A 72,089-nucleotide genomic window follows, 5' to 3' on the forward strand; every position below is an offset into this window, starting at 1 on the left:
TTTTCATCTCCTCCAATGGTGGGGACTAGGGTGGGTCAATTCCGGACTTTTTTCGATTCGGGATTTCTAATAGTGCGGAAAAGTTGCCTTAGTACTTCCTGATTGCAATGCAACTTTTTGTTTTGAGATCGGATTGCATCACCCCAACTCCGGCCTTGAAATTTCGGAAATTCGCCTAAAATCGTGAAATTGTCTACCTAGCGCCTGAAATACGCATCTCATGGCAAATTGTATAAAAAAAATGTATATGTGATCATGGCCGTTGGACGAACCGTTCCCGAGATACGAGCGAAAAGGCGGCGCGCCACAGCGCAAGGCGAAAATTGTTGCAGCTCTCAGCTAACCTGTATTGGTCACCCAGAACCCACCGCGTGGAGGTGGCTGCTCTTCGGGTTCCTCCCAAGCCCAACCCAACCAACCAACCATATGTCAGGCTTGTTTTAGTCTGAATCTGTGTCAAATTTATTGATAAAATCAGATTTTGTACTAAACTTTGGCACTTGTTGCCTATATTGCAGTCTAGAGCGTATAAAACGATCACGAGATTGGGGGCCAATGACTTTAGAAGATGCCTCTAACACCAGTTTGACGGTTCTCTCGACTGCTACGGTGTGAGAAGGGAATTCACTAAATTTCCATACCTCTGCAGCCCTTTCATGAGTTCTTCGTTAGAAACTGAACAAAGAACTGGTGGAACAATCAAGGTAATAGTCTTCCAATTAATCATATCGTAATAATTATTAGCTTTTAAATTCAGCTTTGGCACTTTATTACATCTAACCCTTCCATTTACAGTGTCAGACTCTGCTTCTCTGGCTGCCAGAAGACGATCACGGGCCAACTTTCTGACTTCTATCCGTTCGTCAGTCATCATACTAAGGAGAATGTTTTCTGGAAGAGCAAAGAAAGCATTCTGTTGAATGGGTGAATCGACAACCTTGCGCAGTTTAGCAGGTAAGTATCTCGACTTTTGAATTGCGGCATAGAGATGGCGCGAGCCATCTTTGATTGAACTGTTGAATCTTATTGAGAACCGCAAAGGTGAGTAAACTGTAAATATGTACTTGACGAAAATCTTTATTTGCTTTGTTGGTTTTTCAGTAGAAATGTATAATCTCAGAATTCTATTTGCACAGGTGAGCCAGCGAGACTTGCACATGTTACCTGGATGCATCGACGCTAAATCTGAGGAACATTGACCGGAAATAACAGCTTCTGATATTTTATAGAGCTAAGCTTGGTCTGTGCTAAGTTGGGTCGGATTAATAACCTCAGAAGATAATTGGCAGGATGGAAAACTTTCAAATTTGACAACAGGCAACTTCTCACAATCAGGGAGCAGTTTACCTATGTCGCCAGAGAATGTATTTGGACTCTTTGAGAGACCATGTATGTATGTGTTCGAAGAGAACGAAGTGGAAGTTCGTTGAAATGTAGAAGACAAACAACCCACTATAATGGCCTACCTATTCTTTCTTCTAGTTTCCGAATGATTCCACCTTTCCAACCTGTGTTCGGGTGGGTGCCATCAGCACCGACAACTTCTAGATGTTCCACAACAACTGAATTGACTTGTAAATGTTGCCATATAGCTTGCGTCTCATCCTCAGCTGACCCGGAAAGAGAGGTGACGTGGCCAAAGTAATGACAACCAGGTTCCGCTATAAGAGAAATATGTTCCTCTTTGACAGTGTCGCGGTAGTAATTTTCACCTTCGCTGACTTGTGTAAGTGTATTATCTTTGCGGCCGTCAAAATAAAGCCCATATACAGAGTCAATACTTTCGGTGTTTTGGAGCTTAACTCCAACACTTTTTTTTTGCCCGAATAATCTTGCATTTGTCAGTGATAAAGCTTGCCTGATCCTCTGTTATCAAACCTGCTTTTTTGGCATCCAGAAAAACAGATGAAACAATCAAGGCCGCTGCTCTATCACTTACTCCAAATCCTTGGGCTGCTAAAGCAGTGTGTTCTAATAATAGTGTGTTTTGTTTGGTTTTAGAGGATGGAAGAGAAAATTCATCATCAGCATCCATGTGCGACGCACCTACATTGTTGTCGTCTGTATGAGAGTCTGGCTGATCTAAATGGTCACGTGTTCTAGCTGATACTTTTCTGGTAAGTGTTGATGTTGAATGACGTTTTGAAAGCTTTTCTTTACGTTCATTTTTCTTCGTAATCTTTTTTGTTTCAGGTAGATCAACACTTTCAATGCGACCAATTCTTCTGGTTCTCTGGTCCAAGAGAAATGGTTGTTCATTGAAAGGAACTTTCCTTTCCTTTGGACAAGTGCAAGAAGAAAAATAAATGCATTTACAAGCAGCGTTGTCAAATAATTTTCCGGCAGAAGAGAAAAGTCGTCTCTTTTAGAGCTCAAACCTATTGGGTTCCTTAAAAACATTTGTTTAACAGTCAGAAATTTCTTATGGTATGTGGTGAGCATTTGTACAACTCTGGTGTGTGAAGCTATCGGAATAGATGACTTTTTGAAAGTATTTTCCACGTTTTTTGGAACTATTTCTGTAAGCTCTTTACTCATGGGTTCATAGTTGTCGCCTCGGAGTCGCCCTATACGAAATCTTTCAAACTGATAACACAAAAGAGCATCCTGGTAAGTAGGTAACTGAGACTCAGAGAGATTGTACGGATATAAGCCAACCACAGGACATTTCTGTCTAAATTTAAATTTAGATACAGACATTTTGAGTTCTGTGTTCTGTTGAGAGAATATAAGTGATAGCACTCGGCGAAATCAACGACAAGAGTGAAGGAACTCGATGAAAAATTATTTACGTGGAGACCAGTCCGAACGTGTCCTTTGGCGTAGGTGAATGAATGTGAGTGATAGCACTCGGCAAAATCGACGTCAAGAAGTGTGGCCGCAAGCCGATTTTCACCTTGCGCTGTGGCGCGCCGCATTTTCGCTCGTATATCGGTTCGTCCTACGGCCATGATCACATACACCATTTCGGTAGCAAATGACGTGACAAATAACTTCTGTTTTATACATTTTGCCATGAGATGCGTATTTCAGGCGCTAGGTAGACAATTTCACGATTTTAGGCGAATTTCCGAAATTTCAAGGCCGGAGTTGGGGTTGAAGATGCAATCCGATCTCAAAACAAAAAGTTGCATTGGAATCAGGAAGTACTAAGGCAACTTTTCCGCACTATCCCGAATCGAAAAAAGTCCGGAATCGACCCACCCTAGTGGGTACTTGCGATGGTTTCCCTATCAAAACTCTTCTCGCTTGATTTGCCAATTTTTCCGGCTTGGCATGTCATATCACTATGCTACTTACTAATTCGCGCATAACTTGATTAATATGCCTTTGGCCGTCCATCATCATTTCTAATTCTTTGCTGCAAAAGATGCTAACCGTTTCATCTTTTTCAAACTCCTCAGGTTTGCCCCCTTTGCTTTCTTGGGCAGCAATATCTCCTCGCTTATTTGGTCCAGCAGCGGCGGACTCCTCATTTTAACCATTGGGTGGCGTTTTCATTATTTTGGAGTTCTTTCGGAAAGGATTCTCCGGTGTTAGCCCAATACTATTTTCAGAGGCCATATCCTCTGCGAAAGAATAGTTTGGGAACACCCTTTGGTATATATGCTCTGTCCCAAACTTTACTACTTAAATAAAATTTAAAAAAAAAAAACTAAAAACGAAAAAGATGGTTGGCAACGCCAAAACCAAAAGAAAAAACAGCTGGTTTGTGTTTTCGATGGTTGGCAATTTGCAAACCAAAAGGAAAACGAAAACACGAGGAGGGGAACAGCTGATCGATCGACACAAAAAACGGCAGAACAAAAAATTATTAAATGCACGTTATTGGAAGGGGAAAAGGCTATACTTGCCAAATTTTGCCCAAAAAAAGGAAAGGTAAGTATAAACGAAATTTATGTTATTAAAGAATAAATATGTACTTATCTTTTCCTCCAGATTTGGTATCCACACATGTGGTTCACTATCTGGGATGTTTTACTCGAACAACCACTATTTTTCACAACAAAAAAACTGGATAAATACAAAGTTTTAGGATCGCAAAAAAAAACACGTTTGCCTCACACGGTATGTTGTTGGGAGGATGGCTTGCTTGTGAGGGGGTGGAAAATGCCTTCCGCATCATCGGTGCTATCGTCACAGCAGCGGTATGTGCTACTTGCAGGTCACTAAAAACTCCCCCTCCTCACCCAGGGACCGCATTTGCATTACTTCAGAGTGGCGTTCCATTTTTCTCATTGAGAGATTTACATCTACAAACCGGCGTCCTTCTGCTTTTTGATGCGTAGCAAGAGTGATGCGTATTTATTGCCGCTTATAACTAATATTGCATCGCTTGATACTGTTCGGTAGGCTGATGCAACTCTGAGAGCTGCGGTGCGGTACACTCTGGCCACTACCTTACGCCGGTTTTCCTTTTTAAGCGCGTCTGCCCAGGTTTTGGCTCCGTATAATAGGACGCTGATTGTCATCGACATTAGGAGCTTTTTCTTTTTTTTTTGGCTTGGGCCTCCTATGTTAGCCATTAATCGGCTCAGTTGAGAAGTGATCTTCGCTGCCTTATCTGCGGCGTGCTGGATTTGTACCCAGAAGGTTAGTCTGGGGTCCAGTCTTACGCCTAGGTAGTTTGCTGCTTTTTGGGTCCTAAGGATATCCGTAGTCGTGTGCATGCTTATCTCGAGGGGTATGTGCTTGTTTGTTAGCAGTAGTAGCTCTGTTTTCTCCGTAGCGAGCTGGAGGCTGTGTGAGTCGAGCCATGCTTGCGTCCGTATCTGGTTCAGCTTCTTCTGTGTCCCTTGCTGTGATTACTGCTGCAATGTCGCCCGCATAGCCAATTAAATACGATTCATCTGGCATTTCTAGTTTTAGAATTTGACGTGACTGCTATCTGTCGTGATCCCTCTTTAGTTTCGTACAGCAGTTTCCTGTTACTGAGGTAGCTCCGTACCACAGCCCTGAGGTAGTCGGGTATCTTGAAGTTTTTCTCGAGGGCGTTGATCATATTTACCCATTTAGAGCTGTTGAAGGCGTTTCGGACATCTAGAGTCGCCAGCAACACTATTCTTTTGTATTTGTGCCATCAACGCTGTGCAGCTTTTACGCTTTCTATGACATATTTTATATCTCCTATGGTTGATCTGCCGGGTCTAAAGCCATGTTGCCTAGGGCACAGTCCTCCAGCTTCGTTGATAGCCGCTTCGAATCTGGGTTTAAATAGGTTTTCGTACAGCTTTCCCGCAGTGTCAAGCATGCATAATGGATGGTATGCTAATGGCGAATTGGGGTCTCCTCCTTCCCGTTGTTTTTTCCAGGGTTCAGCGAATACAGCCTTGGACATTGATTTTTGACAGGCTTTGGTTATATTAAGCATTGTGTGCTCGACTGTTTTTCTTGCTATAAGGGAGGAGATGATATATGAGTTCTGGTTGTCTATTGCGGAGATTAATTTCGAAGTGTCTAGTTTCGAAGCATTCCACTTTCGTGTTTCAGTATTTTTTATGTGCTTCCAGTGTCTATCATGAAAGAGATGTAGTGATGATCGCTGCCAGTGTAATCCTCCACGACTTTCCAATTATTTATTGAGCCTGCCATACGTTCTGTTGATAGGGTAATGCCTGGTGTAGTTTCCTAGCCGCGCGGCCATTTCTAGAATGCGCTTACCTCTCGAGCCCGTGTTGGGCATACCGCACTCTACTGCTCTGGAATTTAGGTCTCCGGCGATTATCAATTAACCTTCTATAGACCTGGCTTGTCCTCTTGTTTCTTGGAATTCCTGTATACTATCGCTTGGCGTCAAGTTACAGCTTATTACTGTAAAAATGTCGCATTTGGCCCAGACGCAGCCTTTGCCGTTCCCATTGTTTACAGTGGTGACGTTACTTCCTAGTGGTTCCATATGCCAGTTGGCTTGTAGAATATTAATTTGCTTCGGTAGTTCCTATATACCATACATTTTGCGGAGCCCGGGATATGATCGGTTTTTTCGTGTTTAGCCTCTTCGCAAAGGCAGCATGAAGGAGGCTTTGTGCACTTTGTGACCTGGTTGGCTGCATTTCATGCAGACACCTTGTCCTCTTCTATCGGGCCCTTTGCAGTCCCAGGTTAAGTGCTCTGGCCCGAAGCAGCGGAAGCACCTTTTGGGGGTTTCTTTCAGCCGCAGCCTGCAATTAACCCAGCCAATTTCGATGCGTTCCTGCCGCATCAGTGTATCAGTTCTCTATTGGTCCAGCGTTATATATGCCCCTACCTACTTTTTTTTGTTTTAGGAGCTGTTATATTAATCGATAAGTCTTCAGAGGGGCCCTGTAGCGCTTCTTTGACAGCTCCTGCTACTTCCTGTTTTGTTGTGAGCGAGTCGAGGTCTCTGATTTCTATGGTAGCCTTAGTTTTAAGGTCAGCCACAGTTGCAGTTTTTTTAAGAGTGAACTTAAGGGCTTCACAGAAGCTGGGCTTTGTAGACTGTCTTTTCTTCAGCTCTAATAATAGGGCCCCTTATCACGGCCTTTGTTTGTCGTTTAAGCCTATAATTTGGTTTCTTGACTTGGTTCCTTCGTTTGCGTGGGTTTTCCTGGCTTTTTAGGCAAAACTATTTGCCACTGGCCGTCATTTTCGTGTCGTAGTCGCACTGTTTCTCCCGGCTCTACAGGGCTTGTCGCTCGCCGCTTCGAGATTGCTGACTCGGGCGTCATGATGCGGCTGCTTAGATGTGCTCGCCTTTTTTCGCTTTCTGCAGTGAGCCAGCTTCTGCTGTAGCTCTTTATGACGTCGAAGAGTTCGTCTAGCTGTGCCGTTCCGTTCTTGACGTTCATGCTGCCGTTCTTTTGTTTTGCCATCGCCAACTTTATTTTTTGCACTATACCCTTGCATTGTTCTAGGGATTCCTCTTCTGCTCGTCTCATTTCGGCGAGTTCTGAGTTCCTTCATAAATGCGGCTGAGGTGCTCTTCCCTTCTCCTTGTTTTGCCGGTGCTGTTTGTGTGACCGGAGTCTCCCTTTATGCTGTCTTTTCTCCAGTTTTGTCTGGCTGTTTTGGAATGGCGATGAGTATGGGGGATCTAAGTACCCTACTGCTTCTACGGAAGACTGTGCTTTTATGTTTCTATTTTATTCGCTAGCTGTTATTGGTTCGGGTAAGTTTCATTTTGTATGTTAACATCTATTTTATCAATTTTTTCGTCACAGCTCAGTGTATTTACTTTGTTTGCTACTTTCGAATATCATCGGTTTAGGGTTATGGCACAAATAACTGACTATAGTGAATGTCATTAAAATTGTGGCAATAGTTATGGGTATAGCGTTACGTTATTTCTAATTGAACTTTAAAGTGAAGTAGCATCGAAAGTTTTGCCCTTGAAATGTACTTTATTTTCGCTGGTTTAAATTAAAGACCTTGGCTTTGCGTATTCATTTTTAAGAAATAATCTCTGGTTTTTTTTATTTTTGTATGAGAAAACACAAACAAATTTTGAAATTACTTATTCAATTTTGCACTGTTTAAAATAATGTGAGAGCTTACGAGTTACAATATTGTGCCTTTTTTTATACATTTACTAATATAATTTCAGATCAAGAAATATCAATGTAAAATACGTTTCTGTTCTCCTATCAGGCATTAGCAATCCAGTCTAGTTCAACACTCCTTCCGATTTAAATTAATTTATGTGATATCCGTTACGAACTATTCCCAAGCCAATAACAAAAAGATGATTTCGAGACTACAATCCCAAGTAATGGTCAAATCACCAGTTAATTACCCAACTGCGCTATCAAAGTTTTCTGTCAAAGTTTATTTTTTTCGCCGAATGCCGAATTCACATCTGTAACAGAAACTTTTGTTTACATGTGGAACGTTCATCCCTTTCTTACGCATTGTGATTATGAGTTGTACGGTGAGTATGTGTAGTATCTACGTAAATTCTTTCAATGTATTGGAGTTTCCATAGTCGTGGTTTGCTGAGATGTTATCCAAAATAAGACTTTTTTTCGAATCGTATATTTATTGAATCTGCTTTTACAACAATAAGTTATAAAATCGTAAATCTATTTAAAAACTAGACACGCTGAAGCTAGTGATTGAGCTGTTTTGGTGATACATTGCTCCTTAGTACGCGGGCATATCTTTTATTTTAAGGCGTGTTTGATCGCAGGAATGTACCAAAGCATTAGCCAAAGGGTTTGGGCAATCTCTGAGTTTAGATATATATTTAATTCTGCTGTCTTCTACTTCCTTCTTTACCATAGAAATACCAAGGTCTTTATGGATATTTTCATTACGCATGTACCATGGTGAACACGTGATTGATCTAAGCATTTTTGATAGGAACCTTTAATTTATATCAATATTAGTTGCACAGGTCGTACCCCACAGTTGAATGTCATACATCCAAATCGGCTTTATGACCGCATTATATAAAAGCACTTTGTTGTCTAGGCTAAGTATGGAGTTTTTATTTAATAACCAATTTAAATTTGCAGCTCTTATCTTAATGCAAGTTATTTTACTAGATATATGTTTTCTCCACGTAAGTTTTCTATCTAGGTGAATACCAAGATAAGTTACTTCATTCGCTTGGGGTACAAAAATTAGGTAATTTTTACTGCCGGACACATTTTTGGTCTTAAGGAAAACGTAACATGCTTACACTTTTGTTCATTCACATTTATACGCCAGTTGGCTAGCCATTCTTCGACCACCCTTAAGTGCTCGGCTAATATTCTTGATGCTTTATGTGGCATTTGTTATGGCTTACTATAGCTGTGTCGTCCGGAAAAGTTGAAGTTAATACATTGTTAGCTGTTGAAATATGTATAGTGTTGGGCCTAAAACAGTACCCTGTGGTACATCAGCCCTTATCTGTCGTTCATTAGATATGAAATCTCCCACTTTTACCATAAATTTTCTATTTCTTAAATAAGACTCCAATGTTTTAAACAATTCTAAAGATAGAATATTTTTAAACTTATATAAAAGGCCCACACCTTATCAAACGCCTGAGCCACGTCTAGAAATATAGCTGAACAGAACTCCCTGTGCTCAAATGCTTTTCTTATTTCGTTTGTAATTCTATTTACTTGCTCTATCGTGCTATGTTTTTCACGAAACCCGAAATGGTGCGTTGGTATTATACTATTTTCGTGGAGGAAAGCAGACATCTCTGGTAGTAACGCTTTTTCGAATATTTTAGAAAGACAGGGTAGAAGACTGATTGGTCTGTATGAAGACGGCTGTGTTAAGTCTTTTCTAGATTTATCTATCAAGATAATCTGTGACTTTTTCCATGAATTAGGATAGTATCCGAGATTAAGAATTTCACTGAAGAGCAAAGAGAGCACTTCTACGGCAATATTTGGTAACTCAATTAGTATTTTGGGGATAATATTATAATGTCCTGGTGACTTGTTTGGGTTAAATTCTTTTATTATTCTAGTAACTTCAGAAGTAGAAGTCCTAATAGACACAAGCGTCTCGTTTCCGGTATTGGGCAAGGTTGGCAACTTAAAGTTGTTCTTTGGGAAATTGGGTTGAAATACCTTTCCTAGGTGATTTGCAAGGCAATTTGCCTTATCCCAATTACCATTCATCTGTCTTAGAGGCATGTTGGAATCTACTGGTGGCTTGAAAGACGTTTGAGCTTTCCAAAGCGAATTTTGCTTGCTAGATTTTGGACACAGTTTCTTTATATAACTTTCAGTGCTGTGTTCTTCCTCACGTTTAAGCACTTTTCTTAACTTTCGTACAGCAGATTTCAGTTTAAGCAGAATTGAAGGATAGCGATTTAACTGCCATTCACGCGTAGCTCGCCTTTTTTTAATTTACAAGTTTCTCTATTTCATTATTGGTGATCTTTCTAAATCCAACTGGTTTATTGTTTCCTTTTGGTGTTACGAATACAGCTGCATTAGTTATTACGTCATTAAAATCTCTTATATTTTCGTCAATGTTTCTTCCTGTATTTATTTTGCAATCAATATTGATGTGGCTGTTGATATACTTTCTATACTTCAACCAGTTAGTGTTATGTGATGTTAGAGGAACTTTTGGCTTAAATATCATGGGGTGTGCGTATAACTTTATTAGTACAGGAGAATGGTCAGAGATAAGTCTGTACATGGATCGACTGTCATAAGCGATCTATCTATATTTTTGACTACTTCAAAATCTATTAAGTCTGGTATTTTTTTTCTATCACTGGGCCAGTATGTCGGCTTACCAGGTGATATTATGTCCAGGTTATTAGTTATTCAGAATAGTGTAGTACAGTCGTCGTCCTTTCGGATTAATAAGACGTGAGCCCAAGTACGTGTATTTTGCGTTGTAATCTCCACCTGCTAGAAATCTTCGACCTAGTGCTCCAAAAAAGTCTTTAAATTCGCTTTCTGTAATTTTAAAACGAGGTGGACGGTATATAGCCGTAAGGTTTAAGTCACAATCCCGATTTTTTAGTGATATTGTTGTAGCTTGTAACTGTGGAGTAGCATGAGATTCTAGAGCATAGTGGTTTAAACAATTTCTAATCAACATTGCCGTGCCACCATGCGCTTTTCCATCCGGATGATTTGTGACATAGAGTCTAAATCCCGGTATATTGAAATTATTTTTATTTGTTAATTGAGTTTCTGATATAAGCATTACATCTATATTTTTTCAGACAGAAATCTAATAATCTCTAATTTATGTTGGTTAATACCGTTAGAATTCCATATATAGATATTTAGTAAGCTCATTTTTTACTTAATAAATTTTGCAGCATTTTATTTTGTGATTTTATTAAATCTTGGATCATGTTTTGCATGCTAGACATACATAAATTGTGTCATACATTGTGTAAGATTTATAATCATAGTTTCAATACCTCCATTTGGAGGATTTTGCGGCTGTTGCATTTGCACAGTGCTGCCTTTCACCACATTTGCATAGCTTCCTAGCATATTATTATTGATAGAAGTAATAGGATTTAAACTTTTTTCTGAGGTTGCTATAATTTCATTTAGTTTGTAACATTTGGTTACGACGTGCTTGAATGCCCTTCGATTTCAAATCTTTATACATACATATGTATACAACCCCTGTAGTTGTTAGCAGTGTGATTTCCTCCACAATTGCTGCATTTTTTATTTAATTCTTCTTTCTTAAGGGTGCATTTTGAAGTGGGATGTAAATCACCACATACCACACAAACACTGCGTAGAGTGCAATATGATTTAGTATGCCGATTTTCTTGGCAGTTGGTGCATTGAACCGGACCGTTTCTTTTATGTGGTTCGTCAACAGTTACTCTACGATACAGCAAATATTTCAAATTATATATAGGATGGGTCTCAAATTTTTTTTTTAGTTGATTCGAGTTCGGCAACATTTCAATTTTAAACATTGGCTCTGGTACATTGTTTCTATTAAATATATTTTCAACAGCTTTAATACCAAAACCGCATTCTTCCAATGCTTCTTTGACTTTACTAGAGTCTACGGCGGACTCTATACCCTAAATTACAACAACTAGGCCCTTAGAGCTCTTCAGTTGATACGAATAATAATTCTTGTTTTCATTTGACAAAAATTTAACGATTTCCATAAAGCTTTTTTCAGTGTAGGACTGAATTTTTGTTTCGTCAATATTGCCTTTTTTCAAAGGCACTATATGAAAATTGTTAGTACCTACAATTTCACTTAATTTCGCAGTGAGAGTATTACTGCTACGTTCGCGCAAATATATTGGAGGTGGTTTGGCATTAACGACTGTGGTGGTATCCTTCGCATCGTCGTCTGAACCATTGCTTAGTATGGCAAATCTGTTGCAATTTAAAACTTCCGTTTTATTCATATTTGGTGTGCCGCCTTGAAACTTTTTAGGATTGACCGCTGACTTTGAAGGACTGAATTTCCTTTTTCTATTAACGTAGCGATCAATACCAGTTTATACAGACGGGCCTTGTTTTATTGGTATACTCTCACCTTGCGTCGTTGCCTGCGCACTTGCTGGTACCTGCAGACTGGTTGCTGTCAGGGCATTTGTTGTTCCCCGATTGTTGTTTTCGGCTGCTTCTCCTGACTGCGTTCTTTGCTTCGATTCCTTTTCAGCTGATCGCCGCGTTGACTCATCATCGCCGGTACACTTTTTGAGGCTGCGAAGCACTCATTATTGTTTGTTTGATTTTTTGTTTTTTTGTTTTCACTTGTTGATTCGTGCACTATTTGTTTATGTTTATTATTATTAATTTGTGTGCACTGTTTTTAATGTTTGTTTACAATTTAATAAACTATTTTTTGTTTTACTTTTTGCTTGATTTTATTCTTAATTTTTTTTTGTAAAGATTGAAATCACGGGGTGGATTAAATAACACGTTCGTTCACTTTGAACATTCTCATATGTTGACTTAATATTAGTTATTTCCAGATTATATCGTTTTGTAGCTTTATTAAGTGACTTTTTACAATTTAATGAAAATTGTTGGTAAGTTCAGTTAAGGCATAAACTATCGATAATTCCACCTTATCAATTGTTTTCCAGCTGTAAAACAAAGACCAAATCGGTAAAACAACAAATAAGGAGACAATCATAGCAGAGATAAAGAGATGTCTAACTTCTCTCTCATTGGAAGTGAGAGAACAATTGCTAAACGTCAAAACCTCCTGAACTTTGACAGTTGATCGAGTTCAGGAGGTTTTGACGTTTTGTAATTGAAAACGAGCGATGGCCAGATTGAAATCCTACCAAAAAATATATAAACGGAGGGATTTGCTGCGTTGTTCAAGACCACTTACAAAAAATATAAAACAATGAAAATTAAATATATTTATGAAATTGAAATGAATTTGATGAAACAATTTGTAATGTCAAGCATCATAGTATTATTTTCAATGGAAAATTATTCAACACATTTATTGACTGATAGCTAAAAAGCTTAAATCCTTTTATTGGGTATTGAAAGGTCAAAAGTCAGTTGTTTTAACATAAAAAATTTAAATAGTTTCTCTATGTATTAAATAATCACTATATAGTAATTTTTATTCGTACTTAATGTTGGGTGTTTTAATTTATATGCCCAAAAATTATTATTTTGTCCAATCTGGCCATAATGGAAAATATTATAAAAAACGCTAATTTTGAAGCGCTCTCACTCTGGAATAAGATGGATATCCCTTTATTCCTACGTATAGTATGGAATTGGGAACGGACTCTCAATAAATTCACTATAACGGGGTTCTTAATAAAGGCTAAATGAACATGTCACAAAGCAAGGTATAATAACATATGTATATATTACATATACTATTGCACTAAGTGTGATCTACAACTACCTAAAATTAGCAAAGTGCCAATTGCATATTTATGTACAGTAGAATCGGGAAAAATTAACCAAAATGTCCCAAGAATGTTTTAAAATGTTTTAAAAACGTTTTCGAATTTGAAAAAAACTTGGAAATAAACATAATTTTGGTGATATAGTACGCTCAATTTATTTGCAGGAGCCACTTTTACTTGTAAAAAAACAGAAACTTAGATTTAGTTTGTATTTTTTCACATTATGCATACACATGTACATTTAATTTGTAAGTTCTGGTTAAAAGAAGCGGTCGAGATTCGTTTTGTGTAATACTCGTAGCGCCTGACAATTTTCGTGAGCATATTAATAGGATGTGATATCTCATTTGTATCATTATTGTTTTCATACCACTTTAACAAGGTATTGATGCATTCAACTGCTTCGGAAAACTCACTTTCTGTTATTGCATATTTTCCTTGATAACTGGTTCTTCAACTTCATTCGAAATCATCGTCATCTTCCATATTTTTTATTGTCGTTCCAATTTTCGATGTCTTCATTGCTGTCAACGTCGCTGTTGAAGTCGTTTGAATTCATCCAAGACTTTTGGGATTTAGCATATTCCAATGGGTTTTCAAAGCCTTTGAAGGTACGGTGGATGGGGATTTACCAATTATCAATGATTTCTACTTATGCGAACCATCTGCGCTCGCACACAACTTAAATGTGATTTTATCCTTAGCTATTTTTCGGCCAGGTGCCGTCTTTTCGTAAATTTAATCTGATTTCTAATGATTTTTTCTACTTTGTTGACATTTTTTAATACACTAACTATAAACAACTCAGAAGTTCAAACGCCCATGGCAAACAATGTATGTATTACCTCGCGACACCGACAATAATTTTTTACATAGAAATTCGGGGAATACATGGCAAGTGTTTCTCTTGCCAAACAAACGGTTGGGTGTGAAAAAAATAGATAAGTTCAAAAAAGTTAACTTTTTAGTGCGGTACGTGGACGCTCAAAATCGGTCAACTTAGCCGAAAGTTTTACTTTCTCGCGAGTTAACTTTTGCGCGATTCTACTGCACTATATATCATTTGAAACCCTTCAAGGCAAGAAAATATTTAAGTAATTACCGCAATTGTTTATAACTAGAAAAATTGTTAGAAAATATTTAAATAATTACCACAGTTGTTTAGAACTAGAAAAATGTTTCAGGTAATTATTATATATTAAGTCAAAGGACTCACTGTTACTCCCGTTTCGTGTTTTGCGAAGTCAGTCACAACCATTCTGTAATGTGACGGTGACTGAACCGTTCTTTTGGGATAAGCCTCCTTAATATGGCATCGAGCGTAGTGTGTGACAGACTGAAGCCCACAGTCAACAAACTAATTGGTCCTCATTAGTGTGGGTTGACTATCGACCAGATTCTCAGCACAAAAACAATTGCCACTTTATCTGAACAAAGTATCTCCCCAAAGCTAACACGTCTCCGTTAGCTGCTGTTGAGTAAAGCCAAAAGCTCCGTCAGGATCGGGGAGGATCTCTCCGAAAAAAACCGATACAAAGCGAGGTTTCATACAAGGATACCCCCTATTAATAAAAGAAGGTACAATCTTCTATAAGAGTGTACAGCTGCTGGGGTACTCCGATGATATTGACGTCACGTGCCTCAACAATCGCGTCATTAGTTCTGCTTTCTCCAGACTGGATAAGGAAGCGAAGCGTATGGATCTGGTAGTGAACGAGGGCAAGACGAAATATTTCCTGTCATCAAGCAAACAGTAGTCGCAGTCGCGATTAAGCTCCCACGACACTGTTGACAGTCATAACTTCGAAGTCGTACATAATTTCGTCAATCTTGGAACCAGTATTAACAAAATATCAACAAAAATTTCGTCCTTGAAATCCAACGCACTGAGAAGACATTTAAAAAGTAAAGTCATGTCTTGAAGAACATAAACTAAACTCTATAATTCCCTCGCTCTTGCCCTCCTTCTATAAGGCGCGGAGGTATGAACAATGTCACCATCTGATGAATGGACTTTAGGAGTGTTCGAGAGAAAGGTTTTGCGGAAAATTATGGTACTTTGCGCATGAACAACGGCGAATGCCACAGTCAATGGAAAGATGAGCTGTACAATATATACGGCGACATTGATATAGTTCAGCGAATCAAGAGACAACTGCTGCCCTGGATAGGTCATGTTGTCCTGATAGAAAAGCAAACTCCAGTTTTGAAGGTTTTCGATTCAGTACCCGCCGGTGGAAACAGAGGAAGATCTTTAGAATAATAGAGAGAACAGGTGGGCAGGACCTGACTGCCCTTTATATTTTGATTTCGCGCCAAATAGCGAAAAGAGTGGCGCGCTGTTGTTAACTCGGTAATCATGTAAGCGGTGTCTACGTCTGTAAAGAAGAATAATCCAGGAAGTAAAAATTTTCGCAGTTTCGCAATTTTAATCAAATGTGATATGAAGTGTATATTGAAATTTATGAATCAAATTATTTATTACAGATAAGGACCTATTGTGTCTAAGCTAAGTGGGATTGTGAGAACAAATAATTTCTTATACTGATAGTTAGATGATGGAGTCATGTGTAGAAGTTCACACAAGTGAGGGAAGTTCTCTGATCGCCATTCACTTGGGAGTGGCCAGAAACGATTATTTTACATATGGCTCAAGCAGCTCAAGACTTCCGGCCTTTTACCAAGTATCCTCTGGGTAGCCAAAGAACATCCGTTTGAAGTGAGAAGGCGAAACATCCTCTACACAGGGTTGTGCGCTGGGTTTGGGACCCGCCACATAAAATACGCCCTTAGTGAATAATTACCAACTGCCACGGATGAGAGACCCCCCTTTTGATGACGACCATGGCAAACGAAAAAAGGATTACGATTTGAGGGCACCTGGAATGTCCGGTCACATAATTGGGAAGGTGCCGCTGCCCAGCTAGTTGATGTCCTCGTGAAAATAAAGGCTGACGGTGGTTATGTCCAAAAAATGCCGCCTCTGCGCAGTAAAAAACGCACGTTAACAAACATAAAGAATGTTCAACGTGGAGAAGCTGCAATCACAACAAACAGCCAAATAATTTTCTACTCGACTTGCACTCCTGATCTCTGAGAGCACTCTTCAGCAACTCGGTATAAGGGAACTGTGGGACAGTAGTCTAGTTGCAAACGAAACCATTGGTTTTCGGAACATATAAAAGAAAACCTGATACGATGAGAACTGCCGTGCCACAGTGGAGAGTAATCATTAGGGGTATAACTTTTATGCAACATAATATTTACATGGCCGTACATGATGAGCAATGGTGAAAAAATATTAACTGCGTTTTTACTTTTTTGTTTTCTTTCAAAAAGTTCCCGCTCCAACGCAATTGAATTTTTTTTATTTTGATAAAAAAAAATTTGCAAAAAACGCGTTTAAAGTTTTCAAATCCCATAAGCCTCAATGTAAAAATTTGCACTATTTTGTAGATATCTCAGAAACCATGCATGATATTGATACAAAATTTTGATACGATATAAGACACTATAAAATGTACGTTTCGGCATCATTACCTCAAAAAAAGTATTTTTTGATTATTTTGCAACAAATATTATTTATTATTATTTATATATAAGAAAAATATAGTTTTTGTTAATTCATTTTCTTTTTTTTTTTAATTACACATACATATATTTCATTTAGAGTTAGAAGCAATAAACTTAAGATTTAAACTGCGCTTAGATTTACATTTCGGATAAATGTCTTGTATCAATTTTATGGCTCGTTCTGAGCATATATTCGAGCGCTGTTGGTTTGCAATAAATGAGTCTTCCTTCACCCAGTGTTTTAAAAAACATTTGTGCGCTGCTTTAAAAGGCTTTACCGACGTTTCTAATTTTGTGAAGTCATTTACATGAAAACGGTGGTCAGAAAACCATACGTCATACCAAGCGCCGCATATCAATTGACAAATAGGCAACAGTTTTGTTCGGTGTTTGGCAATGAGTATGAATGTCAAAATGCAGAGTATAGCCCTTGAGTTCCAACGGGCGTTGTTTAGCGATGGTAGAGTCTTAAATTTTATATAAGGAAAGATTTTATTTTTTTCATAATATTTGAACGCTTGTCCCAGCTCATACAGATACTGCATGTCATCGCGCCATTTGATGCATCTTACTTTCAATTTTTCTTTGCCTTGAGCGAAACTTTGTTTCGAAATGATCGAAATTATTGATCATTTATGAAAATATATCGTACGGAATATTTGGTGATATTGATTTTTCATCCAGTGACGCATCCATTACATGTCTTAAAATCAGATCTAAAATATGATGTTGACAGCCCACATATTGCGGTGAATGTAAACCTTTTGTTGACAAGTATTTTTGGAGTGAGATAATAACTCCATTTTTATGTCCTGTATTGACGGTTGTTGTATCACACACAATCATTTTGATGGAGCCCCACAGTTGAAAATTATCGAGAACTTCCTTGATGCCTTCAAATATGGTTAAACTTCTTCCATTATCAAGATCCAAGACCGCCAATCTTACTTCTCTGAACTCATTTTTTAGCACCACGGCCTGTATTTCTCTTTTACCGAATTTCTTCCCATCAAAATGAAGACACCAAATATTATTCTTGAGTGAAGTCTTATAATCTTCTTCCAAACGTTCTGCTGCTTTTTTTGCTGCTTTTAAAATTCCTGGTTGTGTCGGTGTTGTTATATTAACTCCTGATTTCGCAAATTCTTCGCTTATTTTAGCAGCATTTTTGGTGGTCACATTGGCAGTTGTTACTATTTTCACTGCTGCCTTTGTTGAACAATTCGCTTGTTTAAGCCTTGAAAGTACTGCAAATTCTTCATGATTCGGGACGCAGCAATCATCGTTCGCGTCGCTTGATGATATTGAAGATATTGATGAGTTTAATATACTATTATTTTTGACGGAGGTATTTTCTTTCATTTTAAAAGCTATGGATGGGTGAAGCTTTACATCCTTAGTAGTTGTGTACCCAACTTCTCCGTTGGAGTTCATACAGCTCTTTATCTTCAGTACCAAGCCACATACCGTTTTTATTCGTTACATCAAATAATTTGTTGAATGAGATTACCATGTTTGTTCCACTGCGTTTTTTTAACGATTTCAGGTATGTTTCTATGAGTTTTGTATTTTACGTTCAAGGGATACTTTTGCTATGATTGGAAAATTAAGTTTTGACCACAAATCAATCAGTTCTTTTCTAATAATCTTGCACCTCTTCACTTTGCTTTTTTCAATTTTTGCCAATGCATTGTATCTTCAAATTATAGCGGCCTGCTTCGGATTTTTGCACAATTCGGTTAAACATTTTTCAATGTTTACTATTTCACGTCTTTTCGTTGTACTTTTTTTAAAAGCAACTAAATTATTTGTCCACACTTTTGAACTTTTAAGAACATCTTTTTCACTCTTTTTAAAAGACATTATGTTTTTGATGTTAAATAGTTATTTGTCCACATTCAATAGCTTTCGCGATGCTGGCTAAACGAAGACTGGCAAAGAGTAGCAATATAAAGACAATGAATACAAAACGAATTGAATTAATTGTAAAATGTTACAGTTAATCGACGCTTATCGCATACTTACGTTACGTGAGGAAGAGAAGCAACGACAATGAATACAAAAGCAATTGAATTACTGGATTAGTCGACGCATATCGTAAAGTTTTGTTGTGTGGTTTTGCGTTCTTTTACGTATTTAATAATATTCGGTGATTATTTTTTTTCTATTTATGGGTGTATTATTTTTTTCACAAAATGTAGAAATATTTCTTCTATTTGTGCGTTTTCTCATCGGAATATTGCTCCCAATGAAGAAATCATACCTACTCAAAAAAACGTTTTTTGTGTTAATGATGCCAAAACGTAGATTTTATAGTGTTTTATATTGTATCAAAATTTTATATCAATATCACGCATGGTTTCTGAGATATCTACAAAATAGTGCAAGTTTTTACATTGAGGCTTGGGATTTGAAAACTTTAAACGCGTTTTTTGCAAATTTTTTTTTTATCAAAATAAAAAAAATTCAATTGCGTTGGTGCGGGAACTTTTTGAAAGAAAACAAGAAAGTAAAAACGCAGTTAATATTTTTTCACCATTACTCATCGTGTATGGCCATGTAAATTTTTATTTTTGAAAAAATTGTTAAAAGTTATACTCCCAGTAATCATACTGCGTACATCGCAACGTTTAAATCTACGACGTTTAAAGGTTTCAAGACCGGAGTGTACTCTTGGAGAATCCCCTGAGGTGAAATACCAGAGCATGCTAAAATTATGAAGAGAACACTTCTCCAAACCGCTGAATGGCAGTGAAAGCATAACACAAGAAGAAAGCAAACCCGGCACCCCAATCAATGACGATGGATGGATACCCGACCGCGAAGAAGTTCGAGTAGCAATTACACGCCTGAAGAACAGCAAAGCGGCAGCTTCCGATGAATTGCCGGTCGAGCTATTCAAATGCGGCGGCGAAGAACTGATAAGGAGCATGCACTGGCTTCTTTGTAGAATATGGTACGATAAAAACATGCCCGACGATTGGAGCTTAAATGTGCTCTGCCCAATCCACAAAAAAGGGACTATCTGCACCAACTACCTCGACATCGCATGTAAGGTTCTATCGAGCGTATTGTGTGAAGGATTAAAACTCACTGTCAATGAACGGATTGGACCTTATGAATGTGGCTTTAGACCTGTCCAGATATTAACTGTGCGCCAAATTTTGGAAAAGACCCGAGAAAAGAAAATGTATGCGCACCACCTCTTCGTCGATTTCAAAGCTGCTTTTCACAGCACGATAGGGAGCTGCCTTTATGCCGCGATGTCTGAATTTCGTATCCCTTGCAAAACTCATACGGCTGTATAAACTGCTTGAGCAATACCAAAAGCTCTGTTAGTATCAGGAAGAACCTCTCCGAGCTGTTCGATACCAAACGAGATTTCAGACAAGGTGGCTCCCTATGGTGCGACTTCTTCCATCTGCTCTTGGAGAAAATAATTCGAGCTGCAGAACTAAATAGGGAAGGTTCTATCTTCTATAAGAGTGAACAACTGCTGGCGTATGCCGATGACATCGATATCATTGACCTCAATAACCGCGCCGTTTGTTCTGCTTTCTCTAGAATGGATAAGGAAGCGAAGCAAATGGATCTGGTATTGAACTAGGGCAAGACGAAATATCTCCTGTCAGCAAACAAACATTCGTCGCACCCGCGATTAAACTCCCACATCACTGCCGATAGTCATAACTTCGAAGTTGTAGATAATATCTTCTACTTTGGTAGCAGCATCAACACAAACAACAACATCAGCCTCGAAATCCAACGCTGGAAAACTCTTGCCAACAGGTGCTACTTCGGACTGAGTAGGCAATTGAGAAGTAAAGTCCACTCTCGACGAACGAAAACAAAACTCTATAAGTCACCGAGTATTTCCGTCCTGATTTTTGGTGCAAAGACGTGGACGATGACAACATCTGATGAGTCGATGTTACGAGTTGTCGAGAGAAAAGTTCTGCGAAAGATTTATGGTCCTTTAAGCGTTGGCCACGGCGAATATCGCATTCGATGGAGCGATGAACTGTATGAGATATACGATGATATTGACATAGTTCAGCGAATTAGAAGCCAGCGACTAAGCTTGCTAGATCAGGTCGTTCAAATGGACGAAAACACTCCAGCTGTGAAAGTATTCAACGCAGTACTCGCCGGTAGAAACAGTGAAATTGGAAGACCTCAATCAGTGGGAAGGGCCAGATGGAGAAAGACCTGGCTTCGCTTGGAATCTCCAAGTGGCGAGCAGTTTTTAACTCGGTTTTAGCAGCGTAAGCGCTGTCCAATAAAGAAAAAAAAGTACCTATATTTGTCAAAATCCGATCATAACTTTTCAAGCTCCCAGGTACAGAACTATTCCTAACTTCTTACCGAAAATGTTGGTCATTGTAAGAGATATTTCATTAAAGCTCAGGGGGAATCCTATCACGATAATAGTGCTCTGTTCTGCTTTCACCGGCGTAATTCTCTACCACCCGGAAAATACGACCTAGCCAGCGCGAAGCTGTCTCTTGAATCGCTAAACTATGTCAATTTTGCCGAAAATTTCGTACAGCTCCTTGTTCCATCGACTGCTGATTTCGTCGTTGCCAACGCGTAAAAGATCATGAATCATCCGCAAAACCTTCTCTCGAACACTCCTAAGATCCACTGTGCAGATGAAGCCATTGTCTATGCCCCTTACCATTATAGAGTTTGTCCTTTGGCTAGAATTATTCTGCGTTGAATTTCAAATCTGATATGGTTGTTGGTGTTGATATTGATTCAAAGATAGACAAAGTTATCTGCGACTTCAAAGTTATGACTGGCAACAGCGACGTGCGAGCCAAGCCACGAATGCGATGCTTTTTGTTTTTTTGTCACGAGATATTACGTCTCGTCCTCGTTCACAACCAGACTCATACGTTCCGCTTCCTAGTCCAGTCTGCAGAGAGTAGAACTAACGGCGCGGTTTTTGAGGCCAATCGCTCTTATAGAATATTGTATCTTCTCGAGGTTTGCACTCCGTATTATTTTCTTCAGCAATAGATTTAAGAGATCACACGATAGGGTGCGGTGTGCTATCGGACGGTTCGGAGAAGTCCTTCTCGATTCTAACGGGGCTTTTGGTGTTGCTCAACGTTAGCTTACACAGACGTGGTTCTTGGCGGGGATACTAAGTTCGGAATTAGCGGGATAGAGGTAGTTCCTTTTGGTGCTATCGAAAGCAGATTTAAAATCGACAAAGAGGTGGTTACTTTCACGGATTTTTCCGAGATTTTGCACATGGTGAAGATCCAATTAGATTGTTGACGGTGGGCTTTCTAAATAACAACTTATATGCGATGTTAAGGAGACTTATCTCACGGTAATTGACGAAGATTGTGCGGTCCCCTTGTTTGTGGATTGGACAGAGCTCTCTTCGGGCATGCGTCCATCGGATCATATCTTGCAAAGAAGTTGATGCATGCACTTTGCAGTTCTTCGCCACCATAGTTAAATTGTAGTCCTTGGCCCCTGCCCCTTTGTTGTTTTTCAGGTGGATAATTGCTGCTCGAACCTCATCATAGTAAAGCTGAAGAAGTGTTCCCTCCATAACTAACATATGCTCTGAACAGCCACTAGATCACATCTTTGGGTCCTACAAGAGTATGCTCTGGTCTTGAAACCTTCCGCTATTTGCCGCATCTTTTCGTAGAATTTGCAAGCATTACCCCTCCCGGCCAGCTTCTCAAGCTCTTCATACTCACGTATTTCGACCTCTTCCTTTTTTTGTCTGCATATGCATCTCGCTTCCCTCTTCACCTTTTGGAACCTATCCCACTCCGCTAGTGTTATGGTCGATTGTAACATTCTAGGTAGGCTGACCGTTTTCTCTTTTCTGCGACACAACAATCCTCATCGTACCAGCTGTTCTTTCGACCTTTTCGAATACCAATGGTTTCGCTTGCTGCTGTACATGAGGAACTTGATATGCCATCCCGCAGTTCTACCAAGCTGCTGATGATAAAATCAGCAGAGCAACCTGCGCAGTGGGGTCAATATATGTATATTGCATTTTGCAAAAGCCCCTAATTTAAATCTGATAAAGCAAATGCACATAATACTAATTGTATTGTTCAGCGGGGATGAAAACTTTTTGTTAAGTCATATCCATGGTACAATATGCACACATTGTGTCCAGGGTTCGTTACAATAAATTTGTAAACATTAGGGTTCTCTACGAGTAGTACTTTATTTAGCTTTATCTTATAATTTTACTTATAGTTACAAGTAATATATACAATACCCTTTCCCGCTCTGCTGTTCTCCTAGATGCTGGACAACATGCTGCTCTGTGCTACGACGACCACGCCTGGCTATTTCTGCCGGCGCTCGTGTAGACTTCGATAACAATGTCCTGCAGCGTGAGCTGACGCTCGTGTGCTACGACGACTACTTCTGTCGGCGCTCGTGTAGGCTTCGTTGACGATGTCCTGCAGCGTGCGTTGACGTTCGTGTGCTACGACGACCACGCCCGGTTATTTTTGTCGGCGCTAGTGTAGGCTTAGACGACGGTGTCCTGGTGTATACGTTGACGCTCCACTGCTACGCTGGTGATGTACTGTTGGATCACTATAGCCACGTAAAGGTACCGGACCACGGAAAACCGCGTTAGCGACCGCAATGTTAAAAGTTGAGTTGGTCAGACGATCAACTCACTACCAGGCTCATCTTTAACAGACGACATTCACAAGTCAGGATACCAAGACTAGCTAGAGAATAAAGTCACTGCTTAGTCTGGCGCTGAACGTGTGTACCAGGAATAATGGGATGCCCAACTCCTCTCTCACTGGAAGTGAGAGAATAATTGCTAAATGTCAAAACCACCTAAACTTTGACAGTTGACCGGATTGGGGAGGTTTTGACGTTTAGCAATTGGAAACGAGCGATGGCCATATTGAAATCTTACCAAAAAAATATACAAACGGAGGGACTTGTTGCATCGTTGAAGACCTCTTATAAAAAATGTAAAACAATGAATATAAAATAAATTTGTGAAATTTAAAGATATTTGATGAAACGTTTTGTAATTTGAAGCATCATAGTTTTATTTTCAATGGAAAATGATTAAAAACATTTAATGATTGAGAGCTAACAAGCTTAAATCCTTTTATTGGGTATTGAAAGGACAAAAGTCAGTTGTTCTAATATTCTTTAAAAAGATTTAAATAGTTTCTCCATATAATAAATAACCACTATTTAGTAATTTTTATACGTACTAAATGTTGGGTGTTGCGTTAATAAATGCCCAAAAATTGTTATTTTGTTCGATCTGGCCATAATGGAAAATGTTATAAAAAACGCTTATTTTGAGGCGCTCTTACACTGGAAAAAGATGGGCATCCCATTATTCCTGGTGTGTACGCTGTCACACTCCCGTGCTGACTAACTGATCATCGGCAATCTAACTCCCCACCAAGCATGTGTTGCGTGCTCGTACATCCGCAACATGTTGCGTAGGGATGGCGTGGGTTGCTGGCGTGGCGTGGCGTGATTTTACCGCTGCGTATGCATGCTTGTTGTTGTTTCGTCTGCTTGTCTGGTTTTTCCATCTTCTTGTGTTTCTAGAATTTGCGTGGTTTTCCCGTTGTGTTGTGAGCAATAGGGTGTGCCTTTATGGGTTGTGTGGACTAAATTCTGTATAGATATTTAGTGCTCATAACATAAATGCTTTATACACGGACGGGAAATTGTCAACCGTGCTCTTTTGCCTATTGGGCAACTATCGAAGGAAACACAAGAAGCTCGTAATAAAGATTAAAAAAATATCGTAAATTTCATCGCGAAAACACAAAGCATGCGAAAGTTGCCAAAAAATTAACGTTAAGAACACATGGGAAATTAATGGTAGTAAAGATGATGATGATAATGATGTGTGATAACAGGATCCAAATTTTCTGAAAAACTTTTTGGTTTGTCTAACTAGAGCTATACTAAAAACGAAATGATGAAAAATCATAGAAATAAAGCTTACTCCAAGTATATGCAAAAACTATGTAGAGTATGCGGTCTGGAATCATTGGAATTCGAAGTACAGATGCATTTTCCAGGGTATACGGACGCAACAAGTTTTCACACTGTAAGAGATGACGAAATATACAAGGTGTGTTCCAAAGTAAACAGGACTTTTTGAATATAGCGCCCCCTGGTGGCGCCATCTATATGGCGACTGGTGCGTTAGAATATGGTATTGGTATCGATTTTTCAGTGAGAATGACATTTCATTGATTGGAAGTGAAGTTATTGCGTTTTAAGTGTCAGTATGTTTGTGTTATCGGTGCGAAAATGAGCTTCGAACAAAGAGACAACATTCAATTTTGTTTTAAAATTGGTAAAACTTTGACCGAAATGTTTCAATTGATGAAACAAGTTTATGGCGATGATTGCTTATCCCGTAGCAGAGTGCCAGAGTGGTTTCAACGTTTTCAAAGTGGTCATGTGGACATAAATGACGATCAACATGTGGGCCAATCAAAATCTGTGATCAGCGGAAATTCCATCGAAACTACGCGTGAATTCATCAAAAATAAGTCGAAATCATCATTGAAATTCATGGAAATGGAATTGAACATCTCCAAAACATCGATTTATCGCATTTTGACCGAACATTTGGGCTTACGAAAGGTGTGTGTACGGTTTGTTCCGCACAAATTGTGACTGACGACCAAAAATTTCTTAGAATCCGTCTCATCGATCGATGCTTGTGACACATTATTTGACCAAAAATCACATTATAACCATTAACCACTCCCCGTATTCACCTGATATGGCACCGTGCGACTTCTTCCTTTTCGGAAATGCCAAGTGTAAAAAGCTGTATTGAAGCAGAAGAAGACTATTTTGAATAAAATAAATTGATTTTGCCGAAAAAACCATTTCTTCTGTTTTTTAAGTCTGTTCACTTTGGAACGCATATTGTTTGTCTGAATTTATTGAATAAAGAAGTGCGATAATGCACCATCTCATACTGCATTGGTTATTCGTGATCATTTCGCCACATTTTCAACTAATATCGTGCCGCAAGCACCGCATTCGCCTTATTTACCTTCGTGTAACTTCTGGCTATCAAGCAAATTCACATGAGCACTCCGAAGACACCGTTTTGACACAATTGAGGATATAAAAGCTGAATCGAAGAAAGCTCTGATGGCCATCACGACAGAGGAATTTTCCAAGCGCTATGATGACTGGAAAATTCGTTGGTATAAGTGTATTGCAGCGGGAGGCGATTACTTTTAAAGAGATGAAATGGAAAAAATCACCTTTCAATTTGATCACTGCAGTATTTATTATATACCAAGTGTACCGGTATGAAATGAGCGTTTTTTGTGTAAATTAAATAATAATATTGAATATGAAAGTAATTTTGTTTATTACTTTTTACATATTTTGGCCGCCTTTCTAGCAATTTTTGGATACCATGCCAATAGAAATGTTCAACTTTTGAAGCAAACCTACTTCTGCTTAGGAATCGAAGTGCTGTTTAGACTATGTGTATCCCAACAAGAATATCTTACTTACAATTGCAGCCGTTAAGAACTATTCAGAAATCTGAACATACGGCCCACGTTGAAGTGTTTACACTTCAAAATAATTCAAGTGTTTATATGTAAATATTGGACATTTTAATTAAATTTTTCTTTATAAGATTAGCGGATCGAACTTGTAATAATTTTTCTTTTATAAGCTATTTTTTATTGTACTACATTTTAATTTTTATTATAATTTTATTTTACTAATATTAATAATTAAGTTCGTAAGATATATCCTCCTAGCAGATATGAGTGCCTTGCTGATTTACAGATGCGTTGTAGGCCGTATTGCATCATATGATGTCATTATTAGTCCAAGCGTTTCGAATTTAATCACGGAACTTTTCAGGTTGTATGCTCAATTTCTCCAAGTGTAGACTAGCTACCTCTTCATCGAGTATTTTCAGCAAGAGAGGCAAATCTTCGTTGTATTTGTCAGCCTTGGTCCACAATTCGATTTGTGCCAATTGTGTGATTTCTGAACGAGTTGAACATATTATCCCACTGGGATGACCGTGCGCGAAGGCCAAATTTACCATACGTCTTTCGGCCAACAAAATAATATGATTACCATTGGATAGTGTATAACTATCGACTTGGGGTTTGTCATTAATCTTCTTCTTCGCATTGGAATTTAAACATGTGGCATCGTCGGGCATGTGTTTAAAATGCGCGCTGGTAATAATGTCCTTGCAACCAGTTGTTGTTACGAAGATGGTAGCTTCTTTGTATGCTTGCTCAATGGTGGTTACTTCATAGCTTTCCATAGCAGCTTGCAAAGCAATGATAGAATCAATTTCGGTGACAATAACGATTTCGCCGAAACTACGCAGAGCTTATGCAAAACTTTTGCCCATATCACATAACCAGCAACACAGAACATTTTGCCGTTTAATACCATCAATTAGCGATTCGCGACAACCATACAGATTATAGAATTTACTCTTGGTCACCGAGTAGTTGACGTTGATGGCTGGCACACCGAGTCATTTCATATAAATTGTGTACACCGGTTGTAGTTTCTTCGCTCAAACCCTTGAAGCCCTTCGGGTTCGTGGGAACTTTTCATGCACTAAGTTCACCACTCTTATCGAGAATCAAGTTCAAGAGCTGACCATCTGAGGACCGTAAGGTCTATTCAATACACTATAAGCATTCCTCATTCATCAGGTCAAACAAGGAGTAGTAACACTGACTTAGTCTTCCTTTGCATCGTCCTCCCCGTGAACGCGATGATGTCGTGAATCATTGAGTTCACTTAATCCTCTTTAAATATCGTTGAGTATTTCAAAAGTTTTGGTGAATTTGAAATGTGGTACCTTTCAAATGAGCATTGAAATAAATTGATGTGGACAATTATATCCCACGCTGTCCTGGTCAACCCAACATAACCTCTTTTTTGAGAAAATACTCCAGAACTTGTTTTAAAATATTTTGTATCTAAATATTTACAATATGGTAAAACTATAAGTAAGCTTAACAAAGTAAGTATAAGGTTTTTATTTTTCTTGTTTTTTAGTTAGATTCGACCGCATCTCTCTTTATTATTTATGTATTTTTCCTTTGGTAGGAAAAGGATAATCATTGTGCATCGCTCTTCACGATGTGCCATTGCTTATCCTTACGTCTACATTTACAATCTTGGCTTAAAATGACGTTTTCAATTCGTCCTCTCTTCCACTGCAATGGTGGAATATTTTATTCTTTAAAAAGTACCAATGTCCCAGTTTTAATATTTTCAAAAGGAACTTGGCATTTGCTTCTTTTTTGTGGTTTATTATTTTTAAGTTTACTATCTAGAGAGATTAATCTTCATTTTGCTTGTGAAGAAGAATCTCCTAAGTTTATATTGTCCTTTTCGAATGGAAAAGCTGCAGTAAATTTACTATCTGTAGAGAATGTTAAATTATTACGAAAGTATTTCTCGTACTGTGTTTCTTTTTTAGTTTTATTAAGATATCTATTTTCAAGGGATTTTATTTTAAAAAACTCTTTTAGTTGATTATCTCGTTTTTCATCTAAATATGTCGCAACACCACAGTGCGCTAAATTGGAGCTTTTGTTGGTTGATCCATATATCAACCACCCAAACACACTGTTCTGGAGTTTGTAATTCATATTTTCAATAACTTTTTTTTCTTCTTTTAACAAATCAAAAAATATGCCCGCACCTAATAGTAAATCAATTTTACCTGGAACACTAAATGAAGGGTCGCTTAGTTTTATATTCTCTGGAATTTTTTTAACTTTAATGAATTTTCCCACAAAATGAGAAACAATATTTTGTACCACAATGGGGTCTAAATTTGTTTTGAAAGGATCTATTATTGATTTTATTTGAAGACTAACTCTTTCTTTTGTATTGATCTTGTTTCGCCTTCAATAATAATGAATTCTTTCCTGAAAGTTTTAATTTATTATACCCTGAACAGGGTATATTAAGTTTGTCACGAAGTATAATATAAATACTATAAAGTATATATATATATATAAATGATCAGTATGTTGAGCTGAGTCGAATTAGCCATGTCCGTCTGTCCGTCTGTCTGTCTGTATATATACGAACTAGTGATTTTCTTTTCACCACTATAACATATACATAGCTGCCATACAAACTGAACGATCGGAATCAAGTTCTTGTATGGAAAACTTTTGCATAAGACAATATATATACACGAAATTGGGTATAGATTATTTTCTAAGGCAACAATGTAATCTCCGAAGAAATTGTTCAGATCGGTTTACTATAGCATATAGCTGTTATACAAACCGAACGAACGGAATCAAGGGTTTGTATGGAAAACTTTCGCATTTGATGTGGTATCTTCACGAAATTTTAAATGGATTACTGCTTAATGCAATAACATAATCTCCGAAAAAGTTGTTCAGATCAGACCACTATAGCATATAGCTTCCATACAAACTGGACACGTAGTTACTAAAAGAAATGCCCCTGTGAAGGGTATATTAGCGTCGGTGCAGCCGAAGTTAACGTTTTTTTCAGTTCTTTGGTTATAAGGTGAACTTGATACCAATTATCAAATAAGGCACGTGCCTTTATTATTCTTCCATTACGGCCTTTTATACCAACCTTTTCTGTGATTAGCAGGACATGTTTAGAATCACTTCTTAATCTCCCATTTTTTTATATTTTTAAACACTGTGCTTTTTGCTTTAAAGGATTTATGGTTGTGAAGCCATAAATGATGGTTTCCTTGACATGTGAGGCAACTTTCGCCTTTATATTCTTTTATATTGTGCCCTGTTTTAAGACATTTGGTGCATAATTTATTTTTCATTACTGCATCCCATTTGTCCTGGGTAGAAAGAGCCTTAAATTTAAAACAATAAATTATATTGTGTGAAGTATTACATGTCATTATGCATTTAAATTCTGCATTTTCAAACGTTGGTGATGTTTTTGAAGCTAGTGCTGCTTCTAGTGCATTCCCTTCATGATTCAGAAACGAGTGTAGTGAATTTAAGGTCGGTATTTCCTTAGGGTTTTTAAGGGAATTTTCATACCTAAGTCTTAACTTGTTGTCTAAATTTTGCGCAAACATATAGTTTAATAAAGTTTCTAACAAATTATCTGCAGACAAACTGAGGCTTTCAGAATTTTTTTCTTGAAATTTCCGTACACTAAAAGCAGTCTCAGTCACTACTGGTGCATCTAAAATTGATTGAAATAAGTATTTGCTAGTAACCTATTGTTAGTAAATTGTTCATTAAGAAGGTTCCAGGCAACTGAAAAATTTGTCGAGGTTGAAGGCAGATTTGCAATACAACTTGCAGCCGATCATCTTAATTTAGTTTTTAAAATACACATTTTATACGTGTCTGAAACATTTTGGGAGACTACGAGTTGCTCAAACAATTCTTTAAAAGTAAAATTGGCAGCATTTGTTTTGCTAATAGATTTTAATTTGAGTTTGTAAAATATATTTCTTAAATGATAGAACTTACTTGTATCACGAGTTTTTTCTATTAGTCTCCCTATGCTGTCTAGAGAGCATATTTCGTTTATTTCGCAGTCTTCAATATTTTTTTCTAATTCTGTTTATAAGAATTGAAGCCTGTGAACTAAACCAGGATTTGGAAGGCATTCCATTTTCCTGGGAACACTATTTTCTTGAATTATATGTAGCTATCAATTCGCTTAACTTGGCGTTCACTGTCAAATAAAGCGTACCTACCGTCCCTTCAACATCATTTTTAAAATAATTATCTTTTTTATTTTTGGGATCTTTGGACAATTCCAAAGGTTTCGTTAAATTTCTGACCATTTTTTGTCCTAACTATTTTGGCGGTTTTCTAGATTTCCTAATTCTTCACTTATATCCATACTCATGGACATAAAATGAAGTTTTTTCAGTTCTTCTGCTAATTTCATTTGGTTCTCCATTCTTCCAAAAACAAAATAAATAATTGTATATGAAATAAATAAGGAAACGAAAAATGTTCTTTCTTAGGATGTGAATTTGGTTTATTGAAGTTTTTTTTGTTTTGAAATTTAATATTTACAATTTTTTTTGTTTTGGTTTTAACTCACACTTCGTTTTTTTTTGTTTTCACTTCTCTCACGTGATCTAAAAACTTAGGGGTCACCAACACGTAAAATCACAACGCGAAGGGTTTAAGATTTAAAACAGTACTCAACTCTGGCTGCCCAGAGCTCCTTTATTTATAAATTTTCTTATCCTAATTCATGTATGCACCACATGCAGAGTGCCTACACATATCTTAATACTAATCTACAGTACATACCGACAGCATGTAAGTTAACACATAATGCCCAATTTCCAGTTGGGTACGAATGTGGTGAGGCCAATACAACATCTTGCCTCATCAGCAGATTGTGTGGGCAACGACCGCCACTAAAGCTTGCAGATTACGTAAACAGTGTCAATATCCGATTGTTGCTTGCATAAACAATTGGATGAAGCAGAGTCAGCACGACGCAGACGTCAAAGCCGGCAGCGTCGACTACTGGATTCGCTTTCTTAGGTCTTAATGGTTAAGCTAGGTTTTGGGCTAAGTTAGATTTAAGTTAAGCTTAAGCCAGAGCACACGGCCTGGTCAATAAAGTTGATTACAGCATACATTTTTAATTCTTACATCTTTAACTTGGTCAATAAAGTTAATTACAGCATACATTTTAAATTCTTACATCTTTAATTGGGGCCCAACGTGGGGCAAGAAGAGGAAAATTAGCGATCAACAATCAACAACCCAGCCACAGAGCAACGGAATTACCATAGTTATTGAAAAATCATGTAAGTGAATGGCACAGCCAATCGTCATCATTTGTGAAACTAATAAAGCAGCATTATATAAAGAGTGAAGTGTTTTTTTATTGTTTTGGTGGCCGTTAACGATTGTGCCGTGTTTGAGAGAAAAAATACTTGCGTGTGTTAGTTTGTTCAGGGTCTAAGAGCCACCCCCCTCACGATAAAGAGCTTTACGATAACTCAGTGCAGGAATTGATAAACCATACTAGCAGGTTACGTGTGGCAGACGTAGTGGAAACAGAAGTTAGAAGCCGCATTGGCAGCACAGGCCGCTCAATGGAGACAGGTTATTGATGACAAAATTAGTGAAGTTAGGAACGAGATGAGTGCATTGAGGGTCACGACCCCTGAAGTAGAAAGCTACCAGAAAATTGCGATAGTGCAGGGAAAATCGTGTAGTCAGACGTTAGACCTCGTCAAGTCATTGCCAGAGTTTGATGGTAAACAACGGGAATATATTTCGTGGAGGCAGGCAGCGATGGCCGCCTACGAATTATTCGAACCTTATGAAGCCAGGGTAAAGCATTACGAGGCAGTAGGTATTATTCGGAATAATATTAGGGGTTCAGCGAATAATATACTGGCCTCATTTAACACAGTTTTAAATTTTAAGGCCATTGTGGCTCGATTAGACTTCACCTACGCTGACAAAACTCTAGTGCGCATTCTCCAACAAGAGTTAGATACCTTGCGTCACGGCGATTTGAGCTTGTCACAGTACTATGATGAGATAGAAAGGAAACTGACTCTCATAATAAATAAAACACTTATGACATATGATGCAGCTGCTGCAGCTGTCCTAAATGAAAAATTTAGATGTGATGCCCTAAACACGTTCGTATCGGGTTTAAAAAGACCCCTACACCAGGCTGTATTCCCAGCTTGACCAAAGGATCTACCAAGTGCCTTGGCACTAGCCTGCGAGGCCGAGTCGAGTCACGATAGGTACATGTTCGCCTCAACTTACGCTAAAAATGCCAAAGAGAGAGCTCAAAGGTCAGGGGATCAAAAATCCCAAACTCGGCGGCAAAATAATTATTCACAGAATAGAGGCGGCGATGCCAATCACGCAAAAACTCCACATTACTTCAAGAGTCAGGGCAGAAATAATGCAGGAAAGGCTTCATCATTTAGGCAACGCGAAAATGCTAGGGATTTTCATCGTAGAGGCCCCGAACCAATGGACGTCGATCCTAGTTCGTTTAAATTTAGGCACCCAACGGAATACCAACAAGCACAAGCTGCCGGTATTCACAGTGCTCCCGATCAGGGAAATAAGAGACAGAATAATTCAGAGCGTATGACAGATTTTAGGCGTCAAAGGCTCAAAAATTTGAATCATTCGGATGGTGATCAGGATTTCCAAGCGTATGAGGTTGCTGCCGCAGCTGCAGTAGCAGAGGTAGGCAATGAAAATGGGGTTGACTATGAAAGTGACTCTATTAATTTTTTAGAGGCCACTTCCAGCTACCGTTCCTTGAGCGAACGTTGGCTGGGAAAACATTAAGGTTTTTAATTGACACGAGGGCGGCAAAAAATTATGTCAGGCCCGTAAAGGAGCTTAAAGGCGTAAAGCCGGTAGACTCCCCGTTTAATGTGAACTCTATCCATGGGTCCAATAAAATCAAACAGAAATGCCTGATAAATATTTTCGGGGTAACATACCCATTCTTTGTGTTGGATAGTCTAACACTGTTCGACGGAATCATAGGCTTTGACCTGCTAACGCAGGTGGGCGCGACTATTGACCTAGACGGAGGCAAAATAAATTATGGTACCATGTCAGAAGATCTGCAATATCATAAGTGCAGCAACGTCAACTTTACAAATGTCAACGACATACAGGTACCAAGTTCAGTGAAGGCAGAATTTAAAAAAATGATCCTGAAAAGGATTAAGGCATTCGCAGACTTTAACGAGCTGTTGCCATTTAACACTTCGGTTGTGACCACGATCCGAACCAAAGATAAAGAGCCTATTTATTCGAAGTTGTACCCTCACCCAATGGGAGTAGCAGATTTTGTCGAAAAGGAAATAAGAGAATTGCTACGCAATAAAATCATTGGACCGTCAAGGTCCCCTTATAATAACCGAACCTGGGTCGTAGATAAAAAGAGTTACGACGAGTTAGGCAACAAAAACAAACGTCTGGTTATTGATTTTAGGAAGCTCAACGATCGCACTATTGCCGATAAGTACCCAATGCCGAATATTTCAATGATACTGGCAAACTTAGGGAAAGCCAAGTACTTTACGACTTTAGATTTAAAGTGAGGCTACCATCAGATTGTCCTCGCCGAGCAGGATCGCGAGAAAACGTCTTTTTCCGTTAACAGTGGGAAATATGAGTTTTGTCGATTGCCATTCGGTTTGAATAATACTGGAAGCAACTTCCAAAGGGCGATCGACGACGTCTTAAGCGAACAAATTGGCAAATCATGCTATGTTTACGTCGATGACATCATAATTTTTTCCGAAAATGAATCGGAACATGTCAAATATATAAATTGGGTTTTGGAGAAAAAACACATTTTTTTAAAACAAGTGTGGAATATCTCGGTTTCATAGTAACAAGAGGTGAGGCAAAAACTGACCCCGCAAAGGTCGAAGCCATTCAGGAATATCCTGAACCTAAGGATTTGTTCAGCCTTAGATCCTTTCTAGGGCTAGCAAGCTATTACAGGTGTTTCGTAAAAGATTTCGCCTCCATAGTAAGACCTCTAACTGAGATCCTAAAAGGTGAAAATGGCTCAGTAAGTAAACACAAGTCTAGAAGGGTACCCATTGATTTTAGTGAAGCGCAACGCAACCGAGATCCTGCGCGTCTTTTTTCTCATCTCGTCTCCTCGCTGTGGAATTTCACTTGCACGTTCGCATGTAGCGAGTGTATTTACATTTTTTTCTATGCACATCAGAGATCTGCAATTATTCTCTTTTTTGAGTCATTGGTTGACTAATGCAAAAATTAGTCTTGATGGGTATAAGTCAAAGAAGAATAATCACTCATATCCATTAATACACGTTTACGCTCATACACATAACTTGAGTAAGTAAAAAGACAAATTCTCTCTTGGTGTGTACTGGTAGAGTACCTAGCTCTCTTATTCATTGAATTGACTCATAATATTATACCGTTATGACTAAAAACACAAAGAAGCACCAATTATTCAGCAGAATGACTAAAGTCATTTGAGTATTTTTTGTTTGTTTTGTTTATTTGAATTTGCGAATACAACAGTTGAAATTAAAAGCTAAAATATGCGTTTTCTTTTCGTTTTAATTTCTAAATAACAATATGAGATCACATTCATAAGTAAATAAAAGAAATCCATAAGTATTAAAAAATAAAATAAAAATATCTGTACATAAATAACACATACATATATACAGAAAATATTTTAAAGTTCTTTGTTGAAAATAGAATTTAAAAAGAGAATATTATCCACTGTGTTAGGGGCTATTCTGTTCCGCTTTTCGGTAATAATGTTACCGGCTAGTGAAAATACTCTCTCAGATGCTGCGCTACTAGCAGGAATGGCCAATACTTTCCATGCCAAATTGGACAACCTAGGATATTGTTTAATATTGTTATGCCACCACTGCATTACATCAAAGTTGTCATGGAATTCAACATTTTCTTTTGAATATCGGTGTACTTCTTCTGTAATATTTTCATCTCCTAATGAAGAAGTACGTTGCAAAAGGTTTGGAAAAAAGAAGCTTTCTTTATTGATTGAGGAAGTCACTGTTATTGAAGATGTAGAAGTTGAAACTGAGTCGTTTAATTGAAGAATTTGTGTCGATGGGTCTTCCGGTGGCAAAGATATTGATGTTGTAAAAGGGTCTTGCGTAGTTAAATGACGTAATCTATCTCCATTTGTAATTTCAGCAATGCAGAAATTTTGAACTTCACTTAAGTGATTTGCTTGGAGGCATAATGCTGGCGGATATAAATAATATGCAACTTTGTGCCATATACTCAAATTTGGGAGCCAAGTTTCTTCTAAGCCTTCCAAAACCTTCAATTTTAAGTTTGAAATTGCTTGAACATCATTCTCATCGAATTTACAAAGTTCTTTTATTCGATGAGTTACAGGTATTACGTAGCATAAGGAAGGGGTGGAACAACCCTGAAGTATTTTAAAAATGATTTCGAAATCTCGGCAAAGGTTAACTAAAGCTTGAATAATATATATATTTAAATTTGTAAGCCTATTAATTTCTCCATTATTTGTCAAAATTTCATTAATTTTTAACCAATTGTCTGCTATTGACTTTAACATATAAAAATGTGAGTTCCATCGGGTTGGGCAATAGCTTTTCAACGACGTTTGCAGCATATGTTGCATACCCGATTTTTTTAAATATTTTACTAACTTTTTACATGACAAAATTATGTCTTTGAGTTCATCAGTAGATTCAACACTTGATTGTAAAATGTTTGAGAAAAGGTGACTTGAACAATTAAGTCTTTCGTTATTTTCTAATGCCTTTTTCACGTTGCTTCCTCGATCGGTGACGAAAATAACGCTATCTAAACTATTAATGCCAAATTCACCAAACAGACTTCGTAGCTTGTTTTTAATATTAATTCCAGTACATTGCGAAAAGTCCATAGACTTTATCCCAAGTACAATGTCATATAATTTAAAGTTTTTTTGAAAGTGCAATGTGGCACACAAAAAATCTCGTTTAATGTAATTGTCTTTCCACAAATCAATTGTGGCAGAACAGTGACCGGACTCTACAATACTGCTTAATTCACATGATATCTCTTTTTTTTCATGTCCGCCTTTTTTTCTATTTTGCGCGAAATTGTTGTAGGGTCTGGGAGCAAATCGTCTATATCTACATTTCTGCCATATTTCGTGCCAATAGCTATAAAAAATTGTATTAGATTCCTAAATCCGGAACCTTCTACGGTTGAAAAAGGACGACAGTCTGCAATCATCCAATCCGCGCAAGTTTCTAAGGCTAGTTTTCTATCGTCTTCACTAACTTTCTGTTTAGGCTGCTCTTTTGTATGTAAAATGTAGCATTTGTGTCTATTAAGATTCGAAGTCTGCATGCCACGACATTTAAACACTTTTTTGCAATTTCGGCAACACACCAAACCATTTAAAAGACTCCCGTCGTCTTTTATAATTTCTGCAAACATCTCCCATATAGCACTTCTACCCTTTCGTTTGTCATTTAGTTTATAAAAACCGTTAACAATTTTATCTACGACTGCTTCAGTATCCATAGTAAACTTTTAAACTAAAAGAAATGAAATACTTACATATGTACATACATTTATATATATGTAGATATTTAGTAAAGAAAGTATTCTACCAAACTAAGTTAGCGAAATAAAACAACTTACAATTACTGAAATAATTCCACTTAATTTTTTTTTCACAAGTAGCAAAACGCACATTGAATACACAAAAATAAACGATAACTGCTCAGAAAGTTCAGCAAGTGGAAGCCATAACACGAATCAATACTCAAACTCATTCGTACTTTTTTCCACTCTCACGACTCAGTGAGTCTAATAAGATTTTTACAGTTAGAACCAACTAAGACATAAATTGTCGCTCATATTTGTATATGAGTGCTGTGAGTGGTTCTATGATTTGGTTGGAATGAGTAATAGTATTTTATGAATTAGCATTGATACACACTTGCACCAATTGTTATGGCTCATGACTTAAGTACACCAATTTTATTGGTACTCAATGCAGATCTCTGATGCACATATCTAATGGTTAAATGTCAAATATCAAATTTACCCGTTTTTAATTAAATTCATATGCACTCAAACCAGCAACAGTATTTCTTCTTGCCCTCGCTTATTCATGGTCCTTCGAGCCTCACAGAAAAGCACTAGTGGAAAAACATAAACCACAATAAACATATAAACATAGTAATATATACTTGTGCGGTGAACAAAAAACAAAAAGTGTGGAGTGAAAAAAAAAAATAAAATAAAAAATAAACAGTGCAGTGGCCCAACCAGAACAAAAAAAAAACAACATATCCGTATACTTATAAACATATAATAAACAAACACAGGGGCGAACGCAGGGGGGGGGTTTTGGGGTGTTAAAACCCCCCCAAACTAATTGAATTTTTAAATAATAGAATTTAATTCTACATAGTCATTTGAAAAATTGTAATTTGTTGGTTTCAAAGCAATCTTTCTGCCGACGATGTATGAATATGTAAAATAAATGAAAACATTAGTCACTAACAGCGTTGCCGTTTTGATACAATTGTATCTTTTTTGGTACTTTTTTTTCTAAATTTTGTGATTTGATACTTTTTTGTTCACAAACGGCCTATTTTGATACTTTTCTGCTGATAGAATTTAATTTTTTGAAACTATGAAAATGTTAAACTAAAAACAAACCTATTGTATCTGGATAGTATTAAAAAGTTGTGGGAATGTAGGCCAATTAAAAAACCCAGGAAAATATAAACTGGACAGAGATATTTTTTTAATTTACTTCAAAGTAATGAGTTTGCCTTATAACTCTGTGGCTGCTAAACTGGATTTTTTTAGATTTAAGGGGAATTGTGAGCCGAAAATGGACTTTTTTTGAAAATTAGTTCTGAACTGAAAAGTCACCAATAAGGTTTCTATTATTTTTTTTAGAGTTTATTGTTAATCATAATACAGGAAAAATAAAAACTCACTTAATATGACTTTCAGTTTTCGTTCCATGAGCAAACTGTTGTGAAATAAATTTAAATTAAAAAAAATTATGCTATTTGCAAAAAAATACTTGAGTGTCTTAACCAAAATGTCTATATTTTTAATAAAAACAACCAGAAAAAACTGGTCTGAATTAGATACACAACTTTACTTATTATTTGTTTTTCAAATGAAAATCTTTAAAACAACGGTTGTGCTTTTGATACTTTTTGATACTCTTTTTGCTTCGCAACATATACTTAATTTTTTTTAGCTCGCGGCAACACTTGACAATCGTTTAAACTAACTCTGAACAATCGTTTAAACTCATTTTTGAATCAGTTAAAACAATAGCCGCAGAATTAGATTTAGAATAAAAATTCCGCGTTTGTCGAAACGGCAAACTAATCGCGACAATTATGAAGGCGAACCGGAAGAATATTACCGCAGATCAATTTATATACCGTTTTTAGATCATTTTTTGGACCAAATCAATGAACGATTTTTAAAACATCGAGAGCTGCTTTCCAAAATTGAAAACATTTTGCCAAATAAATGCATAGATCTTGACGTTATTGCAGAAGATTGTTCGTGTTTTAGAAAAGCAATGGTCCGCTGATGTAGAAGATCCCGATGATTTCGTTGCTGAATTTAGAATGTGGAAAAGGTTAAAAATCTTTTCTTCAGATTATATTTTCTAACTAAAATTTTGAATATATTTTCAGGAACTGGTTAAATCAAACAAAGAGATCCAAAACTTTTTTAGACGCGTTGAATTGTTGCGATGCAAAAATTTTCAAAACAGTGCATCGTTTTTAAAGATTGGAGCAACAATCCCTATATCTGTCGCTTCAAGTGAACGCTCGTTTTCCTCACTTCGCAGGCTTAAAACATATTTAAGAAATAAAACTGGAGAAGCACGCCTCAACGGAATGGCTCTCTTGAATATCCATAGAGATATAGACGTGACGGAGGAAGAGATTTTAAATGTTATGGCCCAAAATAAAAGAAGTTTACACTTCAATTTGTGAAAAAAATAATGAAACATTGTCTTTTTACCTAAAACCCCCAACAAATTTTTTTCCTGCGTTCGCCACTGAACAAACATAATAATCAACAGAAGGTGCAGCGCAGTACATTTAAAATATATACATACAGTCGTACATATTTATAGTACATAAAGTGCCGTGGAGAAAACCAAAACACAAAGTGCAGTGACTCAAATAGAACAAAAAAAAATTAAATAAACAAAACAAATTAAGACATTCTTATACTTATGTAATACAAAAATAACAAAAAAAGTCAAGTGACAAACACCAAACCGAATTGCAAAGAAAATCAAAGCAAATACAAATTGTAACACAGGAATACATACATATGTTTGTATAACAAAATAAACCAAACGAGTGCTGTGAAAAAGTGGAGAAAGAAAATTAGAGCAAAACGGCCAGGCACTTCAACACATACACATATATGTACATATGTACATTAACCCCAAAATCAGAGCGAGAGTATTAATTTCACATTTTAATTATTAAATGCACATACATATGTATGTAACACCAAATCCGTTTATCAATATAATACGGTTAACAAACAGTTGGTAAAATATATACATATGTATACCCAAACATTTCTATACATACATAAATAAAAAGCTTACCGGCAATGCCCCTTATGTTTAATAAAACAATAAGCAGGATTGCAAAAACTAAATAAGCAAAGGAAACAAAAAAAAAAATAGAGAAGAAAACATACATACATGTATGCATATTTTCTTACTTCTCTATGTACAGTAGAATCGCGCAAAAGTTAACTCGCGAGAAAGTTAAACCTTGGGCTAAGTTTACCGATTTTGAGCGTCCACGTACTGCTCTAAAAAGTTAACTTTGGGTTAACTTTTTTGAGCTTTTCTATTTTTTCAAGCCCAACCGTTTGTTTGGCAAAAAAAACAAGCTCGGTTATTCCCCTCATTGCTATGTATTCCCCGAATTTCTATGTAAAAATTATAGTCGGTATCGCGAGGTACATATATACGTAGTGTGTCATGAGCGTTTAAACTTGCGAGTTGTTTATGGTTAGTGTGTTAAAAAATGCCAACAAAGCAGAGAAAATCATTGCAAATCAGATTAAATTTGCGTCAAAAAGCTGAGATTTTAAGAAAACTCGATGAAGTTATTCATGGAAATCGATTGGCGTTGGATTATAATGTATCTAAGGCGGCCATCTCAAAAATAAAGAAAAAACGTCATGAAATTTTGGAGGCAGTGGCAAACACACATGAAGTTGCAACCAAGAAAAGTTTACATAAATCGGAATATCCCGTTCTTGAGGCAAGGTTGTATAAATGGTTCTTAAGCCAAAGACAGCGTAATTGTGCAATGAGTGGTCCAATTTTAAAGGCAAGAGCCAAGCTCGAATTTGCCAAATTGCACACAGGAAAACAATTTCAAAGTGATGGATGGCTTGCAAATTTCAAGAAAAGATTCGGTATTCGCCACTTAAAAATTTGTGGGGAAAGCCTCTCAAGGGACAAGTCAGGAATAACACCGTTCATTCATAATTTCCGGGCAAAAATGAATGAAATAGAAATTTCGGACATGCAGCTTTATAACGCAAATGAATCTGGATTATTTTATCGTTTCCTGCCCGATAAAACATTTGTCGCGGCAAACGAAAAGACGGCACCTGGCCGAAAAATAGCAAAGGATACAATCACATTTATGTTGTGTGCGAACGCATAAGTTGAAACCATTGATAAGTGGTAAATCCGCAAACCCCTGTTGCTTCAAGGGGTTTGAAAACCCATTGGAATATGCTAACTCGCAAAAGTCTTGGATGAATTCAGAGCTATTCTTCCGCTGGTTCCATCATTCCTTTATTAAGCAGGTAAATTTATTTTTTCTATCCTTTAAAATTTTTAAGTGTGCCAAAATATTTGTCAGGTTCGCAAATTTTCTGCTGAAAATAATTTACCACCAAGGGCATTATTGCTGATTGACAACTGTACTGCACATAAGCCAATTGACAAGTTACAGTCAGATGATGGAAACATTGCGGCAATGCTTTTACCACCTAACGTGACAGCTGTTTTGCAGCTCATGGATCAAAATCCCATAAGACTAGTCAAGTTAGAATACCGGGCTAAACTGTTATGGAACATTGTAGCACAAGAAAACATTCCGGTTGAGAATATTTTGAAAGGGCATTCAATTCGTGATGCCATCTTGCTGCTTAAATTAGCATGGGATGAATTGCCAAGAGCTGTGCTTATAAAAGCTTAGAAAAATATAAAACAGTGGGACGATGATCAATACGACAGCGAAGACGAAATTCCATTGCTTACATTGATTAGATCAAATAGTTCTCACGATGATACACATCGAGAGGTACCATCGTTATTGTCCAAGGTGGGTGGTGTTAACGTCAGCAGTGAAGACATCGAAAATTGGAACGACGATCAAAATACGGAAGATGATGAAGATTTCGAAGTGTCTAACAATGAAGATGAAGAACCAGTTGTCGAGGAAGATATGCAACAACAGAAAGTCAGTTTTTCCGAAGCAGTTGAATGCATCAATACCTTGATAAAGTGGTATGAAAACAATAATGATGCAAATCAGATATCACATCTTATTAATATGCGTACGAAAATTGTCAGGAGCTATTACACAAAAGAAAAGAAACAAACAAGTCTCGACCGCTTCTTTAAACCAGCCCTTATATGTATAATGTGAAAAAGTACAAACTAAATCTAAGTTTATGTTGAACGTATTATATCACCAAAATTATGTTTATTTCCGTGTTTTTTTTTCAAAATCGAAGCCCCTTTGGAAAAGTTAATATTTCGGAAAAGTAAAATACCTTTGGTACATTTTGGTTAACTTTTTCGCGATTCTACTGTATAATTTTAATATACATACATACTGCATACACATAATGGGTTGTCAAAAAAGTCTTGCGGTATTTTTATTGAATATTTTTTTTTATTGACATTGAAATGAATTTTTGATGACTCATGCCCAGCTCTTGACCGATGCTACGGCTGCTACTATGCCGGTCTCTTTCGACCAATTCAGCGATTTCAGCGCCAACTAGCGAAAATACCGCAAGACTTTTTTGACAACCTGTTAACATAAACAAAGTGCCTAATAAACAATTTGTCTTACAAACCGACAAACATACATAAAGTGCATATGGGAGCACTTCGCTTTCGCGCTCTCTTTCCAGTGCGAACATATGTACATACTAGACTTCTGCATGAATGTACCCATATCTAGCTTCCCTGCAAAACTTGCGTGATCGAAACTCCAATACATTTACACAATTTTTACTTGTCACTAACACTCCCTCACAAATCTTTGAAATGAGTAAGAAGTCAATCTATTGTGTCTTTTGTTTGGTTTATATTATAAGCTCTTCACTCAACAGATGTTAACCAAAAATAAAACAAAAGAAGACAAACAAATTTTTTAGCTGTCACCGCTTATTGAAAACGATGGATGTGAAAGCGTACAACATGATAGCGTGAATTTGACGTTTGCTTGTTCGTTGTGACAAATTGAATTCGAAGAAAAAAAGAATTCGGTTACAAACGCGTCAATAATTGAGAATTGTGCAGATTTGTGCTTGTGTATATTTATGCAAATAATTGTGTTTCTTTAATATTTGTGAATATTTTGTGTCTTCAAGTGCAATAATATTTGGAACAAGTAAGGAAGGGCTAAGTTCGGGTGTCACCGAACATTTTATACTCTCGCATGATAAAGTGATAATCGAGATTTCATTATACGTCATTTACATATTTTTCAAATACCGTATTTTTGTAAAGTTTTATGCCGCTATCATCATTGGTTCCTAAAGTACATATATACTCGTATTATGCAGAAAAGGCATCAGATGGAATTCAAAATAGCGTTATATTGGAAGAGGTCGTGGTTGTGAACCGATTTCACCCATATTTCGTACATGTCATCAGGGTGTTAAGAAAATATTATATACCGAATTTCATTGAAATCGGTCTAGCAGTTCCTGAGATATGGTTTTTGGTCCATAAGTGGGCGAGGCCACGCCCATTTTCAATTTTTAAAAAAAGCCTGGGTGCAGCTTCCTTCTGCCATTTCTTCCGTAAAATTTAGTGTTTCTGACGTTTTTTGTTAGTCGGTTAACGCACTTTTAGTGATTTTCAACATAACCTTTGTATGGGAGGTGAGCGTGGTTATTATCCGATTTCTTCCATTTTTCAACAGTATATGGAAATGCCTGAAGAAAACGACTCTGTAGAGTTTGGTAGACATAGCTATAGTAGTTTCCGAGATATGTACAAAAAACTTTGTAGGGGGCGGGGCCACGCCCACTTTTCCAAAAAAATTGCTTCCAAATATGCCCCTCCCTAATGCGATCCTCTGGGCCAAATTTCACTTTAACATCTTTATTTATGGCTTAGTTATGACACTTTATAGGTTTTCGGTTTCCGCCATTTTGTGGGCGTGGCAGTGGGCCGATTTTGCCCATCTTCGAACTTAACCTTCTTATGGAGCCAAGGAATACGTGTACCAAGTTTCATCATGATATCTCAATTTTTACTCAAGTTACAGCTTGCACGGACGGACGGACAGACGGACGGACGGACAGACAGACATCCGGATTTCGACTCTACTCGTCACCCTGATCACTTTGGTATATATAACCCTATATCTGACTCTTTTAGTTTTAGGACTTACAAACAACCGTTATGTGAACAAAACTATAATACTCTCCTTAGCAACATTGTTGCGAGAGTATAAAAAGGGTGAGTAAAACAAATACTAATTCAATATGAAGAAAAATACGTTTAAAGCATATATGAGCCGGAAAAAAGGCATTTAATCCTAGTGCATCTAAATTTGTGAAAATTTTTGAAAATTTGTGAAAAAGACGTAAATTTTGATTGTGTTCCTGATGTGGAGGAATGCCGTTCACTAAGTTGCCTTGATTTTTCTTCAAATTGCAGTGATAGCTATGTTAGTGATAGGAATAATAGTGATAGCGAAATTTTAAAAGTGATAGAAAATAATTCATTTAGTTTAGAATTAAAAGCTTGGGCTTTAAGAAATAGGATATCCCATAATACAGTAACCGATCTTCTGCAAACGTTGCGAAAAATAGGTTGCACAGATTTACCTCTAACGACTAAAAGTCTCCTAGGTACCAGCCGAAAAACAGTAAATATTCAAACGATTCCAAGTGGAACTTTTTTATTTAGAGGAATTCAAAATCATTTTGAGAGAAATTCATTTCCTTAACTTGAAAATGAAAATAATATTGTGCTAGATGTGGGAATAGATGGTCTGAAATTATTCAAGAATTCGAATAAAGTATTGTGGCCTATTCTAGCATCGATAGTTAATTTTCCAAACGAATTGCGGTTTACTCTTGCGTGCTTTTCGGGAAAAAAAAACCTTGGAGCATTAATGATTTTTTAAAAGAATTTTGTGAAGAAGTAAATTATTAAAAAAAAATGGTCTTCAGGTTGGAACTTATCCCGGAAAAAAAAATTTGGTATTCGTTTGTTTTGCTGCGATGCTCCCGCTTGAGCTTTTGTTACAGGTGTGCAGTCGCACACTGGAAAAAGTAGTTGTTCTAAATTTGATCAAGTGGGTGACTACAAAGAAAGGAGAGTTTGTTTTTCAAAACAAATAAAACATTTAAGAACTGACCAATCTTTTAAAAATAGAAGAATAGAAGAAGAATCCTTTTCATTTTAGAGTCAGGAAATTTTAAAATGGTTTCCCAATTTCCATTAGACCCAATGCACCTTGTAGATCCTGGTGTATGTAAAAAGTTGCTTCAATTGTTGATTAAAAAGGGCAATATAAACGTAAGCAAGGTTAACGAAAAATAACATTTCTTTCCAATTTAGTTCCTTCAGAGTTCGGTCGAATATGTAGAAGTTTAGATGAAATCGGCAATTGGAAAGCGACAGAGTTTAGGCAGTTCTTATTGTATATAGGTATATTTGTCCTAAAGGATTGCATTGGTAGTGACCATTACTACCATTTCCTCTTATTGCACGCAGGTATAAGGCTACTATAAGTCTTATAGCACTGAAGCCAATGTTACCCAACCAATCTTGGAAGAATTCGTTGATTTGTTTGGAAATATATACGGTGACCATTTAGTTAGTTACAATATATCGGGTGATTTTTTCAGCTTGATAACTTTTTTTAAAAAAAAACGCATAAAATTTGCAAAATCTCATCGGTTCTTTATTTGAAACGTTAGATTGGTTCATGACATTTACTTTTTGAAGATAATTTCATTTAAATGTTGACCGCGGCTGCGTCTTAGGTGGTCCATTCGGAAAGTCCAATTTTGGGCAACTTTTTCGAGCATTTCGGCCGGAATAGCTTCGGAAATGTTGTCTTCCAAAGCTGGAATAGTTGCTGGCTTATTTCTGTAGACTTTAGACTTGACGTAGCCCCACAAAAAATAGTCTAAAGGCGTTAAATCGCATGATCTTGGTGGCCAACTTACGGGTCCATTTCTTGAGATGAATTGTTCTCCGAAGTTTTCCCTCAAAATGGCCATAGAATCGCGAGCTGTGTGGCATGTAGCGCCATCTTGTTGAAACCACATGAGTCAACATTTAAATGAAATTATCTTTAAAAAGTAAATGTCATGAACCAATCTAACGTTTCAAATAAAGAACCGATGAGATTTTGCAAATTTTATACGTTTTTTTTTTAAAAAAGTTATCAAGCTCTTAAAAAATCACCCGATACATGGTTTACTCCATTTAACTGACTGTACCAAGCAATATGGTCATCTAGACAACTTTTCCGCTTACAAGTTTGAAAATCACATGCAATATTTAAAAAAAAACTTATAAATAAGCCCAATAAAATCCTGCAGCAATTACATTTAAGGCTAGAAGAAAAAAATATTCCAGATTTTACTTGCAATAAAATATCTAAAATTAATTCGTTTAATATAGATTTTAAAAAAGAAAAAGAGTCCTATTGTTTTAATCAAAAGTTAGGCCCCATAAAAGTTACAGGCATGACAGAGGAATCTGGTATCGCAACTTTATCGGCACATTGTTTCTTGGGTGTTGAAAACTACTTTCAAGAACCATTGGAATCGTCATCTGGTTTAGGTATTTTATTGGCAGATAAATTGGACTCACATTTGTTTTAAATAGAAAAAGACGATATAATTTAAAATATTTTTCTATTCCACATGAGGGCAAGTTTCTTCAAATTCCGATTTTACATCATCTATTTCATGAATTTTTAAATTAGTACCACTGTAATTATTGTATCCCGGAGGTATTTTATTATATTATGTTAAGTTATTTAAAATGAATTTTGATGCTGCCCAATTTTTATTTCTTAATCAGATGGATTCACCAGCGCTTTTTGATGACACCTATTTGGAGGAATGCCCAACAACTTCTTCGACTCCCGTAAAAGGTATATGTAAAATTGTCATTTTAGTTTTCAATTTATTTAAACGGTAGAAATTCAACATTTATGGTTGCAACAACTCAGAGGGAAGCTTCTCAAAACAACAAGGAAACAATTTGCGTGTGGATGGAAATAGTAATCCAATATATTGTTAAAATGCATTCTAATTTTTACTTTATTATGTTTACACCTTTTTCAGATGTTTTTAACATGTTAAAAACTATTTCCCCCCAACTACAAGAGTTGTCATCTGTACACTGACGAATTCCTGACTTTGTGTAACTGGGATGGTAGGGGAGGCAAGCAACCGCTATCAAAGCTTCTGTTGTCCAACATATGTATTATATGGTAAATTTTATACATACATATTTACCTAAAAAGATGTATTTTAAATTGATTTTTCATTACATTTTTTATAGATTCTTTCATCACTTGTGGACTTGCAAATTTCGAGCAACAAATGCGGATGTCCATCGAAATGAGCCACCCTAAATTTAAGCAAAAAAAATATAGAAAGCGAAAAGCTGAAGAATGATAACATTGTAATAATTTTTTAGACATATGTATATGTGTACATATATTATTTTTGTATCTATATAATAATTTATTGAAATAGTTTTTATATTATTAAAAAAAATGTCAAAAGATGAAGGAAATGAATTTAATGTAAATTTAAATAAAATTACTTTATTATTAAAATTAATAAAAAACAAGTAAGGAAGGGCTAAGTTCGGGTGTCACCGAACATTTTATACTCTCGCATGATAAAGTGATAATCGAGATTTCATTATCCGTCATTTACATATTTTTCAAATACCGTATTTGTGTAAAGTTTTATTCCGCTATCATCATTGGTTTCTAATGTATACAGAGAAGGCATCAGATGGAATTCAAAATAGCGTTATATTGGAAGAAGGCGTGGTTGTGAACCGATTTCACCCATATTTCGTACATGTCATCAGGGTGTTAAGAAAATATTATATACCGAATTTCATTGAAATCAGTGTAGTAGTTCCTGAGATATGGTTTTTGGTCCATAAGTGGGCGATGTCAAGCTCATTTTCAACTTAAAAAAAAAGCCTGGGTGCAACTTCCTTCTGCCACTTCTTCCGTAAATTTTGGTGTTTCTGACGTTTTTTGTTAGTCGGTTAACGAACTTTTAGTGATTTTCGACATAACCTTTGTATGGGAGGTGGGCGTGGTTATTATCCGATTTCTTCCATTTTTGAACTGTACATGGAAATGCCTGCAGGAAACGACTCTATAGAGTTTGGTTGACATAGCTATAGTAGTTTCCGAGATATGTACAAAAAACTTAGTAAGGGGCGGGGCCACGCCCACTTTTCCAAAAAAAATTACGTCCAGATATGCCCCTCCGTAATGCGATCCTTTTTGCAAAATTTCACTTTAATATCTTTATTTATGGCTTAGTTATGACACCTTATAGGTTTTCGGTTTCCGCCATTTTGTGGGCGTGGCAGTGGGCCGATTTTGCCCATCTTCGAACTTAACCTTCTTATGGAGCCAAGGAATACGTGTACCAAGTTTCATCATGATATCTCAATTTTTACTCAAGTTACAGCTTGCAATATAGACGGACGGACAGACGGACGGACGGACAGACAGACAGACATCCGGATTTCAAATCTACTCGTCACCCTGATCACTTTGGTATATATAACCCTATATCTGACTCTTTTAATTTTAGGACTTACAAACAACCGTTATGTGAACAAAACTATAATACTCTCCTTAGCAACTTTGTTGCGAGAGTATAAAAATATGTTAAAAAAAAAGTCTTTATATTTTAGGGTTTCGAATTTAAGGTTGAAGGAATGACAAACGAGTGGTTTACCCACTAGGCTATTGCAGAATGCACCGTCACGCTTTCCAGAAAGTAGTTTTGTTGATTTATACCAAATTTAATGAAAGTGTGAGAAAAAAGGATATGGTTTTATTACAGCAGAAAATATGTGAGCGAGAAGGTGATAAAAGATCACATGTATACAAAAGTTTTGGGAGCTTTTTTGATTCGCCCTTAAGAACGTGATAGGAAAAAGTGACAATTAAACCGGCACGCGTTACCGGCATGTCACTACGTAACATGACCGTCACTGTTCTAACTGGGTTAACAGACCTGTGCAGTAGTGTAGTATTCTTAAAAATACTGCACTCATTCTTTGCTGTACAGTATACTTCTTCGGGCAGAAGTGGATAGCACAGCATTTTCATTGTTCTCACTTAGAGTGAGAACAGTATATGGTTGTACTTTTCGTGAATGAGTACCACATTTGTATTTTTTTAACACGAGGGACATCAAACGAAATTATAAGGACAGTTTGTGTATGCTATTATACAACTGTGCAGATGAGTTTAGTATTATTAACACGTGCATAAACATGGATGGTAAGGAAAACGACGCTCGTGCAATTAACGCACAAGAAAATGTAAGTTTTTGTTGCAATAAAATTCTCAGATTTTGATTGAAAAAAAAGTAAGTGTGCTTATGACCGCACGACTGAAGTGAAACTTCTTTCGCTCTATCTATATGTATATATGTATATGAATGTGTGTGTGCAATATATACATGTATGCACATATACATATATTAATTTCCTACAAATATTTAAATTTATTTTATGTTTTCATTAGTAAATTAATATTTTTGCATAGATCTTTTATTTTTTTTCATTGCTTTATTCGTTATTTTCATTATTGGTTACATCAGTAATTGCTGTGGTTGATTGTAAAACCGAGACAATAGGCTTATGATACGAGAAATACGATACATATATTTTAGAATTAGAATTAGACAGAAATCTAGAAAAAACTGCATCGATTGTTGTTCCATGTCTTGTAGTTGGCTCATTACGGTCTTTATTCATTTGTAATTCTAATTTATCTCGAAGAAAGTTTATCAAGAGTTGTCCATTTTCGGATGCGAAATTGATATTGAAATCTCCTGCTAAGATTAGTGGCAACGTATGATAGTTTTCTCCTAGTTCTTCAGAACCTACTCGACCATAAATCATAAGTCTTCTGTATATAAACTTTATGATATTATTAACTGTGTTATTGGGCGAAATGTAAACAACTACCATTATGATTTTTGTTCCATCGTCCAAAACACAGTAAGCAGCACATATATCACCAATTGATGACTGACCAATATCAAATTCACGAATATGTCGTAATAGAATGTCCATGTTCGAAGTTACTATATTCGAGGTATCATTCGATTTCTGATAAATTGCCACTCCTGCTGATCTAACATTTTTACGCTTGAATTTCGCAATACAATCAAAATTCGGGATGTCAATGGTTTCATCGTCATTTGACCAGGTTTCTGATAAAAACAGGATATTGCTTGAATCAATTGCGGGATCGCTCAAGTCCGATACGTGTTTTCTGAGACTTTGGCAATTAAAAGTAACCATGAACAACTTTTTTCTGTCATTCATAAAATCGAGAATCGTTCTACCTGTTGTTGACAATGTGTTCAACGATAATCGCCCATGATAAAATCTATTATCATTGTCTTTTGGTACTATGTAGAGTCCGTCATTACTGGTAACTCGTGATAGAGCATCTGGTTCCTGTTGTTGCTTTCATTGTTGTTTAAGCAGTGCTTTTCGTGCTCTGAATTCTCGACCACGTTCTGCAGAAGCGTTTGGCGCTTTATTTAACCTATAATTCCGTAATTTCAGTTGTGTAAATGTAGTAAATTGTTATTAGAGTCATGAATGATCATGAAAGTAAAATCGAAATTAATGTACCTAACTTCAATCATTTGTCTCGGTTTTTGTACATGATCTATAGTGAGATTTCCATCATTAACTTCCATTTGATTATTGTCATGTTCAATCAGGGTGTCACCAATTATTTGTAATGGTAAACCTCAACAATTAATAAGTATTTTATAATTTACGAATTAGTTAAATTTTATGTTATTCTATTTTAAAACTTTGCTGAAGTAAATTGTAGAAACGTGAGGCTAAAATACGGAAGAGTAACAAGGAAAAAGCGAGAGAAAAAAGAGAAAGAGAGGCAAGAAAAGGACAGAGAATCAAACGCGTCCCAATGTCGAGAGTAGAATGCCGCATATTAGTAGAGGGAGAAAATAGTCAAGGACAAAGCAACAATGCATATGACGCTACGACGCTAGTAACTGGTTTGAGATGCGTACTCACCCTCGTGATTCATTATCAATTAATTGGGTCTCACTAGGTTTAAAATCTTGTCTTGAATCTGTTGTCACACACTTTTTATGCACAATTTCCGTACGTAATTTTTTCTTAGTTGGTGGTCCTAAAGCACCGCTTTGATACTTGGAGTCTGTGTCACTTTTCTCCATAATTTGTTATTATTTACCCGAAAATTCACATAACATAAACTTTAAAATAAATTTACAATTTTATTCACTTTAAACGTAAAATATTGAATGTATTGAACAATATTAATTCATAAAATTGTTCAAAACGCAATAAAATTACAGTAAATTAAAATAAAATAAACAAACTATCACCGTTCGCGTAACGCTAGTAAACTCGCAAACGAACTACTGTCTGAAGTATACACATATTTCATTTCCCATCTGTAAGAGAAAGAAAGAAAAATGTGCGCACACTGCTGACGCTTGCCTATATCCCCCACCAATTACCGTTCGCCTCGCCTGATCACATTTTTCGTAACGCGTTCGTCAGCTTACTCCCCAAGCCAAGTGCGCGTAAAGAAGTTTCACTTAAAAAAAAAAGAAATATGTAGAATTCAAGATATTAATTTAAATAATATTAGCGGACTGGTGAAACTTCTTGCTTCGTTTGAGGCTTGTTCGAAAAAGCTGGAGGGTAATAGCATTGACAGACGGCAGCGTTAAACCAGATTAATTGCATTTTTCGGGATTGATTCAGGAGTTACCGCAGCTAACTACGTTGCTGAATCCAAACATAACTCTCAAAATTTTAGGGAGTTTGTGAGATTTTCGTTGGCAACATTGTTAATAATTGACAGCTGTATACTATTGTGAATGAAAAATAAGAACAGTGACAGCCATTTTACGTTTAAATGTAAACAAAGTTATTTTGAAATACGACGATTAAAGATAAAAAGTAAGTAATTTTAGTATTTTGCATTGCCTTCTAAACGAAAATTACTATCGTTATTTTAATTTCAGATGGCTGGCAGAAAAAAGCGTTCAGGGTGGACCGTAAAGGATGAGTTGGAGCTGCTGGAAAAATGGGAGGCACGTTCCCACGACCTCCGGCGTGAAAAGCGAAATGCTCATATATACAATGAGATTTCGCAGGAAATGGCACAAAAATATACCGCCGAGGAAATTCACTGCAAAGTAAAAAACATGACCAAGAAATACAGGTGAGTTTTTTCAATAATTACATATCTTCTTTTAACACATTAATAACTCTACTTTCAGAGAGGAGAAAACCAAAATTGGCCCTTCTGGTGGTAGTCCCTCGCCTTGGAGGCATTATAATGCTGTGAATCGCATAAAAGGGTGTACTGCCGTTAATTCGGCTTTGTACATAGAGACCTACTCGTATTCCGAGGTAAAACACGAATTTATTTTACTTATATAAACACATGCATTTATAAAGTTTATTTTTTTAGAATTCAACATTAACACAATTGTTGCCGCCGTTCGACCCACCATTATCACCTCCGTCACCATCGCCATCATGTCCGCTGCCACCTTCGTTGCCGTCACCACCACCATCATGTCCGCTGCCACCTTCGTTGCCGTCACCACCACCATCATGTCCGCTGCCACCTTCTTTGCCGTCACCATCACCTTCATGTCCGCTGCCGTCACCATCACCTTCATCTGCAACAAGAAAAAGCAATTTTAGCGCCGAGTTCTTAAAGGTTTTAAAAAAAAACAAACTGAGATATTAGAAAGGGTTGCGGATGAAACAAAGCACGTTTCAGAGGAAATACCTCAGACTGTTCGACAACACAATAATTTGTCCGAAAGATTTTTAACCCTTATGGAGAACATCGCAGAAAAACTTTAAGTTTAAAATAATGTTATCGTTTTTTCTAGTCCTAAGCCATTATTTAATGAAATGTTTTGTTTTTTTTTCTAGTCCTAAGCCATTTTTTAATGAAATGTTTTGTTTTTTTCTAGTCCTAAGCCATTATTTACTGAAATTTTTTGTTTTTTTCTAGTCCTAAGCCATTATTTAATGAAATGTTTTGTTATTTTCTAGTCCTAAAACATTATATAGTGTAACAAAAAATGAATTTAAATAAAAAATGATCTATTTAAAAATGGATGTAATTATGTGTACTAATATTTGTTTTCTGGTACTCTATACATCTATACTCACGAAAACTCAGAGCTATTGCATTTCTAATAGCCGATGCTGTTACATCATTTTCCCCAGCTCTTGTAGTGTGATGTGGTTGAATTTCTGTACTTATTTCTGCAGCATCTTGGATCCACGAAAAAGGAATTTCATCATTTTCAATTTTTAGAAAATTGTGCAAAATACAGCATGCATGTATAATAACGTTAACGTTTTTTGGAGCTACCGGTAAACCTCTGCCAATTTTTCTAAATCGGGCTTTCCGGAGACAGCCAGGTAGCTTGTTGAATTTTTTTGTGCTGGAATCTAGTACTACAGATAACCATATTTCGGGCCCCGGCGAAGTCAATCAGCCTCAACCCATTTGGGGATGTTTCGTCGTGGAGGCTGAATTTACCGACCGTAGTGCCAAATATACCTTCTTTGCCCACCCTGGCGTTAAAGTCGCCAAGCACGATTTTGACATCGTGGCGGGGGCAGCTCTCATAAGCGCGCTCCAAGCGCTCATAGAAGGAATCTTTGGTCACATCGTCCTTCTCTTCCGTCGGGGCGTGGGCGCAAATCAGCGTTATGTTGAAGAACCTCGCTTTGATGCGGATTTTGGCTAGACGTTCATTCACCGCAGTGAATGATAGTACTCGGCGACGGAGTCTCTCTCTCACCACGAATCCTACATCAAACTTGCGCTCCTTTATATGGCCACTGTAGTAAATGTCACAAGGACCTACTCGTCTCTGTCCTTGTCCATCGCATTTCTTGGACGGCGGTGATGTCAGCCTTTGTCTTTACGAGGACATCAACCAGCTGGGCAGCGGCACCTTCCCAATTAAGGGACCAGACATTCCAGGTGCATGCCCTCAATTCGTAGTCCTTATTTAGTTTGCCATGGTCGTCATCAAAAGGGGGGTCTCTCATCCGAGGCTGGTTGTAGCTCTTCACTGGGGGTGTTTTTTACGTGGCGGGTCCCAAACCCAGCGCACAACCCTTGTAGGGAATGTTTCGCCTTCTCACTTTAGCTCGCCTTCGAACGGATGTTCTTAGGCTACCCAGAGGATACTTGGTCAAAGACCGGAAGTAGTGAGCTGCTTGAGCCATGTGTAAAAGAATCGTTTCTGGCCACTCCCAAGTGAATGGCGATCAGAGAACTTTCCTCACTTGCGTGAACTTCTACACATGACTCCATCCCCCACAAATAAACTGACAAAATTCACAGATTTAGAAAAGGAACAAATTATCTACAAGATATTGGCAACTCCGGCTAGCAGTGCAGCATCTGAAAGGGTTTTTTCTGTAGCAAAAAATTTAATCAGCGAAAAGCGCGCAAAACTTGACACCACTGAAGACTTGATAAACAAAATAACGTTTCTCCATTCTAATATTAATGAATTAAATATAGAATCCTTTGTAGCATAAAATAATTAATATTACTTTGAATTAAAATATTATTAGGTGCTCTTTGTTTTATAATAAATACATTTTCACCGAAAAAATAAAAACAATGTTGTTTTATCTTATTCTTGCAAATGACATACCAGTTATGAAGATTCTCTCTGCACACCAATTTTGTACTCATTAACAGCTGTACAACTATGGAGTGAATGAAAACACTGCTTGTCAATACAGCCAATATTTCCCTATTCACTCTCACTCAATTATACTGCGCAGAAAAAGAAGTGTGCCCACTTCTAGAATAAGTAACTCATTTGCCGTTATGGGTGCATTCATGCAGAAGTCTAATACATACATGTATAATCATACGGCATAAAATCTGCCTGTAATTTAATACCCTACACAGGGTACTACATGCTACTTTTTTAAAATTTTGAATTTTTATTAATTTTCCAAAAGAAAGGGTAATTATGGTAAATATTATATATTTAAACTAAAACAAATAAAGATCATTTGAACAAAATAAACAAAAAAATAGATATTGGTACATATAAAACTGCATGCAATTATATATTTATCCAAAGTCCACATTGGCAAATATTCAGCAATACTCTTGTTCTTTGTCAAACAAAAACAAGCAGGATTGCGTACAAAAAGCGAATTGATCTCTCTAACGAGCTTTCAATTGCTTCATATAACCATACTCATAAACACACAACAATTCGTGCATACTTATGTAAATAGACCATTGATCTCCTCAAAGTGCCCATACACGAGCACACAAGTGCGTTCGATCGGTATGAATTCGTTTGCCCATACACGACACACAAATCCGTCTTGCGTTCGTTCTGCGACAGGCAAGCGGAACATTTCTTCGAATTTATTTCTAATGCAGCACTTTTATCTATTTCTCTGTATTTCGTTAATAAGTTATTCCAACTTTTATTTTTCTCAGTTTTATTTTTATATTTATCACTTTTCGTTTGCCAATTCATATTTTATAAGATCAATAAATTCTGAACAATAATTTTTTTTTTTTTGCTTAAATCTCTTTAAAAAATATATATAAGAAATTGTCCCAAAAGTTATAGATGGTAATTCGAAATATTATCGAAGCTAAAAGGGAAATAGTAACCGAGCGTTTAGCAGATACATATATGCGCTTGGACAAAAAGCAAAAAGTTTGAAGCGTGATTTCTCGGTTTTCCATTTTTACGATTATTTTTAATTGGCGGGCAGGATAGAGAAAAACCAAACGTCTTATGGAATTGGGGCAAAGTTTAAATTTTGGCATAAAATTATCTTCTATTTTATTTAAAAAAAAAAAGAAAAGTCAAGTTTGACCATATTTTTAAACAAGATAAAGTAAATTTTTTTGGTCAAAACCACTTTTTTTTCAATTTTTAAAAAATTTGTAAAATTTTATACTTTTTTTTGGAATTTTCTTAGTTTAACTAGAAGATAAATTATTAAAAAATATGAATCTCTTTGAATATTTTGTTTTGATAGAAATTGCGAACTGCAACCTGCCCGCCGTCCGAAAAATGCACATGTGAGATGCATCGGGCAATTGCTTCGCAAAGGCAGAATATCAAAGATTTCGTATCCAAAAAATTTGTGAGCGATGTTCAAATATGTATATAATTATAAAGCCTAGAAATTTTGCATGAATCAATTATTTCTTTCCCTCCCAAAAAATCCTAAAAAAAATAGATTTTTTGAAGCCTCTACAGCAGGCCTTAACACTTGCCATTGTTCGTCCGCGATCTTCACTGTTCGGCGACACGAGAGAAATGATATTTTGTTCGCGCACAACGCCATACACGACACACATGTGCGCGCACCGATCGTAAAAAATCAAACATTTTCGCGAACATGGATCGGTGCGCGCACAAGCCCATACACGAGTAAACGGCATGCGAACACATACCGATCGAACGCACTTGTGTATCGTGTATGGGCTCTATCAGCGAGCTGTCAATTGCACAAAACATAAGTACCTTCATAAGCACATACATACATACATACATACAAGTCCAAGCATTAGGGTGTACCCAAATACTAACATAAGGACGTAAAAGGTGTTTATAAATTAAAATTGCGGATATTTGCAAACTTAAAACTTAAATAAAATAAATAAATATTATTATTTTGGAAATAAACAGAAACGGTAATAATAACACGAAATAACATATTCGTTTGTTAGCAACCTAAACTGAAAATAAAAACATTTACCTAAAAAAGTTTCAATTCAATTTCCTTATTAAAATCAGTTTACTCTGAGAAAAATTTAATTCTCTTGAGAAATATTTTAACACACAATATATAAAAAATGGTTCATAATGACACAATTCTAAATACACCTGCAGGAGCTAGACGGTTGTTAAATTCATTTCACAAAGTGACAGTTTAATAAGATACTGCACTAGATTTGCCTCCTCACCGATTCACGAAAACTCTGAATTGTTATTAGAAGTAAAAGGCCAAAATCTCAAAAATTTTTGGACTCGCTAGATTCTGACGATTCAGATCTACCACAAAATTTTAAATTATCTGCTACCGCAATATACGAAAACCGCTTAGACCAGTACGAAGAAACAAAGGCTATGATCTTCGATCAACTAAAGCTAATAAAAGCAATTGCACCCACTCCCCACAGTAGAGTAGAGCTGCCACAAGAAGACAGTCAGAAGGCAAGTTCAGGCATCCAACTCGAGGTGCTCGCATGTGACACAGAAACATTCTATGGAGGTTATGAAGAATGGTCGTCCTTCCGGGACATGTTTACAGCCGTTTACATCAACCATCCGCAACTCTCAAAAGCACAAAAATTGTATCACCTCCGATACAAAACAAAAGGTCAAGCAGGCGAAATAATCAAACAGTTCGCATTAAATGACGATAATTTTAATTTGGGTTGGGAAGCTCTGAAAGCCAGATATAAAAATGAAAGAATACTGATCGATAAACAAGTAACGACACTAATGAACTTGCCAAAAATTAAGAAAGAAACAAGTGTAGAATTCATCAAATTAGAATCCACTGTTTCAAATTGTTTGTCGGTTCTATCGACACTAAACCACCCCACAGACAGCTGGGACCCTATTCTGGTAAATATATGTATCGCCGCATTACCAGAAAAACCGTTACTTTTGTGGGAGCAATCGCCCTCATTACGAAAGAAGTGCCCAACGTGGCAGCAAATGAAAGTTTTCTCACCACCCAATATGAAATTGCGGAAAGGTTAGAAGAAAATTAATTAAAACTAAGAACATAAAACACGACCAAAATAGAAGCTTAAATAGACCCCAAGATAGAAGCAACAAAAATTTAAACAAAAGCTTTTACAAAACACAAACGTTCATATCAGAACAAAGAAAACAAACGCCATGCGAACTATGTACCAGAGAGCATAAACTTAAATCTTGTGAGAGGTTTAAAAACTTAAAATTTAAGGAACGAAATAATTTTGTCAGGTCAAAAAGACTTTGCACAAATTGTCTGTCACATGCGCATACATATAAAAATTGCAAAAGCAAATTCAATTGCATCTATTGTCACAAAAGACACCATTCAATGCTTCATTACAGCACATATCCCATCTTCCCCCATAAAAGCGCTTATAAATCAAGAACCACCGGTTTAATTGCAAAAGCAAATCCCGAAAACCAAAATTCTAAAAATAGCCAAGGGACACCATGTTGCTCAAAGGCACAAAAAGTTCAAATACTGCACAGCGAAGCACAAGGTGGACTAGTTACAAAACCAGCTACCACCACACCAAATCAATTTGAGGTCAAATACCTTAATTCACAATTAAGGAAATTGCAAAAGTTAAGGAAACTTCCAATAACAAACAAAACTATAAAAGATCGGTATTGTGAGCACTTCTCTAAAGCCACAACTACTCGATCAAATAATGTCCAGTACGTCCCACGACCACCTTCAGAGCCACAATTGTGCAACATCCCACATATTGACAGAAAAAACAAAGTCAGAATTCAATCCGACATTAATAAAAATTCAAATATCTGTCACTTTTTGACCCCCTAGCGTGGCCTTCGCCACTTATGATTACTGACGTAAGATTTATGGGACGAACATTTCGTTCAATATTGCTTCATAGCTAAATTTTGAAATTATGAGCAAAGACTCCATTCAATGCGATACAGTGACGCACCTACACTTACAAAAAGCAAAGGTCGCACTTATCGCATCTATCCAAGCGCTACTCATATGGGTGGGTTATGGGAATCAGCTATACAAAGCATCAAATTAATTGCGAAGAATTCTCTACTCTACGAATCAAATCCGTTCTTCATTCACGGTCATTTCTCTCGCAAGATCCCTCTAATCTCATAGTCCTAACTGAAGGGCTAAGGAGTACCTATTCTGGCCACATCTGAGCAAAGCGTGGAGTTACCATCCTTCATAAGCCGATAACGCAGAAAAGGCAAATAATAAAAAACTAGTTTAACAAGCCAATGGTAAAGAAATTTGAAATAAGAACACAAATATAAACCTATCAAAGAAACAACCGCAAATATAATAACTATGAAAACCAGTTACTAACTCATAAATCCGTAAAACCAAAGCCGTTTTCAACATTTATAGCATGTGTTCTGCGCCCTCGGCTACTCTACCAGCAGTACGCCGAAATACAGGCAACAGCATATACGTAATACTAGGCAAAGTAAAGCCTCTACTCACTCTACCCGGGAAAAACTGGCGCACCCTAGCTAAACACAACACCAATACACCACACCTGGAGACATATTGGATTTCACCACAGCAGATGTCAAAAGGATTGGATCATCGCTATTATTTACATCACATTCGCTTCGACACTTCGCCGCGTCGACACCTTCCGCATATTTTACATCGATCGGATGAATCTTGCGCGCTTTGTTCAGCATTTGATCAACCGAGATCCTGCGCGTCTTTTTTTCTCATCTCGTCTCCTCGCCGTGGAATTTCAATCGCACGTTCGCATTTAGCGAGTGTATTTACATTTTTTTCTATACACATATCTTATGGTTAAATGTAAAATATCAAATTTACCCGTTTTTAATTAAATTCATATACACTCAAACCAACAACAGTATTTTTTCTTGCCCCTGCTTATTCACTTATTTTCTTAGAAGGTCATGAAAAGTTGTTCTTTTCAGTCTGCTATTTCTAGTCTCCGCAGTTGTCGGGCTTCAGCGTTATGTGGAGATCACGATATAGATCTGAATTTCCTATGTACCACGGGCATCTACAATTTTTCGCAGAACTCTATTTTGGAATATTTGCACCGCTGCTATGTATAATGGTACAGCGCATCCTCATAGTTCAATTCTGTTTGTTCAAATGGGCTTTAGCATTTGGTTGAAGACTATGATTTTATTTAAGGTTGTTAAGGGTGATTACTTGCCGATTAACCTGCTTATTTTGTTGTATTTTAGTTTTAGTGCTGGAACTTTTCTTTGTATATGCTCCTTCCACTTTAACTTTTCATCCAACGTCAAACCAAAATATTTCGCCGCAAATGTGGCGATTGTGCAGTTTGGCGGCGTAGGCATATCGCTAGTAAACAAAATGTATAGGAGTGGTCCCAGGACACTTCCTTGGAATACACCTGTTGTCATTGACTGTAACGTAGTGTATGATTGTATCTGTTTTATTCTGAAGTAGGGGTTGTTTCACTCGACTCGGACCACTATCTTGTTGCAGCAAAGATTCTCACCCGCCTCTGTGCAGCAAAAAGCGCACGTCAACAAACACAAGGAAGGTTCGACGTCGAGAAGCTGCTATCACAACCGACAGCCGAATGATTTTCTACTCGGCTTGCACTCCTGCTCTCTGAGAACACTCGTCAACAACTCGGTAAAAAGGAACTGTGGGACCTTTACGATCGACCACAACACGTGCGGGATGGGATAGATACCGAGAGTCGAAGTGGGAAGCGAGACGCCCTTGCAGACAGAAACCGAAAGAGGCCGAAATGCGTGAGTATGAAGAGCTTGATAAGCTGCCTGGCAGGGGTAATGCTCTAAAATTCTACGAAAAAATGCGGCGGCTAACTGAAGGTTATCTAGTCACCGATGCCAAGACCATACTTAAATTATGGAGGGAACACTTCTCCAGCCTGCTGAATGGCAGTGAACGCACAACGCCAGGAGAAGGCGAACCCGATTCCCCAATCGATAACGATGGAGCAGTCGTTCCATTGCCCGACCATAAAGAAGTTCGAATAGCAATTACCCGCCTCAAGAACAACAAAGCGGCAGGGGCCGATGGATTGCCGGTTGAGCTTTTCAAACACAGCGGCGAAAAACTGATAAGGAGCATGCATAAGCTTCTTTGTAAAATATGGTCTGACGAAAGCATGCCCAACGATTGGAATTTAAGTGTGCTCTGCCCAATCCACAAAAAGGAAGACCCCACCCCACAATCTGCGCCAACTACCGTCCCTCCTCAACATCGCGTATATAAGGTTCTATCGAACATATTGTGTGAAATATTAAAGCCCACCGTCAACAAACTGATTAGACCTTATCAGTGTGGCCTTAGACCTGGCAAACCAACAACCGACCAGAAATTCACCATGCGCCAAGTCTTGGAAAAGACCCATGAAAGGAAAATCGACACACAAAACCTCTTCCTCGATTTCAAAGCTGCTTTCGACAGCACGAAAAGGAGCTGCCTTTATGCCGCGATGTCTGAATTTTGTATCCCCGCAAAACTAATACGGCTGTGTAAACTGACGTTGAGCAATCAAACAGGTACATTTTATAAGAGTGTCCGTCAGGATCGATGATAGATATCCTCTCCGAGCCGTTCGATACCAAACGAGGTTTCAGACAAGACGACTCTCTATAATTCGAGCTGCAGAACTTAATCAAGCAGGTACAATCTTTTATAACTACCAAAAATGTCAGCCTAGAAATCCAACGCAGGATAACTCTTCCCAACAGATGCTACTTCGGACTAAGTACGCAATTGAAAAGTAAAGTCCTCTCTCTACGAATAAAATTCGAACTCAATAAGTCACTCATAATTCCCGTCCTGCTATATGGTGCAAAGGCTTGGACAATGACAACAAATGATGAGTTGACGTTGCGAGTTTTCGAGAGAAAAGTTCTGCGGAAGATTTACGGTCCTTTGCGCGTTGGCCACGGCGAATATCGCATTCGATGGAACGATGAGCTGTATGAGATATATGACGACATTGACATAGTTCAGCGAATTAAAAGACAGCGGCTACGCTGGCTAAGTCATGTTGTCCGAATGGATGAAAACACTCCAGCTCTGAAAGTTTTCGACGCTGTACCCGCCGGGGGAAGCAGAGGAAGAGGAAGACCTCCACGATTTCTACGCCCGTAAACTTTACACGCATCTCGCCAGCTATTGAGTTTTTCGTCGAAGTTGTGGTCCAAATTTGGAAAATCCGTTCGGTCGTGTGTGGTTGTGCAGTGGCAGCAGCAGCAGTGAATACATTATAAATAAAAACAAAAGAATATATATTTAATCAAAAATACAAAATATTGTGATTGAATTTTTGCCCGGAAATGTAAGGTGTTTAATTTTTACCTTTTTACCATTAAATTACAAATCTTTCAATTAAACACAAACAAAAAAGGGATACATAATCCAGGGCTACAAGTAAGTATACCCAGTGGAACTAAGTGTAGCGAACAATCGTTTAAAATAGAAGTTTCTCTAGAAAACTTTAAAAAAACTTTAGATAGCTCATACTGGCCACCTGGGGCTTTTCTACATGTATTTTTGCCAAAACTTAGTAGTTAAAATTCCAAAAGTGCCCAAGAAAATAAAAAACTGAGTACTAAAAATTCACTGAGTATTTATTATCGGAATTTTAGAAGTCTCAATACCAAAATAACTGATTTGTACTTAAACTGTCTTAATTGAAATTTTCATATAATTGGATTTACAGAAATATGGTTAGAACCGTATATTTTTAATAGTGAGATCTCAAATAGCGATTTTCAAGTATTTAGATGTAATCGACTGAACAAAATCGGGGGAGATGTTCTATTCTTTTATTCCTTATTCTCGTTCGTTGTACTGACTCATTTGAACTTATTTAATTCTGTCTTATAGCTCTGACAGACGACAGCGCTGATTTGCATTAGAGGAGTTAATTTGCATTAACTTGCGCATTTGACCCATGTCAATGCAAATTAGTAATGCAGAAAAATCATGCATTTAGCTGAATTTAAGCTGTTATGCAAAAGCAATTTTTTAAAATATTCCCGAATAAAAATTCAAAAATTTGTATAAATAACACTTAATATTTCTCAATGTTTCACTAAATTTTTTACATTTTTCACTTTGTATATTTAAATACACACTCTAAACTTTGAAATAAGTTCACACTTCACTTTTAATAAGGTATAATTGAGTTGTGAACAATTTTCCTTAGACATTTATACATGAATAATATGTGATTTATAGTTAATATACACAAATAAATAAAACGCTATGATAATAGGAGATTTTTCGTCTTTTTCTCGATCACAACCAGTTCCATACGCTTCGCTTCCTTATCCAGAGAAAACAGAACAAACGACGCGGTTGTTGAAACCAATGATTTCAAATACATCTGCGTACGCCAGCAGCTGTACACTCTTATAGAAGATTGTAAATGTTTGCTTTTTACTATTACTTTGCTTTAAAAGTAGGTTTCGGTGTACACTACAGTTTTTATAATTCGCTGGATGATTTTCAAGACGATTAACACAGTTTTCAGGTGAATCTACAATATGCTCTTAGGACATTAACGACTATAATGATCAAGTCCATACCTAACGCAATTTAATGGCTTTGTACAACAAGTCTTTGAGTATCCAAATTTCCACAGAGATAACATTGCACAATGTTATTCGACTTAATTGGTGGCTCAACGACTACCAGCGCATTATAAATGTGCTTCAAATCATACATTGTTTTGTTGTTATTATTGGGTTTAATATCAGCAAACGTTGCTTTGATTGATGACTTCGAATTTGATAATATCCCTTACTTTATACCCTAGTATTTTTAGCTCAGTTGCTATATTACTAATCTCTGTTGAGGGATGTAAATTTTTAATTACATTTCTATATGCTCTTTATTGTTTGAGTTGGTACGTGGATATACTAATATTCTTGACAGACGGCAGCTATATGAGTTTGAAACTCTCGTAAACAGCTGATTGTCATTTTTATAATACAAGGAGGTTTCCACAATAAACAGGACTTTAAAAAAAAACAGAACAAATGGTTTTTTCGGCAAAATCAATTTTTTTTATTCAAAATAGTCTCCTTCTGCTTTCAATGCAGCTTTTTGCACGGTCCAAAAGCATGTCGAACGAGTGTTTTAGCTCGTTGGCCGGTATGGCCGCCAGTATGCCGATGCAAGCCTTATGAATGGCCTCTACGTCGGCATAACGCTTTCATTTCATGGACAAATGCATTTTTCCGAAAATGTAATTTTTGGTTAAATATTCGTCCTTCGAATGTTGGATTCTGAGCAATTTTTGGTCGTTAGTCAATTTGTGCGGAACAAACCGTGCACACACCTTTCGTAAGCCCAAATGTTGGGTCAAAAAGCGATAAATCGATGTTTTGGGGATGTTCAATTCCATTTCCATGAATTTCATTGATGATTTCGGCACATTTTTGATAGATTCGCGTTGGCTCTTTGTTCGAAGCTCATTTTCGCAAAGATAACACAAACATACTGACACTTATAGTAAAACGCAATAACTTCACTTCCAATCGATGAAATGTCATGAAAAGATAGCAGATTCTAACGCACAACTATGGTGCCACCAGGAGGCTCTAGATTCTTCTTTACATTGGAACGCACCTTGTTTAAGATTGTAACAGATCATCAACCATCTAAATATTTACATTCAAAATAAAGAGGAAAAGATATGTTACCAAGACATTAACGGTTACTAAAATTAGGAGAGTATCGATTTAAGATTAAATATATTAAATGAAAAAGTAGAAAACAGACTCCGAAGAAAAATCCCCATTTTGATGACCACCATGGCAAACGCACTAAAGATTACGATTTAAGGGCATGCACCTGGAATGTCTGGTCCCTTAATTGGGAAGATGCCGCTGCCCAGATGGTTAATGTTCTCGTTAGAGTGAAAGCTAACATCACCGTCGTCCGAGAAATGCGAAGGCCAGTAGGACCTTGTGGCATTTATTACAGTGGTCATATAAAGGAGCGCAAATTAGGTGTGGGATTCGTGGTGGGAGAGAGACTCCGTTGCCGAGTACTGTCATTCATCCCGGTGGATGAACGTCTTGCCACAATCCGCATCAAAGCGAAGTTCTTTAACATATCGCTGATTTGCGCCCACGCCCCTACGGAGGAGAAGGACGATGTGACCAATGATACCTTCTATGAGCGCTTGGAGCTCACCTCTCTCATCTGCCCCCGCCATCATGTTAAAATCGTGCTTGGCGACCAACCAAATCGATCATGTTGTGATAGAGGGAAGGCATATCTCCTAACATCGATTCGGACCTCAATCTTGTTGCAGCCACGATTCGCACCCACATCTGTGCAGGAAAAAACGCACGTCAAAAAACCCAAGGAAGGTTATACGTCGAAAAGATGCAATCACAACAAACAGCCGAACGAATTTCTATATAGCTTGTACTCCTGCTCTCTGAGAGCACTCAACAACAACTCGGTATAAGGGAATTGTGGGATGGCATTTCAAGCTCCTCACGTACAGCTGTTACCGAAACGATTGGTTTTCGGACAATGCAAAACAACAGCTGCGTGAGTATGAAGAGCTTGACAAGCTAATCGACTGGGTGTAGTGGTCGAAAATTCTAATTTTACGAAAAAACGCGGCGGCCAACATAAGGTTTCAAGACCGGAGCATACTCTTGTAGAACCCCCAAAGATGATCTAGTCAGCCTGCTGAATGGCAGTGAAAGAACAACGCCAGGAGAAGGCGAATCCGATTCCCCAATCGGTAACAGTGGAGCAAACGTTCCATTGCCCGACCATGAAGAAGTTCGAATAGCAATTACCCGTCTGAAGAACAACAAAGCGGCGGCGGCCGATGGTTTGCCTGCCGAGCTATTCAAACACGCCGGCGAAGAACTGATAAGGTGCATGCATTAGTTCAGTGAAAGATTAAAGCCCACCAGGAACAAAGTGATTGGACCCTATCAGTGCGGCTTTAAAGCTGGAAAAGCGAAACCCTGTCGTACGCCTTCTTCAATCTGTTGCTGAAGAAAATAATTCGAGCTGCAGAGCTAAACAAAGAAGGTACCTGCTGGCGTATGCTATTGGTATCATTGGCCTTAACAACCGCCCCGTTAGTTCTGCTTTCTCCAGAATGGATAAAGCAGCGAAGCAAATAGGTCTGGTGGTGAACGAGAGCAAGACGAAATATCTCCTGTCATCAAACAAACAGTCGTCGGACTCACGACTAGGTACCCCAGCATCGACAAAAACAACAACGTCACCCGAGAAACTCAACGCAACGCAGAATATCTCTTGCCAACAGGTGCTACTTCGGACTAAGTAGTCGACTGAGAAGTAAAGTCCTCTCTCGACGTCACTCATTATTCCCTTCCTGCTATGTGGTGCACAAGAATAGACGATGACAACATATGATGAATCGAGGTTGCAAGTTATCGAGAGAAAAGTTCTGCGAAAGATTTATGGTACTTTACGAGTTGGCCACGGCGAATATCGCATTCGATGGATCGATCAGTTGTATAAGATATACGACGACATTTACATAGTTAAGCGAATTAAAAGACAGCGGCTACGCTGGCTAGGTCATGTTGTCCGAATGAACGAAAACTCTCCAGCTCTGAACGTATTCGACTCAGTACCCGCCGGGGGAAGCAGAGGAAGAGCTCCCTTCCATTGAAAAGACCAGGTGGAGAAGGACCCAACTTCTCTTGGAAGAAGAAATGACTGGCGCGCAGTTGTTAACTCGGCTATAATCGCGTAAGCGGTTTCTATGCCAGTAAAGAAGAAAAATAGTGCAGCCCCGACAACCCTACGCTTCCGCAACCGCTCTAGCTGTGGTCATTCGCACTTTTTTTGTTTCCTTGCCTGACAAGAACAATGAAAGGCAAGCCTTTTGAGACGACAGAGAAGATCCAAGCAGTATGCACCTTGGCTATAAGGGTTTTCCGGAGAGTGCCTTCCGTTACGTATTCAATGCTTGGAAAACGTGCTGACAGCACTGCATCGACGCAAAAGGAGCCTATTTTGAATGTTTTGAAAGATTTGTAACGATTCGTTCAATAAATTTTTTTAATCGACTCAGTCCTATTACTTTCCGAACAAACCCTGTATATAAATGATCGGGATGGCGGAACAAGTTGAAATCCGGGAAAATCGCACCACTGCCACGCCCAAAAAACGTCATTAACCGAATGCGTATAACTAAACACACAGTTAAGATATGTGAGATATACATATAATTGAAATTCTGAGAGAATCCTATCCCGATAGTAGTATGTCTGTGTTTTTCAAATCTTGAATCTGTTTAAGCCCCTAGTTAGAATATTTGGACCCAGAGCTAATAGTTAACTTTTTACGGAAAATATCGATCAATGTGTGAGATATACACATAATTGAAATTCATATATATTATTCGATAAATGGGTTGAATCCGGGTGACTTTATACCACATATTTTGGCCAATGTCTGATTTATCTTAACAAAATTGATATAACGTTTCTTTTTAAAACCGTCCAACTTTGTGCTTAGAATTAATAAAATCGGGAAAAATTCGACCTAAACCCCATATAACTAACAAAAACTTCCTTACTTGTTATTTCTTATTTTTTTCATAATTTTTCGAAGCTTCTTTCGGTAAGGCTCGAAGGACCATGATTATTTAGACAAGCACAAACCACTGTAAGGTTTTCACTTACATTAGCATTTAGTCTTATAAGTGAAATTACGATTTGTTTCAACTACAAAAGGTGGCAAATTATTTTTTTTACACATCTCACTTATTGTAATACTAAGTTATATATAGTATATGGGAGGATGGAGTCATGTGTAGAAGTTCACGCTAGTGAGGAAAGTTCTCTGAGCACCATTCACGTGGGAGTGACCAGAAACGTTTCTTTTACATTTGAAGGCGAGCTAAAGTGAGAGAGCGAACCAACCCTCCCCAGCGTTGTGCGCTAGGTTTGGGAATCGCCCCTTAAAAGACCGTCCTCAATTAAAATGAAACAACAGCCTCGAATAAAAGGCCTTCCTTTGATGACGACAATAGCAAATGCATTAAGGATTACGATTTAAGGACATGCATCTCGTCCTCGTTAGAGTAAAAGCTAACATCACCGTCATCCAAGAAATTCGATGGGAGAAGGATCACTGATTTGCGCCCACGCCTCGATGGAAGAGAAGGCGTGCTTGGAGCGTACCTATGAGAGCTGCCCCCGCCACGATGCCAAAATCGTGCTTGGCGACTTTAACACCAGAGTGGACAAAGAAATTTTGTTTAGCACAGCAGTCGGTAATTTCAGCTTACATGATGAAATATCTCAAAATGGTTTGAGGCTAATCGCCGGGGCTCGTAATATGGTTATCGATCTAGTAATAGCAGAGAAAAATCTATCTCGCTACTTGGCTGACTCCGGATCGAAACGCCACCAACCAGCTCAATCACGTTGTGATAGACGGAAGACACGTACCTAGTGTTTTAGACGCAAGTTACATATATGAATTACCTGCAACATAAACACTTGTTCACAATATTTCATTACGATCAATAAATTTTTACATAATTGTCTGTATTCAAATAATTTAAAAATAAATTGTAAAAGTTCAGTTTAAAAATGAAATACAAACCTTATTTAATTTTTTAGGAAAATTTGTTAAACGTTCGAACACGACGTAGTTATAAAAGTGACGCAGTCGGTAATCCTTGAAACAAATATTACAAGGATACTGAGAAAATCCATAAAACCCAAAAACCATTCTGCGATTCTGTAGCCAACTTAGGAAGTTTACCTCCTGGACATAATATAAAACAATTTTTGTACAGTGAAAATCGACCTTTACATCAGAAAGGTGTTAAACCATTATAAAGTTAAAAAAAAAGTATTTGTATAGTGAAAAACGACCAAAATAAAGGCGTTATCACTATATGGTACATATAGTTGCAATTAAAACCTTCAATTTTGGAGTGAACACGGCTTAAATAAGGAAAAGCATATATTCACCAAAATATCGAGAGAGATGTTCTGTAGGAAACAAAACTTAACAAATAAGGAAGGGCTAAGTTCGGGTGAAACGAATATTTTATACTCTTGCATCCTGCAGGATTTAAAGCCAGGAAAATATCTTAAGATTTAAGATCGGAATCTAAGAAGTTTTATAGTATATATACATATACTTAATATAACTCATACACTGGCCGACAAATTCGGCATAAAATTTATTAGAAAAGCGAAAGTCATTATAATATATGTAGTACATGAGAATTGGGTTAGTATCGATCCAATATTATCCATTAACTATTATCATTAAGGTAACTCACATATGGAGCAAAGTCAGCCGGATGTTCGAAAATCCTTGTAATGGTTATAAGGATGCTAGGTCAAGTTTTCGCTCAAATTTATCTATTTTTGGCACAAAAATACACTGTCATGTTTAAAACACCAACCCAATTTCATGGAGATAACTCAAATATTGGCTGATATATCCAGCATAAAGTCACCTGGAAGTTCGAAAATCTTTTTATTTTACCATTGCGAAGATTAAATTAAAGATAAAATTTAATATCTCTGTCGTAATTAGTTATTGATATATTGCGCTTTTAGTAGTTTTAAACAGTACCGTTATATGGGGAAAGAGCGGGGTTATCTTCTGATTTCATCCATTTTCACACTGTCGGTAGGAATTCTTATAATATTCGAGCTCAGCAATTGGTTGCAGTAGCTTGATTGGCTTAGGAAATATGTATGTACCAGAGACCTGCACGAGTAATTAAAAAAGTAGCATGTTAGCAAGCGGCGATGCCGATGCGGCGAGTACACGCTTCGTAACGGTACTTTGGCATCGTGGGCATCGGCATCGTGGGTATCGGCATCGCGGCATCGCCGATTACTAACATGTTACTCAATTAGTATCGTGCGCGAAGAAAAGAGCTGGCATTTTCGCATTAGCAAAGTTTTTGCATTTGTGCTATTATTTAAATCTATATAATAGAAATTTTACAACGTATTAAAAGTGGTGTTTACAAAATTAGTGATGCATCGGGTTCAAGTGACATCTGGAAGTTTTACAATAAAATTGTGGATACCAAGACGGGGGAGAATGTACCCTATGTTATATGTTCACTTGTATGTTGTATGTATGTACTTCGTTTCATTTGCATTGACGATACCAGATAGTAATCGTACGATGCCACGATGCCGCGATGCCGATGCGCAATGTTACCTTCGCATCGTGGTAATCGTCAGAAGTGTTACTTAGTAACGTAATCGTACGATGCCTACCTTAATCGTGCAGGTCTCTGGTATGTACATTAAACATATTATAGGGCGTGTCCACGTCAACTTTTTCAAAATTTTGTATACAAAGGTGCCCCTTGCTACTGCAATTCCCTGTGCCCATTTACAGTTTTATATCTTAACTTAGTGCTTAGTTATGGCTCTTATATATATATATATATATATATATGTTTCCGGTTAATGGCAATTTGTGGGCGCGGCAATGGTCCGATTACGCCCATCTACGAACTCGAAATTTTTTTGTACTAAGGAACCCACCTACCAAGTTTCATCAATATATTTCAATTTTTACTCAAGTTACAGCTTGCACGGACGGACAGACAGATAGTCAACTGGATTTCATCTTTTCTCGACACCTTGACCATTTATATATTATACATACATATAACGCTATATCTATCTCGATTAGTTTTAGGTGATACGTACAACCGTTAGGTGAACAAAACTATAATACTCTGTAGCAACTGGTTGCAAGAGTATAAAAATTATATCAACAAGGCAACGCACAACAAGATCGAATTCAAATACAAAAATGGGGAGCTCATTGAGCAACTTAACCTAAAGGAACAACAGTTAAACCAACTTCGGCAGGCATATGTCGAACTCCAACAAACACAATCAGTGAACGAAAACGACTTTGAACGAATTTTGAAAAACATTTAACATTTACCATCGTTTACTGGAAGAGGAGATGTTACAATAAATTAATTTATGAGCAGCATAGAATATCTTCTATCAAATATTTGAAACGATGAAACAGGGAAAGAAGCAACTAGAGCAGTTTATTACAGGACAATGCAGGGAGAGGCGAAAGACATTTTCATAAATTTACCGCAGCCAGATACCTGAAAAAAATTAAAAGCACATTAAAGCTAAGGTATAAACCCGGTATGGAATAGGGTGGCTCGACTTTTTTCGATTTGGGATTTCTAATAGTGCTTAAAAGTTGTCTTAGTACTTCCTGATTCCAATGCAACTTTTTGTTTTGAGATCGGATTGAATCTTCACCCCAACTCCGGCCTTGAAATTCGCCTAAAATCGTGAAATTGTCTACCTAGCGCCTGAAATACGCATCTCATGGCAAAATGCATAAAACAAAAGTTATTTGTCACGTCTTTTGCTACCGAAATAGTATACGTGATCATGGCCGTAGGACGAACCGTTCCCGAGATACGAGCGAAAATGCGGCGTCTCATCCTCAGCTGATCCGGAAGGAAAGGTGACGTGGCCAAAGTAATGACAACCAGGTTCCGCTATAAGAGAAATATGTTCCTCTTTGACAGTGTCGCGGTAGTACTTTTCACCTTCGCTGACTTGTGTAAGTGTATTGTCTTTGCGGCCGTCAAAATACAGCCCATATACACAGTCAATACTTTCGGTATTTTGGAGCTTAACTCCAACACTTTTTTTTGCCCGACTAATCTTGCATTTGTCAGTGACAAAGCTAGCCTGATCCTCTGTTATCAAACCTGCTGTTTTGGCATCCAGAAAAGCAGATGAAAGAATCAAGGCCGCTGCTCTATCACTTACTCCAAATCTTTGGGCAGCTAAAGCAGTGTGTTCTAATACTACTGTGTTTTGTTTGGTTTTAGAGGATGGAAGAGAAAATTCATCATCAGAATCGTTTTTGGAAGACTCCATGTGCGACGCACCTACATTGTTGTAGTCTGTATGAGAGTCTGGCTGATCTGAATGGTCACGTGTTCTAGCTGATACTTTTCTGGTAAGTGTTGATGTTGAATGACGTTTTGAAAGCTTTTCTTTACGTTCATTTTTCTTTATAATCTTTTTTGTTTCAGGTAGATCAACACTTTCAATGCGACCAATTCTTCTGGTTCTCTGGTCCAAGAGAAATGGTTGTTGATTGATAGGAACTTCCCTTTCCTTTGGACAAGTGCAAAAAGAAAAATAAATGCATTTACAAGCAGCGATGTCAAATAATTTTCCGGCAGAAGAGACAAAGTCGTCTCTTTTAGAGCTCAAACCTATTGGGTTCCTTAAAACCATTTGTTTAAGAGTCA

The 72,089-nt window shown here is 37.3% G+C and overlaps 2 protein-coding genes and 3 pseudogenes across 2 annotated transcripts; 3 read left to right on the forward strand and 2 right to left on the reverse strand.

Moving 5' to 3' along the window:
- Window positions 1-11,419: 11,419 nt before the first annotated feature.
- LOC126764727 (uncharacterized) lies at window positions 11,420-14,561 on the reverse strand (annotated as a pseudogene).
- A 12,192-nt stretch (window positions 14,562-26,753) lies between these two features.
- On the reverse strand, window positions 26,754-30,710 carry LOC126764728 (adenosylhomocysteinase-like; annotated as a pseudogene).
- A 9,560-nt stretch (window positions 30,711-40,270) lies between these two features.
- Window positions 40,271-41,680, forward strand: LOC126764086 (jerky protein homolog-like; annotated as a pseudogene).
- LOC126764729 (uncharacterized) lies at window positions 41,679-42,295 on the forward strand (the record flags this gene model as incomplete). The annotated part of the gene is made up of 1 exon (XM_050482379.1): window positions 41,679-42,295. A coding segment is annotated over one exon (453 nt), but the record flags the coding sequence as incomplete, so codon positions are not given.
- A 9,725-nt stretch (window positions 42,296-52,020) lies between these two features.
- Window positions 52,021-52,870, forward strand: LOC126764225 (uncharacterized). Its single transcript, XM_050482026.1, has 3 exons — window positions 52,021-52,214; window positions 52,273-52,405; window positions 52,467-52,870. Exons 1-3 carry the CDS (start codon window positions 52,150-52,152, stop codon window positions 52,749-52,751), a joined length of 483 nt encoding a protein of 160 aa, XP_050337983.1. The 5' UTR covers window positions 52,021-52,149; the 3' UTR covers window positions 52,752-52,870.
- Window positions 52,871-72,089: the final 19,219 nt, after the last annotated feature.

The sequence above is a fragment of the Bactrocera neohumeralis genome, unplaced genomic scaffold (assembly GCF_024586455.1).
Source record: "Bactrocera neohumeralis isolate Rockhampton unplaced genomic scaffold, APGP_CSIRO_Bneo_wtdbg2-racon-allhic-juicebox.fasta_v2 cluster09, whole genome shotgun sequence".
In the NCBI taxonomy this organism is placed as follows: domain Eukaryota; kingdom Metazoa; phylum Arthropoda; class Insecta; order Diptera; family Tephritidae; genus Bactrocera; species Bactrocera neohumeralis.

What these genes read in the sequence shown, in the direction of transcription:
- LOC126764225 (XM_050482026.1), top strand. Translation starts at nt 52,150, where the DNA reads ATGGCACAAAAATATACCGCCGAGGAAATTCACTGCAAAGTAAAAAAC. An exon ending in AACATGACCAAGAAATACAG is followed by an intron (nt 52,215 to 52,272) that starts GTGAGTTTTTTC and finishes CTCTACTTTCAG; the next exon opens with AGAGGAGAAAACCAAAATTG. An exon ending in AGACCTACTCGTATTCCGAG is followed by an intron (nt 52,406 to 52,466) that starts GTAAAACACGAA and finishes TTATTTTTTTAG; the next exon opens with AATTCAACATTAACACAATT.